The following is a 64,136-nucleotide window of genomic DNA, read 5'->3' on the forward strand; positions in this document are numbered from 1 at the left end:
CCAATGACACAACTCCAGGTGGTGATGGTGTTGCTTTGCCCAGCACATCTTCAGTAGCTGGCTGCACACAAACCTCTGCCTTGGAAACCAATGGGTGACCATCTGGCTGTGTGCTGACGGACGCTGTTCTGGAGTCTCAAAATGCAGTAGTGGATGCTGTAAGAGATGTGACCAATGAACTAAGGAATACAAGGGCTATTCTATGTGATACTGACCACAAATTAATTGGTTAAAAAAATGCTGCATATGATTACCTGTTTTTACATTCTGCTAATTACATTCAAATGAAGTTATAATGCTGTCCAATTTGGCTGATCATGTGGTGGATCAGGGTCAGGTTCATCACACCGCATCTTTTCAGGTACAGGCAAGCCACACTACGCAGCAAGCTACATGCTTGTACAGTGCGACACACTTTCTGTGGACTATATAGCAGCACATTAATAGAGTGGAAATGCTTTCTATTTTCATAAGCAAATGCATTCTCTGAAGGCGCCTTCATAGTGTAGAGTCCGTACCAAGTGCCAGAATGGATAGATTCTCTGCTCTTTGAGGTGACTCAGTATACTATATTTAAAAGGGATGCTTGCTTTTTGCCACACTAGTTGGAAAAAGCATCTGTGACTGTGCAGAGTTGCCATTTTTATAGGCTCTCCTGCTATAGATGATGTAATGCCAGCGGATTCTTTTGGGAATTCATCCCTGGTAGATGTAACTTGTTTAGCGCTGTTGCAATAGCAATGTGTGCACAGTTGACCTCTCCAATTACATTTGGAAACCTGGATGTTGCTGCGAATTTCACTTTGATGTTTCCCAGTTCAGCCACAATGTAAGGAAATCTTATATATCTGGATGACAAGCGGATAATGCTGTTCCATACAGATGACATGGTGTAACTCAGTGATGATTGTGAAATACTCAGTCGGTCAGCAAGTTCACGCTGAAAGCTCCTGTGGCTAAAAAAACCCTGAATGGACAGTACTTGCAAAAGAGAAGGTAGAGCGCAATTGAAGAGTTCAGTTCCAAAATCAGCTAAGTACAAAAGATAAATTTTGGAGATAAATAGGAAAATCTGGGTCCGTAAGCAGATTTTGAAACTAAATCCCTAAAACTATAGCGCTACACTGTTGCAATTAGCAGGTTTTGAAGCTCAAACATTTTTTCGGCGCATGACCAACTGCATGAAAAGTCACAATCACGTGTTCACTAAATTTTACCAAAAGGTGTAATTAGCAGATTTTAGAACTCACATCTTCAATTCCTGAAAGTCTGCCTTTGTAAAGCAGGTGCCAGTTCAGCACACACCTCCAAGAGGTGATGTGATAGCTCTTGTAAATTGAAATTGATTTAGAAGCCAGTCATCATCATCTATAAATTTGTGCTGTCTTCTGATTCTTCCATTGCAAAGTCTTCTAACCATGCCAAAGCAGCTATGGTAGTTGAAATAGTCTGGCTATTCCGTGCACTATTATACATTACAGAATCAATCAAATGAATTAAATTTGTAAACAATACGCAATTATTTTTGGTGTATTTGATAAATCCTGCGTCGTTCATGAGAATGTAAAACAAGAAAAGGACACCACACAGAAACGGTAGCACTGCTTTGACGCTGAGTGTCGCATGTTTGCAAAACCCGAGCAGAAAAGTGCATACGCATGGTGTGAAGCTGCCATGTAAATGTGTGTGACTTTATGCCAAGTTTAATTTTTGTACATCTCGAAGTGAGTATGGAAATGGGTTTTCTCAACTTTTTTTTGCATACGCATCATTTATATGTGAGGCCCCTTGGTACCTTTACTTGTACTTGTTCTTGTTATTTGCATTCAAACTAGTGTCAGAGAGGCAGGGCAGTAAGCAGCAGTAATTGACACCAGCATCTCTGTAAGTAAATAACCAGTGTTGTAGTAAGTAACAAAAACAAGTCTTTAGTGGGGATAAAAAAAGGCAGCAGCTGATTTCAAAGCAGTAAAGAGAAGGGCTCAGCAGTACGTAGGCAAGTGGCTAGCATTAAGGCGCCAATCGAGCACAAGAGGCTGTAGTAACAGACAAGATAGTAAGAAATTAACTAGCAGTACTACAGTATGCAAGTTTTTCTAGATTGAACAGTTCTTAGCCGTCTATAAAGTAGAGTAGTTAAGAGGGTGACAGCATAATATGAAAGAATACAAACACTGCAAGTGGAAAGCTATTAAGTAAGGGATAAGAGGAGCATAAAGTTAGGAGAACAAACAAAGAAAAGTTAACCTCGTAAAAGGACAAACTGCAGGCAGTCAAGGGGGATAATATTACAGGAGCTTAAGGGGCCAGAAGGTCTAAAATAAATAGCTGCTGTTTAATTTTTTTTACATTTTTTTTGCTTAGTTTTTTTAGTTTTACCATTTAAGTTAAATTGTTTAATTTTAATTTAAAAAAAAAAAACAGTTTTTGAAATCCAAAGTCAAATTTTAATAATGAGGCTAGTGCAGTGCAACTCCTGTTGGTTGCTAAACTGGTGAAGGAGTTTACTGGCCTGCGTTGTAGTAGAGAATTGGCAGACCCAGCCCAGGTGTCCTTTAGAGAGATAGTGTGCACCCCTAAGGTGGCGTGGGAGGAGGTTCCACACCAGACAGGTAGAGAAAGGTGGGCCATGGTCACAAGGTAAAGGGTACTCATTGTCCAGGGGCATCAACCCCAGAATTGGAAATGTCAAACCATTTCCAGGTACTTGCTGAGCTGGACAGTATCTCCAGGTGGTAGACAGGCATGAGGAGTCCTAACCGGCAACCTGAAAATCAATTCCCAGAAAGAGACCAACTGTGATAGTCGGGGACTCAGTCATTAGGGGGATTGAAGCACATGTTTGCTCCAGAGACAGAGAGTCTTGTACGATGTGTTGCCTTCTAGGTACATACTGTTGATGGGAGACCGTCCTGGAAGGGTTGAAAGGCCCTTGGCCAGAGCAGGGGTCCATGTTGGAACAAATGACATGCCTTAAGGATATGTTCCACCATGATGGGTTACATCTGGACCAGAGGGGCACCAATGTTTTCGGGAGGCATTTGAGTAGGTTATTCAAGGATTGTTTAAACTAGGGAGTGGGAGGTTGCAGGGAGTTTAGCACAGGCCAGGTTTAGAACTGTAGTTGGAGGAACAAATAAAAGTGTAAAAAAAAAAATAAAAAGATGTATAGTAATGTAAATTCTAACCAAACATTTAAAAGTAAAATGAGTAACACATTAAAAATAGCATGACTTAATTTTAGAGGTATCAAAATATAAAACAAATAAGTTGCGGAGTCGCAAGATTGGGAAGGATATAACATAAAGGGATACACATTTTTAGGAAGGATATACAGAACAGAAAAGGATATAGGGTTGCTGTTTATATCAAACAGAATTTCAACACAAGTCCTCTTCAGTTGGACGATGAGCCCCATCTTAGTGAGGACATATGGCTTTGTCTGGAAAGCATTAGGGCATGAGGTCTTATTTTAGGAGTGTGTTATAGACTGCCCAATGCAGACAGTAATTTCAATACAGATTTTTTAGTAATATTAAAAAGGCAAAGTTACAGGGGGATATTATAGTCATGGAGGCTTTAACTACCCAAATATTAATTGGGATAACAGGAGCAGGAGTTTTTACATGTAATCAGTGACTTTTTTTAACATATGTTAAAGCACCAATACAGGGTGAAGCCTGTCTAGATTTAGTATTTGGTAATAATCAGGATAGAATTGAGGGTGAAGAGGTGATTGAATCGTCAGGGTCACATAATATAGGTCTCAGTGTTTTGGAAGAGTGTAGATGCAAAGACTCAAACTGTTAAGTTTAACTTTGGTATGGCAAGTTTTGAGCAAATGTGGCAATGTCTAAGAAGGATAGACTGGGATAAGCTTTTAAATGAAGACAGTTCAGGAGCAATGGAACAGGTTTAAAAACAATTTACATGTAATACAGAACAGGTACATACCTAAAATAATGGGAAATTAAAAAAAAAAAAGTCAGCAGTGGGTTAAAACAGAGTTGAAAAGTAACTACAAAGGAAAAAACAGACGCATAGCCATAAAAGACTAATAACTCCAATGTGAATTGTAGGGTGTATGAGAACATGAGGGCAACCATTAAGGAGGATATTAGGGAGGCTAAAAGACAGTTGGAGAGGAATATAGCAGGTAAGGAGAAAGACAATCCAAAGCGAGTCTTTCAGTATTTAAGTAGTAAAAGAACACTCGTGGAGGTGAAGTGCATCAAGAATAGTAAAGGGAAATGTTAAAAAAAAACTAATTTTTCTGAGGTCTTCACATGTGAGGAAGTCGATAGACCTCCCAGCGGTAAAAGGGACTTCTAAGGAAGTACTGAGTGATTTAGAAATTGTAGAGGGAGATGTACTTCTTCTTTCAGCTGCTCCCGTTAGGGGTTGCCACAGTGGATCATCTTTTTCCATATCTTCCTGTCCTCTGCATCTTGTTCTGTCATACCCATCACCTGCATGTCCTCTCTCACCACATCCATAAACCTTTTCTTAGGCCTTCCTCTTTTCCTCTTCCCTGGCAGCTCTATCCTTAACATCCTTCTCCCAATATATTCAGCATCTCTCCTCTGCACATGTCCAAACCAATGCAATCTCGCCTCTCTGACTTTGGCTGCTTAGATTAAATAGGCTGAAATCAAAGAAATCACCAGGACCAGATAATATTTACACTTGAGTTTTAAGGAGGTTACTGGGTACATATAAACCTTTGATGCAAATTTTAGGAAGTCACTTTGCACTGGGGAAATTCTGAAGGACTGGAAAATGGTAAATATTATCCCATTATATAAAAAGGGTGATTGGGTAAGACCAAGCACCTATAAACCAGTAAGCTTAAAATACATCACAGGAAAATTAATGGAAGGAATGATAAAGTATAAGATTGAGCAACACATTGCAAAAATGGTAGTTTTTCTGAACAATCAGCATGGGTTCAGAGGAGGGAGGACATGTTATACCAACATACTGGAATTCTATGAGGAAGCAACAAAAGGAAAAAATCAGAGTAGAGTATCGTTTATCTGGACTTTCAGAAAGCATTTTTAATAAATGAATTGGATAGGAATATAAATAACAAGCTGGATAAGTTAGCAGATGATACTTAGATAGGTGGAATGGCAGATAATCTCAAATCCATTGAATCAATAGAGATACTTGGACAGATTTGTTGCAGATGAAATTTAATGTAAGTAAATGTAAAGTATTACATGTAGAAAGTAAAAATATTAGGTTTGAATTCACAATGGGGAGGTCTGAAAATCAAAAGTACACCTTATGAGAAGAATTTAGGAGTCGTAGTGAACTCTGCACTCTCAAAATCCAGACGGTGCTCATAAACCATTGAGAAAGCTAACAGAATGTCAGGTTATATAGTGGCCTGATGTGTAGAGTACAAGTCCATGGTTTTTCTGTTGGTTCTGCTGAAGCTTTATAATGCACTGGTGAGACCTCATTCGGAGTACTGTATGCAGTTTTGGTCTCCAGGCTACAAAAAATAGCAGCACTAGAAAAAGCTAAGAGAAGAGTGGCTAGGCTGATTTCAGGGCTACAGGTGATGAAATTATGAGGAAAGATTAAAAAAGCTGACCCTTTTCAGTTTAAACAAAAGCAGATTAAAAGGAGACATGATTGAAGTGTTCAAAATTATGAAGGGAATTAGTCATCAAGACTATTATTTTAAGATGAGTTCATCAAGAACACAGACATGGAAGGAAACTTGTTAAGGGTACATTTTACACAAACATAAGGAAGTTTTTATTTATTTTTTTTTTACACAGAAAGCCATAGACACATAGAATAAGCTATCAAGTCGTGTAGTTGACAGTATGACTTTCAAAACTAGACAGTGTTACTTTGCATGGATTAATTGGATAGGATTGGTGAAGCTTTGTTGGGCTGAAATGCCTGTTCTCATCTAGATTACTCAAATGTTCTTAAAGCCCAAACCATATCAACTTCCCAGTAGCGGCAATGGCTTTGTTCTGAGGTTCTCTCAAATCGTCAAATTCTACAATTTATAATGGAGTAGGATGACTGCCTGATATATAATGATATATAGTATCTGTTATCTGGAATTTTGTTATCTAAGGGGAGTGGCTATGGATGAATATGTTTGAGCATCTTGATAATACATTAATTTGTCTGTCTACTAGTTCTAATAGTGCTGTTTTTTGTTACAAAATAGGATGGTTCTTTATGACCTTGCATTGATTATCGGGAGCTTAATAAAGTAACAATTAAAGATAATTATCCCTGATCATTCATTTCATTTTGAGAAACTTACTGGTCTTTTCACTCTGTTTGAGCTACGCAATGCTTATAACCTTGCTCATATTTAGGAGGGTGATAAATGTAAGATAGATTTCAGCACTGTCTCCAGCTACTAAGAATATTTGTTCCTCCCATATGGGTGGGCTAATATGCACCAGACACATTTCAGTCCTTTGTGAGTGATATTTTTCAAGACCAGTTGGGACATTAAGTTTTGTTATGTTGACTGTATTTATTTTATTTTTTTTTTTTTTTTGAGACATTGAAATCAAGGTTCATATCAGCTCCTTTTCTTCAACCTTCCAGGTGGCGGTTGATGCATTGAGCATTGGGGTGTGGGCTGTGCAGTCTCAGCATTTTCTTGATATGGATATGGTTCATCTGTGTTCTTTTTTCTCCCCAAGAAAATTGCCAGAATAAAATTATGATCTCGGAAATGTGGAGATATTGCCCAGTAAAGTCATGCTGCAGGGGCAAAGTGTTTTCAAAATTAAATACTAATATCAAATAAGTTAGAAATTAAAATGCAAGTAGAAAACACATGTAAAATAGATGTCTGCATGTTTCAAAACCTCAGTTTAAAAATTATCAGGTTTCAAAGTAAAATTAAGTACTAAAAAAATGTATAACTTCATAACAGAACAGGGCCCATTTTAATCTCTTTCTTGAGTTTTGGGAAAAAGTTTTACGAAAATGAGAGTTAAACATGCCCCAAAGTGAGATATCTGCTTGGCATTTGCGAGGCACCCTTACTGCCTATTTGGGTATCCAGATGACACTCTAGGAATTGAAGCAAGCGCACTGCAAAGTGGTGGTCAGTTGTCAACTCTGCCTACCCAACAGTTAAAGCATGTGACCTCAGCTATTGCTATTGTAGACACTTGGTGACCCTTGGTCTAGCATGCTTAACTATCCAGCACTCTCGAGCACAAATGAGATTCCTATCATCTATGGCTAGATCATCTAAATCTGACACGTTGACTTTGTATCTTAGTCCTCACTGTCTTTTGGAGTTTGGTTATCGCCCACAAAAATTCTTTAGCTTGCTGTGTTGGATTTATGTACTCCACCCAAGACATGAGACCTGAAGTGTACATTTGTGCATCACTGGATAAGGTTGCAGTGAGGATAACAGTGGGAACTATCATGGAAGCCAAACTTTTTTCTCGTTCTTTGTGTAATTGACCAAATTCTTTATATCATAATTGGACAGAGGACTGTTTTTATTGTTTAAAACTCCATACGGTTGGCTTCATAGTTTATTTTTTATTGACTAATGATTTGAAAAGTTCCAAATTAAATATTTTAAGATTCCATATTGTTGCTAGCTTAATCTAAGGCAGAGCCTCAGATGCTGCAGCTGGACAGGGCACACACTTTCATACTGGAAACTTGGAATCAGCAATCAATCCAACCTACACATCTTTGTGGGACTGATGAGGGGAAAGGCTGATGCAGACCTCACACCGACAACATAATGGCACAGGATTCAAACCAAGATAGTAGGGCCATGAAGTGTCGGTGCTAACCACAGTGCTACCATGCTACCTTGATTCCCTATTATAATAATTAAAACATTTAAATGTCCTGGAAAATTGAATGCTTTTCATATTTTCTCTATTTCAATATAAAAAGTGGCTGTGCAAGTGTTTTAAATTTCAATTACAGGTTTTCTGTCTTAATGAATCAGTTGTCCCTAAAAAAGAAAGAAAACATTCGCCGAACACTGCTGTAATTATGGAGCGATTTTTTTTTTTTTTTTTTTTTTTTAATTGAAACGATCCTGGCACCCAAAAAAGGCAGCAAGCACCTTTGTAGTCTGCTGTAGGTAAATGGTATGGCCTCCAGGGCTATAAACCTTGATGCAAGTCTGCCCGAAAAGAAGAAGAAAAAGATAAAACCTAACGGAGTCTAGTCATAAGGCTGCGGCTTTTCTGTTGGTGTTTTCCCCTCACCTTAGACATTAGGTGTGTTGATTTAAACGTTGTGTATTTTATTTAAAAAAAAAAAAAAACACCCAAGAACAGTACTACTATGTTAATTTCCTTTGCACAGTTTTCATAAACCTCTCCTCTTCATCCATGAATATCTTTCTTGCAATAGTTGGCTGATTTTCCATCCATCCATCCATTTACCTACCCGCTAAATCCGAACACAGGGTCACGGGGATCTGCTGGAGCCAATCCCAGCCAACATAGGGCACAAGGCAGGAACCAATCCCGGTCAGGGTGCCAACCCACCGCAGGACACACACAAACACCAAGCACACACTAGGGCCAATTTAGAATCGCCAATCCACCTAACCTGCATGTCCTTGGACTGTGGGAGTAAACTGGAGCGCCTGGAGGAAACCCACGCAGACACAGGGAGAACATGCAAACTCCACGCAGGGAGGACCTGGGAAGCGAACCCAGGTCTCCTAACTGCGAGGCAGCAGCGCTACCACTGCGCCACCATGCCGCCCGTTGCCTGATTTTTCCCTATTTTAAAAATACAGCTTTTAGCTTGCTGTTATCCAGTAAGATGAGTTTTTTTCCTCTAGATAACAAGTATTGAGGAGTTTGGGCCCAAAGTCTGATCTATTTTTTTTTTGTTTTTATTCTTATCAGAATCAGAAGGTGTCCTTCCATTTAAAGTCAACTTCCTAGTACTGCTTTGCATCCTTTGATGGCAGTGTCTTCAAACAATAGTGTACTCTGTCACCCTGAAACTACGGCTACATCTGCCACATGCCATGTCCCTCCAAATGAGTGAGTATATGCATTTATGTTGTGAATAGAGTTCAAACCGGCAGTATGTCTGATGGACAAGAAAAAAACAAATCCATGAAAATGGCCCTGTTGGCCAGTCTTGACTGCTTTCTATGAGCAAAGTAAGCTTGTGTGTCTGGCAGCCCTGATCTCTTAAGAAGCTGGTCCAGGAATGAATGGCAAATTCCAGGAAGCAGGAGGTTTATATATTGTCAGAGAATGGAAGAGGCGTTGCTTGCAGTGTCAGTGATGTCATGCTTCTTCCAGGAATCCCTTTGCTGCCAGAAGGGATCTTAATCCATTGGGCCCTTGAGCAAGGCCCTTAACCTGAAAATTTCTCCAGGGGTGCTGTACAATGGCTGACCCTGTGCTCTGACCTCCAAAGGTCATGCAAGTAGACAATTTCCCCTTAGTGATTAAAAAAGTATATCAAATCAAAAAAGCTTCTCTAGGGATGGAAATGGAAAATAGGCCAATGACCGTGTTAACACCTTTAGTCTTCCACTTGTTTCCCTTCACCAGTGCCCATGCTTGTAAGTTTGATAGGATAAAACAAAAAATGTTTAATACTGAAGAAAAAAAATTATCAAACACACGTTTTCAAAATAAATTACTTTTTGTTATGTTGCAGCCTTGTGCCCTCATCAAACAACACTCAGTACACCAGAACAATAAAGTAAAAACAAGAATTTTAGGAATTTTTGCAAACTTGTTAACTACAGTGGTGTGAAAAACTATTTGCCCCCTTCCTGATTTCTTATTCTTTTGCATGTTTGTCACACAAAATGTTTCTGATCATCAAACACATTTAACCATTAGTCAAATATAACACAAGTAAACACAAAATGCAGTTTTTAAATGATGGTTTTTATTATTTAGGGAGAAAAAAAATCCAAACCTACATGGCCCTGTGTGAAAAAGTAATTGCCCCCTTGTTAAAAAATAACCTAACTGTGGTGTATCACACCTGAGTTCAATTTCCGTAGCCACCCCCAGGCCTGATTACTGCCACACCGGTTTCAATCAAGAAATCACTTAAATAGGAGCTGCCTGACACAGAGAAGTAGACCAAAAGCACCTCAAAAGCTAGACATCATGCCAAGATCCAAAGAAATTAAGGAACAAATGAGAACAGAAGTAATTGAGATCTATCAGTCTGGTAAAGGTTATAAAGCCATTTCTAAAGCTTTGGGACTCCAGCGAACCACAGTGAGAGCCATTATCCACAAATGGCAAAAACATGGAACAGTGGTGAACCTTCCCAGGAGTGGCCGGCCGACCAAAATTACCCCAAGAGCGCAGAGACGACTCATCCGAGAGGTCACAAAAGACCCCAGGACAACGTCTAAAGAACTGCAGGCCTCACTTGCCTCAATTAAGGTCAGTGTTCACGACTCCACCATAAGAAAGAGACTGGGCAAAAACGGCCTGCATGGCAGATTTCCAAGACGCAAACCACTGTTAAGCAAAAAGAACATTAGGGCTCGTCTCAATTTTGCTAAGAAACATCTCAATGATTGCCAAGACTTTTAGGAAAATACCTTGTGGACTGATGAGACAAAAGTTGAACTTTTTGGAAGGCAAATGTCCCGTTACATCTGGCATAAAAGGAACACAGCATTTCAGAAAAAGAACATCATACCAACAGTAAAATATGGTGGTGGTAGTGTGATGGTCTGGGGTTGTTTTGCTGCTTCAGGACCTGGAAGGCTTGCTGTGATAGATGGAACCATGAATTCTACTGTCTACCAAAAAATCCTGTGGAGAATGTCCGGCCATCTGTTCGTCAACTCAAGCTGAAGCGATCTTGGGTGCTGCAACAGGACAATGACCCAAAACACACCAGCAAATCCACCTCTGAATGGCTGAAGAAAAACAAAATGAAGACTTTGGAGTGGCCTAGTCAAAGTCCTGACCTGAATCCAATTGAGATGCTATGGCATGACCTTAAAAAGGCGGTTCATGCTAGAAAACCCTCAAATAAAGCTGAATTACAACAATTTTGCAAAGATGAGTGGGCCAAAATTCTTCCAGAGCGCTGTAAAAGACTCATTGCAAGTTATCGCAAACGCTTGATTGCAGTTATTGCTGCTAAGGGTGGCCCAACCAGTTATTAGGTTCAGGGGGCAATTACTTTTTCACACAGGGCCATGTAGGTTTGGATTTTTTTTTTCTCCCTAAATAATAAAAACCACCATTTACAAACTGCATTTTGTGTTTACTTGTGTTATATTTGACTAATGGTTAAATGTGTTTGATGATCAGAAACATTTTGTGTGACAAACATGCAAAAGAATAAGAAATCAGGAAGGGGGCAAATAGTTTTTCACACCACTGTATAATAAAAACTTGAATAACGCATTGACACAAGTATTTAGAGCCTGTCCTTAGTACTTGGTCAAAGCCCCTTTGGCAGCAATTCCAGACTAGACTCTTCTTGGGTATGACACGACATGCTCTTGACACTCCTGGCTTTGTATATTTTCTGCCATTCTTTTCTGCAGATCCTCTCAAGCTCAGTCAGGCTTGATGGAGACCATCAGTGGGCAGTTATTTTGAGGTCTCTCCACAGAGCTGTGGCTGGACCACTCAAGGACATTCCCAGAGTTGTCCCTAAGCCTCTTCTGTGTTGTCTGCTTTGTCCTTAGGGTCATTGTCCTTTTTGAAGGTGAAGCTTCAACCCAGTTTTAGGTCCACAGCACTCTGGAGCAGGTGTACATTTAGGATATCTCTGAATAATAATTGTAATACTTTTTAGAATGGATCCATGATGTATGTCAGGAGATTACTATCCCTGGTCTTTCATTTTAATTAATACATTTTACTGTTTTGAATTCATAGGGCATTTTAAATTTAATTATTTCTAAAGGCCACATAATTATTAATGCATGATACATTAGAACGGGCCCATTACAGTTGTAATTAACATTGTTTTCTCTTCATAGGTGAGGTTTCTACTTTTCCACCTGCTCTGTCTCTTAGCAGTTTTTAGAAAATTTTGCTTTCCATTTTTACCCCAAATGTTCTGTAGTTTGTTGAGTCTCTAAATTCTCTGATTAGTAGAATCTTTAAATTTGCTGCCAATGCTTTCTTGTTTGTGGCATTTCTTCCAGACATTCATGTGGATTATGCTTTACGTTTTTTAATTTTTACATCTTTTCCTCTCTGCAAACCTCTACAGTCCACGTCCTAGATACTGTAACCTAGTGACTCTCAGGCTACACCACACTTCCCCAGTGTTTATAACACATGAAAAATCTAATTTATGCTTTGTACAGTTTGAATGCTGTATTCATGCACAAAAGGGAAATTCACTGATTGCTATAGTTTTATGATAAATCCTGTGGTTGATGATGTAACTGTTGCTTCAAGGAGGACATTACCTCTACCTCTTCAGGTTTCTGCCAATGTTGTACAAACAGCAAATGCCTGCATCATATGTGTTTTTGGTCATTTTAATGTAGGCAGTGATGCTTTGATAAACAATGTGAAAACGCTAGTATGGACACGGATTGCTTTCATTTTAGAACAAATGAGAAGTGAAGCAAAATTACACCTTTCTTTGGCTAACTGAACAGATTACAATATGCAAGCTTTCAAGGCAACTCAGGCCCATTCTTCAGGCAGTTTGTAATCAGTGTTGGCTTGCATACTGTGATTTTTGCTAGAGAGGTGTTAAGTAGGGTGTCCAAGCTTTTGCCAATGCTACATTTACGCTTTCATTATTATTTATTTATTTACATTTTTTTTAGTTCATTAAATAAATTATAGCTGTATATTAACATTTTCATTAAAAAGGATACTGTTTTATTTTAACAGCAAAGTTGTATTTACTGACAGCTATTCAGGGGTGTCCAGACTTCAACATGAAACTGTAGATGAGAGATAAGGGGACATGTAACTATATAGCTGGTAGTCTTGTTTTTGTCTCATTATTGTCTGGCTGATGATTAAGAAAGAAAGAAATTAGCACACACAAAGCCAGGATAAGGTGCGTCACCCAGTTAAGGCAGAAACCTGGTTACTTAAAGTCTCTGTTTACTTGCATAAGTCCAGTAATAAAGTTCTCCTTTGGCAAAACAATATGATGCCATTAAAATGTGATTAAAAAAAAAGACTAAACGTTATCAAACAAGAACGGAGCCTGTGTCTCCTGAGCATTGTGGAGAATATTCATTTTAAACGTAACTTAGAGTACTCATTACTTACAACAAAGTAACTAAATACATTATAAAGTTATTTTAAAATGCAATGAGTTTCAATCAATGTGTTAGTTTTGAGTTACTTTGTTTTGTTCTTTAATATGAAAAGCTGTACATTTTACTGGCCAGCATTTTTATTAAATGCTAGGCCCAGATATGAACCTTCATGAAACTGACCGGAAATGCAGCCAAACATGGTCATTTTTTTGTGTTTTACAAATGTGTTTAGTCATTCAGGTAGTGGGAAGTCAATAACATCCTTCCCCAAACTGAGCCCCCAGTGAACTGTAGCATGAACACCCAATCACAATGTTTGAGAATATCTAAAGCAAATAGCTGGATTAAAACTAAACTGACACTTTATAGTGTTGTCTCTTACTGGATTGCATGCAGCACACACTTTTCTGCATGCCTGTGCGATTGAGCCCTGCATTATACTGATACGGTTGCTGATGGGATAATAGTAACGTTGGTATTTTTACTTACATAAAAGAAGTATTTAGTTAGGTTACTCGTTACTTTAAAAAGCAATCAGACTGCATAGCGCAAGTTACTTCTGACATGTCTAGATCGTGATCATGAGCTTAGCACTGTACATTCAGCAAATTTTAAATTTAGCAATTTCTGTTGTACTGAGACAGATTATGTTAATCAGGAGGAGGAATAAAGTGACCGCCTGAGCATTTGCCTCAGAAAACATATCTTTGTGGGTGCTGGATGTGTGTGCGAAGCAAAGACTGATGTCCCTGGACATTTGCCGACTACGAAATACTTAACTGTAACTGGTTAAGGGTTTACTTGGCCACATAACTGGGTTATACACAGAGAAATCTATCTCTGTCAACCTACTGTCTCTAACAAGAATAAGATTTTACATGGGATTTTAAGAAACTGGGTTTCTGTAAATAACTGGGTTATTAAGGTTTATGTAAACAACAACAACAACATTTATTTATATAGCACATTTTCATACAAAAAAGTAGCTCAAAGTGCTTTACATAATGAAGAAAAGAAAAATAAAAGACAAAATAAGAAATTAAAATAAGACAACATTAGTTAACATAGAAAAAGAGTAAGGTCCGATGGCCAGGGGGGGGACAGAAAAAACAAAAAAAAACTCCAGACGGCTGGAGAAAAAAATAAAATCTGCAGGGGTTCCAGGCCACGAGACCGCCCAGTCCCCTCTGGGCATTCTACCTAACATAAATGAAATAGTCCTCTTTGTATTTAGGGTTCTCACGGAAGGACTTGATGATGATGATGGTCATGCAGACTTCTGGCTTTTAATCCATCACTGTTGGAACATCACGGTGCTTTGAGTAGTTGCGCCACCACCAAAAGGACACCGGAAAAGGAAACGGAAGAGAGAGTAGGGGTTAGTACAGATTTTAGATCCACCATGAATAATTATTATAATGAATTGGATATACAGAGTATCAGGATTAAATTACAGTGAAGTTATAAGAAGGCCATGTTAAAATAATGTGTTTTCAGCAGTTTTTTAAAGTGCTCCACTGTATTAGCCTGGCGAATTCCTATTGGCAGGCTATTCCAGATTTTAGGTGCATAACAGCAGAAGGCCGCCTCACCACTTCTTTTAAGTTTTGCTCTTGGAATTCTTAGGAGACACTCATTTGAGGATCTGAGGTTACGATTTAGAATATAAGATGTCAGACATTCCGATATATAAGATGGGGTGAGATTATTTAAGGCTTTATAAACCATAAGCAAAATTTTAAAGTCAATCCTGAATGACACAGGTAACCAGTGTAGTGACATCAAAACTGGAGAGATGTCATACTTAATTATGGGTGCTAATTCTTAAAAAGCAAGTCAGTTAAAATTAAGGCAAAAAGTGTGTTAATCATCTGTTAACAATTAAGATGGCTGAAATAAGAAAAACAGCCACTGTGGCCCACCAGGCTATGAGACTGCTTTACAATCCTTTCAGAAAATGGATGGATGTTTTTCTTTTTAACTGGCAAGTGGTTGATTGGCTTGCATACAAGTTGACATTTGAAGCCTTTGTTTTAGGAACGCCTTCCATCACCTTGTGTAGGTAACTTAGGGCTTCTCCTTCAGTCAAAACATTCTGTCGTGAATAATTAAGTGAAAGTAAATTAATAAGTTGCAGGTAGTTATTTTATGTCTCGGTCTGACAGATGTCCTGTTTGATTCAGATTGCTGTTTGCTTATTTGCTTTGTGCACCGATTACAGCTGCTTGCCTTTATGGGTCGTCCTTTCACTGTCAAAACAATATATTTTGAATAGCACGCCGGTGAGGTAGAGTAATGAGTGGCACATTCAAATTAAAAATGATGGGGTGCCGAGTATTGCCTACGTTCAGTTAAACTTGTTTTGTTTCTGACTTTATCTTACCCCCCAAGTGCCATTATAATAGTGAGATGCAGTTGTGCAGCAATTTTTCCATTGATTTTGATTTACGCAGGCAGACCAGAATACTGCGATTCAGGCAACTCTGTCAGTCCTACTGCTTGGAAGTGACCACCAAGAGAATTTACAGAGCACTATAGTGGTTATTGAAGACCACTGTCAAGACTTTGTGCAAAGACCAAGATGCAGATGTGACATGTCTGAGATCTCCCATTTGCTGAAAATAATTGTAGAAAAGCTGCCTTTTTTGAAATTCAACATGACACAGACAAAAAGACGTATTCTTAGACAGAAGCTGTTATCCAGTGAGACAATAAAATTGTTATCCAGATTAGTTTAGAAGAAAACGCTATACCTGCAGTCTTAGACGAGATCCGTTTTGGTCAATATAGAACTTTGCATGCACTGATAACAGTGGCTTCCCATCAGCCACTGCACTCTACTATTTCCTGATATGAACTGAAGTCCTCACACTGGTGCTGCTTTTTGGGATGCCCCCATCCCATTAACCTTCCCCAGATGTGCCATACAGCCTGTATTTTAAAGGAACCCAATGGCAGCCATGGAGTTGGTGGCACGCGGTATAGTCCTCACTGAGTAAACAGCTCAGCTGACGTCACCTGGAATGCTCCGTTTGCAGTGTCTGGGTGGCCAAAGCCAGTTCTATTTTAGTTCAAGCTGATAATTAACTGCTTCTGAGGGCAGGGCCATCTAAACAGCATTACAGGCCCCCGGACAAAGCAGTGCATTGGGGGCCCTACCTACACAACCACTCAGCAAGTCACAACATTCATAGGGCCCCTATGCTTGTGGGGCCCCCAGGCAACTGCCCAGCGTGTCCATGCATTAAAATGGCCCTGTCTGAGGGTCCCAGTAATCCAGACATCACAAGTCCATGCAGACCACCAGCATTAGTTACCACAGTGCACATCTGTGAACTGGTGAGAGTCCACGGCAAGACGGGAACATACATGCAAAATTTCATCCAAATTATTTCAGCCATTTTTGTGTGTCTGCCAAACAAGCAAACAGCTACTATTTGTATTTTTCTTTTTTTTCCCCACATTACAGACTTGTGTGGCAAAAAGATGGCACAGCTTTGAGCACAAAGCAGAACCTGACCCTGGATGAGATGCAGTGGAGATTCCAGGCATTCTGGAGGCCCTGCAACTCACCTTCTCCCACATCTCGACGCGGTAAGATTTATTACCATTGTTTTAGAGCAAAGTCTACATTAATAAGATCAACAGAGAGAATTTAATAAACAGAAATCCTTTAATTTTGTGGAAAATAGATTACATAATTAAAATGCTATGATAAAGCAACATTTACATAGAAAAACTATAATAAAGTAAATTTTAAAAATCTCAATAAGCAGAAATAGTAAAAATAAAATGCAAATAAATGTAAGGTGCACATGGTAATAAAAATGAATGTACATTGCATATCATAATAGTTAAAAAATGTACATAGTAGAATTTTTTTCAAATGCCTCATAAACTGAAACTTTCAAAATTGCTGTTTGCAGGATTTGGCCACAGTAAATTCAGCCACGATGTCTATTGTTTCCGAAGACCTTTGAATGCTACGCTCCATTGAAATTAGAGCTCAGGTTAAAGGCCTCTCTTGGCACATGGCAGATCTCAAATAAGATTTAATCAGCTTAAAATATGAAAAAATTCTTTCATCAGAGGCAACACTTACAGGAAGAGTCAGGAGTACCAAGGAACTAAATTGTGACGTTTTAGACCTCACCATCTCACTGTTACCCACTCACCCTGTGGCTGAATTGCTGCTGCTGATTTTGGCTGCAAACTGACCACAGTGGGGCCTGGAGAGATTGACTGAGGCTGAATCATAAATGGTGGATTTGTCTAAACCAAGGGTGGGCAACGTCGGTCCTGGAGAGCCACAGTGGCTGCAGGTTTTCATTCCAACCCAATTGCTTAATTAGAAACCAATCCTTGCCAATCTCAGGCTTTATTTAATTGTATGGCTTGTTAGTCTGAAATGTAAGGTTCTTATATCATAGATTTGTTTTTTTCCTTTCCATGGATGTTATCCAAATGTGCTGAAGCCTAAAACGTATCATTTTCGGTCTGTCACATTTTTCTGTTAAGTGTTTTATTAAATCAAACAGTGCATGATGAACACACACAGATGTAAGTGGCAACAAGCTAGATGGAGAACTGCATGCTGCTTTGTCATTTACATCTTATTGCAAATAAGGAGCCATTAAAAACACTGAATGCAGCTGTTTAAAATTGAAATAAGCAATTAAGGGTGGGGAACCTTAACAAGCGAGACCACTAAAATGAAGCATCAAAATATCACTTAAGCAAATAAGTGCTTCATCAGCAATAATTGACTTCTCATTAAGAAACTGGGTTGGAACAAAAACCTGCAGTGACTGTGGCTCTCCAGGACTGACATTGTCCACCCCTGGTCTAAACGAACCGAGTCAATCTGGTTCTAATGCTTCCAGACGTATAAATCCTGTTTGTGACCTATGAAAATGGCGCTGATTACATTTAACATTATTAAAAGGTAATGTTAATCACAAGCACTCTCGAAATAGAGATTGGGATGCCCCTTAGGTGGGGTTTGTGATTGTGCAATTGTGGTGCTTTGATGCCAAGCTTCAAGAACGGTTCCCAAATATTTGTTGTTCCAATGAGTACCTATGTAGACTGATGCTTTCGGGGTGGGGGAAGAGGGGCTAGGCAATTGCCTGTCTTGCTTGTCCTGTCGTTACACCTCTGATGGGATGCATGCCCATCACAAGGCATACACACCCAATCCTGAAGATGTCCATTATTGTAATGTAAACATCTAAGGCAAGCAGGAGAGAACCCAAGGAAGTGTGGACTAAGGAAGAGGGTGCAAGCGTGCAGTAGGTCTGAGGACTTCAATCCAAATCTCTGAAATTGAGAGGCAGCGGTGCCAATCACCATTGTGCCACTCTACTGCCAGAGGCTAATTCTGCCTTATTATTAAAAGATTTTCTTAATTGAGATTCTTTTTTTTTTTCTGTTTTCTGGGATTAAATTAAAGGTGTCAAATTTATATCCTTTAAAGTTGCTTCCCATCTTTAATTGAACTGCATTCTTAATATGCAAACTTGTTTCCCTCTTACACACTTGGGTGTCAAAATACTCATTAGTTTTTCTTTTCTGTTCAATTTCAAACACATTTATTTCTGCATCATGAATTCTCCCAAGAGGATGCTATATTCCATATCCTGTGACTCTGTGATTAGTGATTCACATACCCATCCATTTCCCATTTTTACCATCATATACTTCCGGAGAGCAGCACAAGGCAAAAAGCATCCCTGGCTGGGACAGCATTCCAATCGAAGGGCACAGTCATGCACACTAGACCAACTAATGAGTTGAGTCTTAGATTAGAAAGGTGAAAGGAGGCCACACAGACACGGAGAGAACATGCCAACTCAACATAGGCAGCAGTGCATTCTCTTTACTACAACAGTCCACTTATGCTGATGTTTCATTCTGTGACTTCTAGCCATAGGGTATGTCAGAATTGCCGACTAAAGTTGTTGATGTTGACATGGACCATAATAGTTTACTGATAATCATAGGGCATCTCAAATTTAGCGACTGAGTGATGACTTCCCAGTAGTAGAATGCTTCAATTGAAGATCTGCCTCACCCCCTCATTCATTGGTAAAGAAACCTGTTTTTAATTCAAGCACAGAGCATTGTGAGAATGACATCTTCCTTGTTTACATTCAATGTGGAGTTTCAGAAAGTAACTGTTGTTAATATTTTAGCAAAAAATGCACACTTTTGCATATTTTGACTATATAAATGGACATTTGTCATGAATTATGCAACACAGGTTACTAAGAAATTTATTTTTATTGGCTTTTTTCATGTCTTCTAATGTTGATCACTTTTTGACTCTGTTGACTTTGAATACTCAGTATTTAATTTCCCCACAAAATCATGAAATTAAGTATTTTTGTCAGCCACCACTATAAACTACATGGGGTAAGTAACATTTAAAAAACTAATTTGTGGGCAGAATATTCCTTTAGACAGAATCACTAGCATATTGCACTGTGTTATTGTTTAACAGTTTGGTGGTTTGCTAGACAAAACTTTTTTGAAATCTGGCAGTTCTGCACCGTATACTTCAGTACCACTTGGCGGAGGGGTTCCTGTATGGGATGAAGACAGGTCCCAGTGATTTCCTCAACTGCTTCGACCACTCTCTGTAGGGAAATCCAATCTGAGGCAGTACAGACCCCATACCAGACAATGATGCAGGCGGTCAGTACACTCGCTATGCTTCCTGTGTACAAAAATGCTAAGGTGGGAGTGGGGAAATATGTTCTTCTCAACACTACAGGTAGTGCAATCGGTTCCTTCCTCTCTAGACTAGGGAGTAGGTGTGCTGGGTACAGGAGAGATCGTTTGTTGTCTTCACTTTGTTTTCCTGAGTGACTCCACAGTGGAGCTGTTGATAGAGATGGCGAGATGTGTGGCATGGTTCTTCTTGAAGTTGACAGTGATCTTCTTTGTTTGATCAGTATTCAGATATAGATTATTGTTCTTTCTCCAGTCCACGAGTAGTTTGACGTCCACTCTGTAAACCACCTTGTCCTCACCATTGATGATGCCAATTGCTGTTGTGTCATCTGCAGATTTAATGATGTGGTTTGTACTGTACCTGACGCAACAGTCATGGGTCATCAGGGCGAAGGGTAAGACACAGCCTTGGCAGACACCAGTGATCAGGTGGATAGATACATTTCTATATTTTAACATTCACCCTTTTCAATTCAACATGAAATGAAGGAGGATCATTTTGTTAAAATGAAATGCAATTTATGATGTATGTAATGTTTAAATTTTCAAGTAGACAGAAATCATTTCAATTTAAGGCAATAGTATTCACTAATTATGATGCTAGAGAGCAGTGGTGTATTGTGTATTCTTTACCTTTACATTTACATTTATTTGCTTGGAAGACGTTTTTATCCAGAGTGACTTACAAAAGAGGTAAACATAATCGAGTAACATTAGGCTATGGCCTGTTTGTTCAGGAAGTGTAATAGAACAGGTAACAAAAGTTGATTGCTACAAGTGAAGAGATGTAATAACTAATAAATTTACAATCATAGATTACAGTCAATACCACAATAAAACTTAACAAATTAACTGACAATATAAATTTTTTTTTATAATTAAGATTTTCCCTGCACTCTCTTCACATGACAATAATTACCCCATGAATCTATTAGACATGAATTTCATTTGCTTAAAAAATAATCGCAAATGTGTACTGGGTGCAGGATTGGGTTTAAGATTCCAAATTGTCACATTTACTGAGATTTTCCTATTTTTATGGTGTGGGTCACAAATCCAAATCATAAATTAATTTTACTATCAAGGTCATAAAATTCTTTACAAATAAAATTGCAGTAAGATAAACAGCATCCAAAAAACAGGAATACAAATTTCATGTTAGGTTATTTTGACGAAGGTTGCCAAGTTTTTCAATCTCAGTTAATATAAAAAATATGATTTAAGACCGATAATTTATTTGATTTGTTTTATTTTTTTTAATCTGACTTGATAATTATCCAGTGCATGCATTCTGTAATTTCTCTCGCGCCGTGGTGGTCCAATTATCTGTGTAGCCTTGTAATTTGTGTACTCATTTGGCAGTAATGCTCTTGTTTGTTAAACAAGGTGTGGTTCCTGGTATCTTTGCCAGAATCTTGCTTGTGCTTGTCATGCATTCCCTTTTATTGTTTTATTTTTCAGTTCTTTTAATTCTTGTTTTCATTCAATACTGTAAATATTCCAGAGAGAGGTTTTAAAAACGGAAAAAATGAAGGCTTAAAGCCTTGTAAGTTTATACTCTTAAACCCCTTGGTACACCTTGTCTTGTACACCACAGCTTAGTTCCTTATGAAGTTGTTTTAGTTGGTTTAAATGCCTATAATTTGTTAACGGAGTTGGATAAATTTGCAGGGCTCTTTCTTAGGTGTCTTGGTTATCTTTGTGGCTTTTCAAATGACTTCGTGGTCCATTATTGATGTTCTAGTTAGTTTTTTTTTTTTTTTTTAATCCAGGCTTGTGATTGCTGATGCAGGCCAACTTCCCTTTTAGCTTCTGCATTCAGCCATTAACGTTTTGGGAGTTTGGTGTTCTAATCGGGTCGAAGAGCTTATGCTTACAGCACGACCCTCCCTTGTCAGGTTCAGATTGCTGTGATTCAGGGAAGCTCCCTCTCACGCCGCTTTCAGTCTCCACAAGACTCCATATGTCTGTGGTTCTCTGTGCAAACAAATTTTTTTAATATTAATGTGAATTTTGCCGTTAACAAATTTACAATCTTGTTCCAGTGTTCCTATTGAAGAATCCACTGTACGAGGTCCCTTCATAATTTTAATAAATTCAATCATGTCCCCTCTTAATATCCATTTACTTTAACTGAGAAGGTTCAACTCCTTCAGTGCCTCCTCTCAGACCTGGAATCAGCCTAGTTGCCTTTCTTCAGACTTTCTCTAGTGCTGCTTTTGTCTTTTTTTTCAGATATGGAGACCAAAACTGCACTTGGTACTTCAGGTGAGGCCTCACTAATGAGTTATACAACCTAGGCATAGCCTCCCTTGAGTTGTACTCCACACATCTTGTATCACCTAACTCCCCTTCTTGGATCACATATGTCCACTTGTGTGGATTTTGATAGCAATGAGTCCACTAGGACCCCCAGGTCCTTCTCATAAGGGGTACTTTCAGGTTTTGCACCCCCATTGTATATTTAAATCTATTATTTCTACTTCATATGTGAAATATTTTACATTTACTTACATTAAATTTAATTTGCCACCAAATGGGCTATACCCTAATACCCTATTAATCATCTTGTGTACAGTGCATATTTAGGGGGTGGCGGGTGGTATAGGTGTTATTAAAAAGAGAAACTGAAAAGGAGGTAACTAGTCAATTTGTAATCGAAAGTGACAACCACTTAGGCAAAGCTCTTAGACTACAGTGGGGGGAACCAAAGACCCTGTCAGGAACCTCATTATTCACATGAGTCCGCCAGAACTGAGCAAGAAGGTTGTGAAAGAGACCAAGGGACCTGTCTCTCTAACATTATGCTATACCCTATTAAGCTATACTACACTATACTATAATAATAGACATGTGAATAAATAAAAGAAAATAAATAGCAATACATTAAAATTGATAGTAATAAATTAATGATAACAATCACAGGAACAACAGTAGTAACAGATATTGTGTATACAGATAAACTACTAGGAGTAGATCTGAGGGCAGTGGGCAGCACAGAGTTCAGAGTCCAGACAGTGAGAAGTTACGTGTTGTTGCAGAACAGGTTTAGATTCTGTGATACCATCTGCCAGATGGAAGCGGGATAAAGAGACCATGGGAAGGGTTTCAGTGATCCTCTATAAATTTATAGGCCTTGTGGATACAGCTCTTGATAAAGATGCCTTTATTGGAGCGTAGACATATCCCAATGATCTTTTCTGCCTTGTGCATTATACATCGTTGGACCTTTCAGCAAGGGATTCTGCTGTTCCTATAGAATATGGTAAGAATGGGGAGCAGATAGACTTGGTTTCCTCGGTTTCTGAAGGAAGTGGAGACGCTGCTGTGTCTTGCAGGCTGTGCAGATGGTGTTAATTGTCCAGGCGAGGTCAGCTACCAAGTGCATACCAAGGAATCTGCTGTTGACCAGTTCCACCACAGTCCCCACAATGTGCCTTGGGCTGTGGGCAGCATGATCTTCTGGAAGTCAACAATCATCTCTTTTGTCTTGTGTACGTTAAGAGATTAATTAATTATTGCACTTGAACCAGCCTGCCAGTCGTTGTTTCTCCTTTCTGTGAGCAGAGTCATTTCCATTGCTGAAGAGCCCCACCACTGTTGTGTTGTCCACAAACTTAATGTAATTTTGAAGGTTACTTGGTGACTATCAATTGGCTCTGAGTGAGTGTGGGCTTGACTGCCATCTCATCAAGACTTGGTCCTGCTTTGCATTCAGTCATGCCTATCTGGAAAAGCCACAGGTCTGACAGACATTCAGGGGACTAAAAAGTGAGTTGAACCAAAAGCCATGTGTAGAAATAAAAGGGTCTGTTCTGTGTTTTGGTTGTCTGCAAAGGATGAAAGACGTTTCATAGGGTCAATATTGTAAAAAATGGGACTGCTGAGCCATGTCCATGTAATAATGCCTGTCTCTTTCAGGGTGTCATATTATGTATTCATTCCAGAGCCTCATTCCTGGCCATAAAGATGGCTATCGGGAATATTTTCAGGAACTGAATATTCTTTGTGTAAGTAGCTGGAGCTTCAGAAACAAAATGTCATTTATAAATACCAGGATTGAAAATAAAAAATTGTTTACAAATTGTGGTTGTGGGGTGATTTGAATGTGTCTGATTAGCATTATGGGTGGAATGGTCACATACTGCTGCCTTACAGCTCCAGAGTCGCAAATCTAGACATGAGCATTGCCAGTCTGGAGTTTACATGCTCTCACTGGTGGGCTTTCCTTCAGGAAAATGTATGCATTGAGCTAACTGATGGTCTCTAATCAATTTGGTATGACTGACCAACCTATTAATGGACTTCTGGTCAGTTCAGGTTTGGTTCTCGCCTTGCAGCGATTACTTCTGGGAAAGGCCTCTTAACCCTTTATTGTATAGATGGATTACAAAAGTAATAGATTCTCCTAATGCTTTGAGGGGATTGGCGGGGGAGGGGGGCTTCTTCTGTCTCCCCTATTAGATGTTTCAGATGTTATTTATCTGCTAGTTCCCCCCTTTTTCCTCCTTTTAAAATTAGTTTACAAAAACAGTTGGTTAATGAAAGGTATTAGAACAGTAATATAAGGATCAATAAAAATACAAAAAAGTATTTTTGTTTTTCACATTAACTCTAATTTCAGCTCTTCTTAGGTATGTTCGCATAAAATGTGAAAGCAGTTACTGTGATAGCCCTGTCTGCCTGTCTGTCTGGTTCCCAGTTGACCAATTTTGTTGATATTTGGCACCCTTATTCTTCCTGGAAATTTGTGAGGGAAGTTCAGTTTTCATTGAGAAATCTTGAATATAGTGCGCTCTACACATTTTTGAAAATTCAAAATCTCACACTGAGACAAACTGGCAAACTTGTCTATCTTAAAGCAAAGAAAACATTCTGTGCGATTTCAATTATAGATTAGTTTGCTGTTTCAATTTTACTTTGAGAGAGGTGACTTCAACTTATATATTTTTTTTTTATTTTTTATTTTCTTTTGCACATCTAACTATGTAGGAATATTTTAGGCTAAAATAAATATGTAACAGTGATTCTTAAATTAACTACAAATCCCAGCAGCCTCATCGGTCAGCTGCAAGTGTTGCCGCTGGGTGAAATAAGGATGGTGCGGACTTTGAAGATATGCCAGAAGAAGTTGGCAAAATAGGTCAATTGTCTGTCTTTTGTGTTTCCACAGTTCACGCCACCTCTGGATTACAAATCATCCATTAAATTTACAGTTTCTTTCTGGATTTTTCATGCTTGTCCTGTGCCTGCTTGTTGATTATGTCTGGATTGGTAAATGTCTACATTTACTCTTTTAGATCTTCAAGCAACAATTGTACCATGGTAGGACAAAACTTTCATAACATTCAGAAAACAGTTCACTTGCCATATCAATTCTTTTTCTTCATCATCATTGCATCTGTGGAAACAGACTGTTTGTGGACTGTATTGTGTTTATTGTTAACTGTTTTGATCTAAGTGCTTCGTCAAGTGTAATTTGTCTAGTATATGTTTTCAGTTTGTTAATAATGATATTCTTTATTTGTTCAGTTTGAAAATAATGATATTTTTATGTATTCATCACTCTCTCTTGCCATACCAGAATGCAGTTGTAGGTCTCTTTAAGTACTAACAGTCTGATTCTGCCTCCTCTCCATCCCATGCTCGACTCTGTACCTGTAAAACATCTTGTGAACAGCTGTGAAAGGTTTGCACTTTTCCTGGGGCCTCATTTATAAAGCTTGCATACACACACAGTCATAAAATGTGCATATGCAGCTTCTCATGCACACGGCAGGAGTTATAAAAGGAAACTTGAGGAGGGACATGTGTGTATTTATAGAAACAATGACAGATGTGTACGCAATATTTTGTAAAAACTGGGAAATGCAGCCAAACCATTTACACGACAACTTGCTTCCATAATTCATATCACTGAACTGTTATTATAATGTGTATTGATGTGTCAAAAAAGTGATACACTAAATGAATATGATGCACACACTGTATTTTAATTCCCTGGGGCCCTGTGTATTTGCACTGGAGGAATTTTTTGGTTTTTCGTCAGCTTTAAATCGGCTCCTTATTGTCACTTCTCAGTGAAGTGGCCGACAGGTCAGCAATATCTCCTCCAAGCTTCACTACTTTATGCCTGCTGTGCTGAAAGCCTTTAAGTGACCAGTGTGTTTAACATCCAGCTTTTACTGTATATGGTGTGGGTGCACATACATAAAACATAACAGGTTTTTGCCAGCATATACAGGCCATTTGCAGCAGTGTCCAGTTCTCCCAATGTAATTGAAGCAATTTACAGCACTCATATTGCAATAAGGGCACCTAGTGAGAATGAAGCTGCTTTTGTTTACCATAAGCAGTTCCATTCCATTAATGCACAAGTCATCTGTGATGCCAAGATGAGACTGCCAGCTGTGGTTCAGTGGCCTGCGTTAACCAGTGATTCATTTATTTTGAGGAAAAGAAGCTTTGATGGTACTGTACATGGTGGATGGCTTGTTGGTAAGTTAACTGGCTGCACCCTCAGTGTTTCATATGGCTTGTGTTATTCATTGTAACAGCTATCATGTGATTACATGTGCCAGGTGATAGCAGTTACCCACTCAGACATTTATCTCTGATAAACACGGATGATAGGCACTCGCAGCCAGGCACTCTTAAATGCAAGCGGCAGAGTCTCAATGTGTCAGGTGGGAGGCTGCTCTACTAGCCAATTAAGTTCTGCAGCATCATGATTGCATGTGTATGAGATTTGATAAGCATGCTCCAGATTTATATATTTCATAGGAGCATTCAATGACACATATATATAAGGTGATTGTGATTTATAGAGGGTAAATTGCATAGAAATGTGTGTATACCACGTTGCATAAATCTGAATTTTTTTTTTTTTTTTAGGCAAACGCGTTTTCCTGTTTTTTTTGGTGTGCGCATATTTTCACCCGTGAATGTATGCAAAGTTTTATAAATGATGCTCTTGCTCCTTGAAATCAAATTGCATAAGTAACATGATGTTTATGTCTATAAAAATAAAAATTACAACTAACTTAGCTTATGTAGAAATGCATGAAATATGGCTTAGTAATACTTTATGCTGCAGTGACCAAATGTGTATTTGGCAACTTAGTATTTCCGTTGCACTAAAAACAACCTCACTGCTGCATTACTAAAGATTGTAACCATTATAATAAAATAATAATCTTGAGATTACAATTTATCAGCAAAGCACCACAATGATCTGCTGTCTATCATGTTCGAATTCAGTCAACTGTTTTAGCTTGAAACGTCAGCACAGATTTTAAATCTCCATTAGGTACTCTTTTAAAAAAAAGTTAAGTTTAATAAATTTGAACTCCAGCTATTCATAGACCCTCCACATCCAACAGCACAGGTATCTTTTTATCATTTGAGTTGAAATGTCTGCTCTATGAAAGCAATTTCACCCTCATGATAATTTGAAGTGGTATTAAAAACATGTTTTTTGTGCACTACTAGTACATTGTAATTACATTCTATTATCATACTGTTTTTGAATATAACTCTCCATTATAAAAAGGTATAAAATTAAAGATGACGTATTTCTTTTCAGCATTATGTTAGATATTTGAGGTCTCCAATAATGTTTGCCAAGGTCTTGGGCCTTCATTAGCTTGTTAGGGGTGTGGCTTGTTTACAGTCATTGTTAGGAAACCCCAGACGATACAGATTGCAAAGCTGTATAAATTCTGACTCCTCACACCTTGTCCAATCAATCAGCAGCCATGGGCTTCTTTAAGCAGCTGCCTATTTTCTGAAAAATAAGATAATTGATACTCACAAAGCATGAGAAGGCTACATGAAGATAGCAAAGCTTTTTCAGGTACCTGTTTCCTTAGTTGGTAATGTTATTAAGAAATGGCAGTTAACAGGAATAGGGGAGGTCAAGTTAAGGTCTGGAAGGCCAAGAAAACTTTTAGAAAGAACTGCTTGTTGGATTTTTAGAAAGACAAATAATTGACTGCAAAATATATTCAGGAAGATTTAGCAGACTCTGGAATGGTGGTGCACTGTTCTACTGTGCAGTGACACCTGAATAAATATGACCTTCATGGCACAGTCAGCAGAATAAAACCTTTCCTGTGTCCTAGCCACAAAATTCAAGAGCCTGAAGTTTGCAAATGAACATCTAAACAAGCCTGGTGCATTTTGGAAACAAGTCCTGTGGACTGATGAAGTCAAAATAGAACTTCTTGGCCCCAATGTGCAAAGGTGTGCTTGGAGAAAAAAAGGGGGTCAAATTCCAGGAAAAGAACAAGTCTCCAGCAATTCTGCATGGGGTGAATCGATCAGGCTTTGGGTTTGTGTTGCAGCCAGTGGCACAGGGAACATGTCATTGGTAGCGGGAAGAATGGATTCAAATAAATACCAGCAAATTCTGAAAGCAAACATCACATCATTGAAGTTAAAAAGAGGATGGGTCCTACAACAAGATGATGATCCGAAACACACCTCAAAATCTGCAATGGAATACTTCAAGAGACACAAGTGGATGGCTTTGCCATGGCCCTCACAGTCCCCCAACCTAAAAAACATCATTGAAAATCTGTGGGTGGATCTCAAAAGAGCGCTGCATGCAAGACGGCCCAAGAATCTTGCAGAATTAGAAGCCTTTTGCAAGGATGAATGGGCGAAAATACCCCAAGTAAGAACTGAAAGACTCTTAGCTGGCTATAAAAAGTGTTTACAAGCTGTCGTACTTGCCAAAGGGGTCTTACTAAGTACTGAACTGTTGGGTGCCAAAACTTTTGCTTCAGGCCCTTTTCATTTTTTTGATTTTTTTTGTACCTGTGAATGATGGAAATTAAGTTTTAATCTTATTTAAAATATTAAAGAAATGTGTCTTCTTTAAATGTATGCCTTTTGGTGATCAGTTCTTCTTCTGCTCACTTACAGTAATGATTCACACTAGCAGACATTTTAAGCAAGGATGTCCAAACTTTTGCATGCCACTGTATGTGTATATTTCTGTAGCCAGAAAGGTGGGGTATTATAAATTAGACTAAATTGTCAACAGCAAAGGTGAGGTAAAGATGCCCACTACATGCTTGAATCACCTCACCACTGGGAAGAGGCCAAGGTGAAAGATTATCAAGCGCAGCTGGCTGAGGCACAAGGCACATTGTGAATTCTGCTCAGTGGGCAAAGATTTCCTTATCATTCAGACACCCAATGAATCTCTAGGATATAGACTGGTGCTCTGCTTCTCAAATGGCTTTGTGCCTGACAAAAGCCATTTGAAATCCTTCTCAGCTCTCACAGTCTTGCCAGTTTCCCAGCTGGCGCCTTCCCTTCTCCCTTTTCCTACCATCTGGAAGCAGATCTCAGGCTTTTTAAGCACATGGCACTGTGCCCTGCAAGATCTGGAAAAGGTGCAGGCCTGATAGGCAGCAGAGGGCTGAGAAAGTGGGCGAGCACAAATAAGACGGGAGGGTGGGATGTGCGTGCCGTACTTTGGGGTTTGGGTTCTAACTAATGCTTTTAATTAAAAAAAAAAATGAAAGGCTTCATCTCAAAACGTTCTACCCTTTTTTTTCCAATTCATTTAATCTTCTTTAATTGGTATATTTGCATTTGACAAGGTCAGATCAGTGTACGTATCTAATGAAAACAAATAATAACATCCAAAAACCTGAAAGAGTGTACTTTTATCAAAATAAATATTCCTAACGGTAGGCATAGTGAGACAGTGGTTGGATAGATAGACAGTACTTTTATTTGTCCCAAAAGGAAAATTAGTTTTTAAGGAAGCTCAAGAAATATGAAACAACAACCACCAGAAATACACACAAAGAATAAAAGATAAAGAAAACTTCTGATTTGGCTATAAGAGCAGTCCCAGTAATGCACCTTAAAAATGTATTGCTGTTGGTATAAAGGAGCCCCCATTGCATTTCTTGACACACTTCTGCTGAATAATTTGTTGACTGAAAGTCTTCAGTGTTAGTGTGTCAGAAAGAGGATGTGCAACTTTATTCATAATGACACGAAGTTTTTTGTTTTTATTCTCTCCTCCTCAGCTATCTCCAGGGGGTCTTAAGTATGTCCCATAACTGAGCCTGCCCCTGTAATTTGTTGATTTGCTAGACCTCTCTTGAAGCAATGTTTCCAGCCCTGCACACCACACTGTAAAAAATTGCACTGGCCATTGCAGAGTTATAGAAGACGTCACTGCCCACTCTAAAGGAATGAAGTGTCTTAAAAGAGGGTCTCTTCTTCCCTTTCTTCAATACTTTCTCCGTGTTCTGAGACCAGTCCAACCTGTCATTGACGTGGACCCCCAAGTACCTGTAGCAGTGCACCACCTCAACATCCACTACCTGAAGTATGGTCGAGCATAGCAGCAAAATTTACTGAACAGTTCCTTGGTTTTGTTGAGATTGAATTGCAGACAGTTCTGAAAGTTCTCCCCCTGACTCCTCTCCTCTGTCTCATCCCCCTTGTCAAAATGCCCCATTACTGCAGAATGATCAGAGAATTTATCCAAGGGAAATGGCCTGGTGTTATATTTATAGCATCACTGCCTCACAGTTCCAGAGTGTTTAGAACCAAACACCAGCAGAGACTCTTTGGGTGAGGAATTTCCCTGTTCTTCCTGTGCTCATGTGGGTTTTCCTCCTGGTACCCCAAAGACATGAGTGTTAGATTGATAGGCAATTCTACCCCAATGTAGATGAGGGAGACTGGCAGCAGACTAATATCCCGTCCAGTGCTGGTTCCTGCATTGTGCTCGATTTTGTTAGGATTGGTTCCTGACCATGGAGCTGGGATGGAGAAATTTTAAAAGTCCTAATGTAAATTATAGGAACAGGACAATAAGACTTTAGAAACCTTCAAAACCATTTTGTGATGTGTAATGGTAACAAACCAGTACTAGGGCTCCTCAGTCCTTCTATTCTGACATCTTAATTTTCATATCCAGCCTTGTGGGGAGCCACAACATTAGGGGCAAGGCAGGAACCAACACTGGTCAGGTACTCTGCCTGCTTGGCTTCATGTAAACTTAAAAAAAAAATGCAGTCTGCATTTGGAAATCTTCAAATGTGGGAAAATGACAGATTTTAATGGCCTGACAGTTGATCATTCACCATCCAACAGTGTTTGTCACAATGGTGCAGTGGAATGAGCAAATGAATGATTGTGTGTGTGTGTGTGCCCTGTGATGAGCTGGCACCTTGCCCAGGGTTGGCTCCAAAGCTATCAAGATAGGCTGCAACTCCTTGAAACCGTATAACTTGAAAAAAGTGACTTCACAAGATAGGAAAGTTTTATTGAGTTATGTAAACTGAAGGATGGAACAATGTGCCGTTATTGTACAGCAACATGCAAAAGATTCTAAAGGAACAGTTTCTAGTGTATCATACAAACAAGGCTTATTTTATACAGCACCTTTCAATATATCTTGCTGCTTTTTAAGTACAGAATTACACTTCAGCCATTAGCATATTTTTTCATTCTGAAACAGGCAGGTAAAGTGAGTCTTTCAGAGGCATACTGTGCGCCGATTCAGCCGACATCCTTAATGCTCAAATGCCATTTCTTTAATCAGTAGATATACTGCATCTGTTAGGAAGGTATGATGGCGTAGTGTTCAGTGCTTCTACTTTGCAGTGTTATTGAGATGAAAATACATTTTTTCTTGCTCCGTGTAAATGTTGCTTCATGTGACATTCTGAAAGGTTTCGGACATTGGGGAATCTCACAGTGTGGTTACTTTTAAACATTATTGTCTCTAGGCATATGATGATTATTCTTTTCACTTTGTATTTGTTTCACCATTTTGTTTTGGTTCGGTCACTTCCATTTTGAATAGCTGCTGCTGAGTCACGGTTCCCCGGGTGTCCTGTTACTGTATGTGGCATCATCAACATGATATGCTTGCACTGCATGCTCATTGACGTATGAAATTTCACTGTGTTTGAGTCTTCTTTCTGAGTTACAGGTAAGATGTTTAGTGAGCACTTTAACCATGAGTTTTGAATAGTGTGTGTGTGGTGTGTGCACTGTCTATTGCAAGGGTCATCAACGTTGTTCCTGGGGAGACGCAGTGGTTGCAGCTTTTTGTTCCAACCCAGTTACCTAATTAGAAAACCAGATCTTAGTCGTCTTCTTCTTTCGGCTGCTCCCGTTAGGGGCCGTCACAGCGGATCATCTTCTTCCATATCTTTTTGTCCTCTGCATCTTGTTCTGTTAAGAAAACCAGATCTTAGTAAAACGTTACAAAAATTAAAAGCTAGAAAAAACGGCTTTTATATAATGGTATGGCTTGTTAGTGTTCTAACTCTGCAATGTCAGGTCATTCTTAAACAGTAGATTTTTTTCCTTTGTAAGGATGTCATCCAAATGATTTGAATCCTATAACAGATGAGTAATCTTCAGTTCTTCACTTTCTCTTCAGTTTCCTTCTGTTTTATTAAACCAAATAGTGCTAGAAGAATACACACAGGTATATGGAGAACTGCCTGATCCTTTGTGATTTGCATCTTATTATTAATAAGGAGCAATTAACAGCAATGAATGCAGCTGCTTAAGTCTAAAATCTTAAGAAGCGGGACAACTAAAATGAGGCTGAAATTGTCACTTGAGCAATAAGTGCTTCATCATCTTATGAAGCAATTGGGTTGGAACCAAAATCTGAAGGCACTGCGGCCCTCCAGAACCAACATTGCTCACACCTGGTTTAAAGGGTCTGATTCTGAAGTTCATTTAGTTGCTTTGCTGTTTAATTAGCAGACAAAGCTTGTCACTAATTTAATTTAAGAAATACGAGGGCCATTCAAAAAGTTTCCACACTTTTTTTTTTTTTTTTAACTCTGTTTATTAACAATTACAAAAACAAATTATGAGCACTTTTCTACATAGTCACCTTCCTTTATGATGCAATTTTTCCAGCGTCGTACCAACTTTTTAATGCCCACTTACTACTCCTCCCGCCTTCACCGCTTCCAATGAAAATATAAAAGTGGAGAAACTCTTTGAATGTCCCTCATAGTTAGAATGAAAACCTGCTGCTACTGTGGCCCTCCATGATTAGAGTTGGGAACCCCTGGTCTATTGGAATATGCCTTGTAATGCATGTAATAATAAAATGCATTGGACTGGCGACGCTAAATTGGCCCTAATGATGTGTACTTGTGTGTGAGTGTGTTCCCTTATAATGGAACTGGCACCCTGTCCAGTGGGATGATCCTGCCTTGCACCCTACGCTTGCTGGGTTAGGCTCCAGCCTCCCGGCAGCCCTGGTCAGGATTAAGCAGGCATTGAAAATGGTATGATATGGTTTTGGTTTTACTGCCTGCTTTTTTTTTAATGTACTTATTTTCACTTTAAAGTTTCTGTCCATCTCCTGATCCTTTATTTGCATATTGTTTTTGAAGTAGAGAAGTCTGGATTTAAAAAAGCAGGTGAGCTGTGCCTATGCTGCGACCCAGCTGACCTGCTAGCTTTCCAGTCTGGTATTTTAAATATTTTTCTTTTTTTTGCCTTTTTCCTCCATGGCAGAACACATGGATCCAGCACCCTAAAATCACATATCATACTTGATGTTTGCCTGTTTTCTCTATGTCTGTGTTGGTTTTTCTTATATATCCCCAAAGACGTGTGTTGCAATACACCTTATGCAGTGGCATAATCCTAATCATTTAGACCTGAATGTTAGAAAAACCAAGGAGAAGGTCATTAACTTTAGGAATTAAATTCCCTTATTATCAGTGGTACACTTGTGGAGAGGGTAAGCAGCTTTACTTACCTATGGTTCATATTGTTGAGGACTTAACATGGACCACACATTAGACCAATCTAGATGATAACAGGCCATTCAGCCCAACAAACCTCTTTCTAAATAACATCAAGTCGAGTTTTGAATGTCCCTAAAGTTCTATTGTCTACCACACTATTTGGTAGCTTATCCCACGTGTCTGTGGTTCGCTGTGTAAAAAAAAACTTCGTAATGTTTTAGTGAAATTTACCCTTAACAAATTTTCAGTTGTGTCCCTGTGTTCTCGATAACTAATTTTAAAGTAGCAGCCTTGTTTCACTGTACTGATTCCCTTCATAATTTTAAACACTTCAGTCAGGTCTCCTCTTAATCTTCTTTTGCTTAACCTAAAAAGGCTCAACAACTCTTTTAACCTTTCCTCATAACTCATCTGTTGTTGCCCTGGAATCAGCCTCACTAAGTGCATTGCTGCCTGGTATGGGAACTGCACTATTCATGTGCATAAATCTCTACAGAGGGCCGTGTGAGTAGCTGAGCACATCACTAGAACTCCAATTCTGGAGTTATGTATTTAAGTATTCCAACCCGTTCACTTTCTGCACTATTGTCTGTGTTGTAAATTTTCTTTTAAATGGTTAAATTTTCCATTTTGCTTATCAATCTATGCTCAATAACCCATAATAACAAAGTGAAAATACATTTTCAGAAAGTATTACAAATTTATTAAAATCAAAAGCCAAAATAAAAAAAAAAAATCAAAAACTGAAAGTATTCAGACCCTTTTCTGTGCCATTCCAAATTGTGGTCAGGTGTATCCTGTTTGCTTTAAATCTGCTTGAGATGCATGTAGAACTTGACTGGAGTCTACCTGTGGCAAACTGAATAAATTGGACATCGTTTAGAAAGGCATATATGTCTGTGTGTATATAAGGTCCTACAAGTCAAACTGCATGTCAGGATACCAAAACAAGCCATGAGGTTTAAGATCCTCTCTGTAGACCACTGCAATCAAATTGTGGTGAGGCATAGACAAGAGCAAGGAGATAAAACTCAGTTTTAGAAATGTTTTTTTTTTTCCCAGGAGCACAGTAATTTTGAAATAGAAAACGTTTGAAACCACCAAGACTCTTCCTAGAATTGGCCTTCTGGTTGAACTGGGCAAGAAGGACCTTGGTCGGAAAGGTGACCAGGAACCCAGTGGTCACTCAAACAGAGAGCTTCAGAAGTCCTTTGCTGAAATGGGAGAACCTGTCATAAGGATGACCATTGCAGCAGCACTCCATCAATCAGGTGCTTATGACAGAGTCATTAGATGGAAGCTATTCTTGAGTAAAAGACCTATAAAAGCCCACTTGGACTCATAGAACCGGAGGTGAAACGATGCTCTGGTTTGATGAGACAAGGATTTAAGCAGAACTCCAAGAACTATGTCTGGTAAAGACCAGGCCCTGCTCATCACCTGCCTAATACCATCCCTATAGTGAAACATGGTGGTAGACACACCATGCTATGTGGGTCCTTTTCAGCAGCAGGAACAGGAAGACTGGTCAGAACTGATGGAAGGATGAATGTAGCCAAATACAGAGTGGTTTTCAAAGAAAACCTGGTCCAGCACACATGTGATGTTCAACTCAGTTGATGGTTCTCCTTTCAGCCCGATAATAATCTGAATCATACAGCTAACGCAATGCTGCAGTGGCTTCAGGACAGACCTCTGACTCTTCTTGACTGCACCTGCCAAAACTCAGATTTAAACTCCATAGAACATCTGTGAAGAGACCTGAAGATGGCAATTTGCAGACGCTTCCAATCTAACTTAACGGATCTTGACTGGGTCTGCCAGGAAGAATGGGATATATGGCCCAAATCCAGATGTGCAAAGATAATAGACAATTACCAGAAGGACTCAAAGCTGTGATCACTGCCAAAGGGGCTTCTTCAGAATACTGCATTAAGGTTCTAAATATTTCTATGAATGAGATATTTCAGTTTTTGATTTTTAATAAAAGTTTGTAGACCTTTCTGAACACACATTTTCACTTTGTCATTATGAGTGGTCAGAACACTTTCAAAATCCACTGTATATACTGATTGATAACATGACATGCCATTCTCTAACATGCTTGATATAGTTAAGCGTTACAAGGAGGGCTGGAGCCATCGTGCAAGGCATAAACCAGGAGACAAGAAGCAAGGCAGACTCATTCACACCAGTAAACACCTAATCTAAACTTGCCAAATAAATTATAACACAAATCATTTAAAATGTTGCATGAACCTCAGAGCAGCTTGAGAAAAAACATAAAAACTTGGGGAGAATGTGCAAACTCTACAACAACCACGCACAGGAGCAGGATTTGAACTCTGGATGCTAGATCCGTGAGGAAGTGGACCACAGTACAGATACATTGTAGAACATGTTAAGCACATCTTTTAAAATAAATGTAAACAGTCGAAGATGATGACCCTTTGACTTTGGTAAAGGTTGGTATTTTGTGTGGAAATTGTTAAAAAAGGATAAAATGAACGTCAGCCCAGAAGTAGTACCTGTTTGACAAGATGTCCACCTCTTCATTCCTCTTACAAGTGTTAGGTAGTTTTCTGCATCTTTCCTTTGAACTTTTTCCTCATTCTTCAACTGAAAATGGTCAAGTCAATTGGTGTACTCAGTACAATGAAATTTTTGCATGTCTCCACAAAACAAGCGAAAGTATACATAGCTTGCAACATACTGCTCTTTCCAGGTCTCACCATAGACTTTTAATGGGGTTCAAATCCAGGTTCACTGTTAATCCTGAACACGAAGATGAATTGTCCATCCTTTTTATGAGCCTACCTTCTCCACTAGAAAATACTGGAGAGCCAGTGCCTGTTTTTAAAGGCCTGTGTAAAAAGCAGGAACTATCCCTGGGTGGGACAGTTGGCTATCATGGTGCCCAGTAAGACATTCAAACTCCAGTGAACCTAACATTCTTGTTTTTGTGATTCAGTAGGAAACCAGAAGAAAGGTAGAGAGGGTACAAATTTCTCCAAGCTAGAAATCAAACTCGTGCTACCTGTTTTGCAGCCCATCTGCCCCTAAAGCTCAGTAAATGTCAGTTGTCTATGAATATGGTTAAAATACACACGCAGAAGGAACGATTATGATTTCTTTATTTTTTTGTTTTTCTGAATTTAATTGACTCTGTTGTTCTCATATCCCTTTGTTAGTGGCTACTTATTTCTATGAAGTGCTTGTTCTGACGCAATGAATTAGTTATTTGTAAGCTTCTGTTCATTTCCATATCAGTTATTTTGAGGAGACTTTCTGTCTCCGGAGACCAGGTGATGATTATCTGTTTTCACACAGAGCCAAGCTTTACATGCTTCACTGTATGTGGGTGGCGATGTAAAGCCGGTGATATTTTGTTCCGGCTCTTATGCAAGTTCAGAAAGTTATGGTAGGGTAGAAACCTTGGCATTCTCAATTTGTTTATTAAAGAAATGAATTCTTCTGGGGCTTTTTAGATAGGGAATTTGCTGTTTCTTCTGATTAAAGTGTGTCCTGCTTTAAAAGTCAGAGTAGATGTTCTTGCTCCATTTGTGGCAGAATGTGAATGAACAACAAGTGGAATTTGAAATAAAAACCCTTAAAAAGTGATAGCAAGTAAATAACAAACAAATCCAAAACATTGTCATTATCGATATATACAGTATACAGTGTATATATAGGCAAGCGTGTGGGTATACATGCTGTATATGTGTTCATAGTTAGCATGCTGTTCTTTGTAAATGTGACAGCATTTACCCAATGAACCTACATATATATACTAGCTGTGTAAGCTGTGCTGTAAAAGGCCCAGGGTCCTAGAAACTGTTGAAATGTAGAGATGTCAGGTAAAGGAACTACCTTATATACTCGCGTATAAGTCAAGTCTTGAAACCCGAAAAATTGATCATAAAATCAGACCCCGCCCATTCAAAAAATGTGACACTTAGTTTTTTTTTGGTTTTTTTTTTTCCATCTTCTTGCTTCCTCCAATCTTGCACCAGTTTCTCAGACACATTGAATTTTGTTGCAGCAGTGCAGTTACCAATTTTTTTCACCACTTTTAATTTAAAACCAGCTTCATATTTTCTTCACTCCATTATAGATAAGGGATGCTCTTACAATAAAAGTGTATGAGGGTGTGAGATACAAAAACACAAAACAGTGCAAATGTCATTTCGGAATAGTTCAGGTATTACCGTGTGGTCACGTAGGCACAACACATAGAAAAGAAAGGCCGTGTGCTCCGTGGTTACTCTTTCAGGTGGGAGTTAGCATATCATAATCTCTTGGACCAATAGCGTGAGTTTTCCGCATTCGACTTATACGACCGACATTATAAAATACCGGAAATTATACGGTAAAATCAAGCCCCAACTTATCCACGGGAGAACTTAAACAAGAGTATATACGGTACTCTGGGCATCTCTCTCCTAGGAAGATTCGTTCTGCCGATGTGCTCGCCTCACTTGTGCATTAGCGGCGGGAGGAAAAGTAAAAGGGATACCATTTTGCTGATGTTAGCAGCTAAGCGACTTTGTCTTTCTTCGGAGGTTTCATTTTGCTGATGTGTGGCCTCGCTTGTGTTATTAGCGGCTAAGCGAGTTCTCTGTTTCCTCGGAGGTGGAGCTCTTACCCCGACACCACCTCTCACTTCTGGGCCAGACAGACACACACACTTCCACGCGTAGATTTTTATATACAAGATACTATATAGATATATATTATAGTGCATCCGGAAAATATTCACAGCGCATCACTTTTTCCATATTTTGTTATGTTACAGCCTTATTCCAAAATGGATTAAATTCATTTTTTCCTCAGAATTCTACACACAACACCCCATTATGACAACGTGAAAAAAAGTTTACTTGAGATTTTTGAAAATGTATTAAAAAAACAAAATTGAGAAAGCACATGTACATAAGTATTCACAGCCTTTGCCATGAAACTCAGAATTGAGCTCAGGTGCATCCTGTTTCCCCTGATCATCCTGAGATGTTTCTGCAGCTTAATTGGAGTCCACCTGTGGTAAATTCAGTTGATTGGACATGATTTGGAAAGGCACACACCTGTCTATATAAAGTCCCACAGTTGACAGTTCATGTCATAGCACAAACCAAGCATGAAGTCAAAGGAATTGTCTCTAGACCTCCGAGACAGGATTGTCTCAAGGCGCAAATCTGGGGAAGGTTACAGAACAATTTCTGCTGCTTTGAAGGTCCCAAAGAGCACAGTGGCCTCCATCATCTGTAAGTGGAAGAAGTTCGAAACCACCAGGACTCTTCCTAGAGCTGGCCGGCCATCTAGACTGAGTGATCGGGGGAGAAGGGCCTTAGTCAGGGAGGTGACCAAGAACCCGATGGTCACTCTGTCAGAGTTCCAGAGGTCCTCTGTGGAGAGAGAAGAACCTTCCAGAAGGACAACCATCTCTGCAGCAATCCACCAATCAGGCCTGTATGGTAGAGTGGCCAGATGGAAGCCACTCCTTAGTAAAAGGCACATGGCAGCCCGCCTGGAGTTTGCCAAAAGGCACCTGAAGGACTCTTAGACCACGAGAAAGAAAATTCTCTGGTCTGATGAGACAAAGATTGAACTCTTTGGTGTGAATGCCAGGCATCACGTTTGGAGGAAACCAGGCACCGCTCATCACCAGGCCAATACCATCCCTACAGTTTAGCATGGTGGTGGCAGCATTATGCTGTGGGGATGTTTTTCAGCAGCAGGAACTGGGAGACTAGTCAGGATAAAGGGAAAGATGACTGCAGCAATGTACAGAGACATCCTGGATGAAAACCTGCTGCAGAGCGCTCTTGACCTCAGACTGGGTCGACGGTTCATCTTTCAGCAGGACAACGTCCCTAAGCACACAGCCAAGATATCAAAGGAGTGGCTTCAGGACAACTCTGTGAATGTCCTTGAGTGGCCCAGCCAGAGCCCAGACTTGAATCCGATTGAACATCTCTGGAGAGATCTTAAAATGGCTGTGCACCGACGCTTCCCATCCAATCTGATGGAGCTTGAGAGGTGCTGCAAAGAGGAATGGGCGAAACTGGCCAAGGATAGGTGTGCCAAGCTTGTGGCATCATATTCAACAAGACTTGAGGCTGTAATTGCTGCCAAAGTTGCACCGACAAAGTATTGAGCAAAGGCTGTGAATACTTATGTACATGTGATTTCTCAGTTTTTTTTATTTTTAATAAATTTGCAAAAACCTCAAGTAAACTTTTTTCATGTTGTCATTATGGGGTGTTGTGTGTAGAATTCTGAGGGAAAAAATGAATTTAATCCATTTTGGAATAAGGCTGTAACATAACAAAATGTGGAAAAAGTGATGCGCTGTGAATACTTACTGGATGCACTGTGTATATATATATACGAGCTGTATATACCCGGCGTTGCCTGGGGCAGAAGTAACGTAATCGGTCAAACACTTACATATATACCAAAGTAAACCTAATCGGTCAAACAGTTACATATATAAAAAAACCGAACCTAATCGGACAAACAGCTTCATATATACAGAAGCGAACCTAATCGGACAAACAGCTAATCTATATACATAAGCAAACCTAATTGGTCAAACAGTTACATAAATACAAAAGCAAACCTAATCGATGAAACAGCTTCATATATACAGAAGCGAACCTAATTGGTGAAACAGTTATGCATGTGCAGAATGATTTTACAAACATTATGCGTGTTAACAATCATTAAAAAGAAAAGATTGAGGAACTGTTCTTCTATATGTGATGAAGCCACTAATAAGACAGATTTTTTTCAGGACCCAGCTGTTTCATAACTAAACTACTGCCACCCCAAAGTAATGCCTAATAGTGGTTTTTGGGGTAGCTGTGGAATAAAAAGGGTGTTTTTTAGTCAGTAAGAATCTGACACTACCCTTCAGTACGGGCTGAAGGGTGCCTATGTAAGGTTTTACATCCTTCCCGTATGGAAAAAAAAACATACTAAACTTTTTTTTCATCATTACAGATAATCTCAGTCAAATCGAAGTACGCATTCTCAATTTATTTTTATCTAATTTTTACTTTTTCACAAAGCCATCCCATGCCAATTTGTATGAATAAACTTTTGCTAGAGAGTTAGCAAAAGTTTATTCATGCACATATTTTAATACGGATAATCTATCTCTAATCAAGGTTCTCATTTTCATTCTAATTTAAAATAATAATAGATACTCATTTTTTTCTTCTGTTTTAGAAAAACCAATCTATGCCACCTACGTCTTCGTCAAGTCAGCTTCATCCAGCTTCATCACATATAGAAGAAGAGTTCCTCAATCTTTTCTTTTTAATGATTGTTAACACGCATAATCTTTCTAAAATTATTCTGCACATGCATAACTGTTTGACCAATTAGGTTCGCTTCTGTATATATGAAGCTGTTTGTCTGATTAGGTTTGCTTTTCTATTTATGTAACTGTTTGACCAATTAGGTTTGCTTATGTATATAGATTAGCTGTTTGTCCGATTAGGTTCGCTTCTGTATATATGAAGCTGTTTGTCCGATTAGGTTCGGTTTTTTTATATATGTAACTGTTTGAACGATTAGGTTTACTTTGGTATATATGTAAGTGTTTGACCGATTACGTTACTTCTGCCCCGGGCAACGCCGGGTATATACAGCTCGTTTCATATAAATATAAATTATTAAACAGTAAAATCTTCTTCTGTAATTTGCTACCGTGGCAATTTGTGTTTCTGTCCAGGATTTTAAATGACCTGTAGCTCGCAAACCGTTGCACCTATACACTTGAAATGTGGTACACATATAGTACGTCACGTCTACTATCCGCTTTATGGGTGATGATTGTTTTAGTCTTTTTATCTTTATTTTATTTTATTGTACAATCAAGTCCTATCTGCGCACAGCAGGGCAGCCGTGGGCGGATGCGTATGGTGTATTCACTCGATGTTATCGTGCATTGCGCTGTCAGTGGTATTTTGATAAAAGAATTTGAACAACATATAAGAAGCGTATAAATTATTAAACAGTAAAACATTAACATTTAAGAAGTAAAGTTACATTAAGTACTACTGCTGTGCCTTCGGGTATACCTCATTTTTTGTTTGCCCATTACATGCTTAAATGTATACATTTTTTGGTGCACCTACCCGAGAACACGCGACATATAACCGAGCGTGGGAGAAGCATGGATTTTAAACACGCGTTGAGTTGATGTGCTGGTCTCCCTCGTGAAATAACTGGTAATGTTTGACTAAAATCTACAGCGAGTAAAACGACATTAGCTCCTATTTTTTTTTTTACGATCTCTGAGATGTTGCTTTTTTCGGTTCAAGGCTTCATAAGCTCTTTTATGTTGTATGGTGTACTTATCCCAAACCATCATCTTTGAATGTTGCAAGACTTTCGCCTTGTATGTAGATCGGGGTAATTACATTCATTGCATTCCTAGTCTGAATCACAATGTGATTGTATGGGTGGTTACCTGGCACTGTAGGGTTGCCACCCGTCCTTTAAAATACGGAATCGTGCCGCGTTTGAGAATGAAATTGCGTGTCCCGTTTTGAATCAATACTGGACGGGATTTATCCCGTATTTTTTTTATCATTTTTTTTTTTAAAGCAGCGTCTCATGCAAATCATCCCACACGCATTTTATGAAGATGCCTCCTTTCCTACTTTTGATTGGGTAATACTTGATGTCATCGTTAGTTTGATTGGTGTTTTTAACTGTCCAGTGAGTAGGGCGTGTCTTTCAACCGTAAGCAGATTTTTTGCACTGGTATCACTGACCTCGACGACGGCGACGTTATACGTCAAAAATAAATTACGATAAATGACGATTTTAGCGATACTTTATTACGACGGCGGCTACATAGACACGATCAAATAAAAACAAAAAAATCAAATAATCATTCTACATTTTCAAAACGTCGAAAAAACGACGGAATGAAAAAAAGGCCCACCCGACGACCCACCCATTCCATTTTTATATATATAGATATAAATATATATATATATATATATATATATATATATATATATATATATATATATATATATATACACACACACAGGACTGTGCAAAAGTTTTAGGCAGGTGTGAAAAATGCTGTAAACAAAGAATGCTTTCAAAAATGGAAGTGTTAATCATTTATTTTCATCAATCAACAAAATGCAGTGAATTAACAAAAGAGAAATCTAAATCAAATCAATATTTGGTGTGACCACCCTTTGCCTTCAAAACAGCATCAATTCTTCTAGGTACACTTGCACACAGTTTTTGAAGGAACTCGGCTGGTAGGTTGTTCCAAACATCTTGGAGAACTAACCACAGATCTTCTGTGGATGTAGGCTTCCTCACATCCTTCTGTCTGTTCATGTAATCCCAGACACACTCGATGATGTTGAGATCAGGGCTCTGTGGGGGCCATATCATTACTTCCAGGACTTCTTGTTCTTCTTTACGCTGAAGATAGTTCTTAATGACTTTGGCTGTATGTTTGGGGTCATTGTCCTGCTGCAGAATAAATTTGGGGCCAATCATACACCTCCCTGATGGTACTGCATGATGGATATGTATCTGCCTGTATTTCTCAGCATTGAGAACACCATTAATCCTGACCAAATCTCCAACTCCATTTGCAGAAATGCAGCCCCAAACGTTCAAGGAATCTCCACCATGCTTCACTGTTGCCTGCAGACACTCATTATTGTACCGCTCTCCAGCCCTTTGATGAACAACCTGCCTTCTGCTACAGCCAAATATTTCAAATTTTGACTCATCAGTCCAGAGCACCTGCTGCCATTTTTCTGCACCCCAGTTCCTATGTTTTCGTGCATACTTGAGTCTCTTGGCCTTGTTTCCACGTCAGAGGTATGGCTTTTTGGCTGCAACTCTTCCATGAAGACCACTTCTGACCAGACTTCTCCGGACAGTAGATGGGTGTATCTGGGTCCCGCTGGTTTCTGCCAGTTCTGAGCTGATGGCACTGCTGGACATCTTCCGATTTCGAAGGGTAATATACTTGATGTGTCTTTCATCTGCTGCACTAGGTTTCCTTGGCCGACCACTGTGTCTACGATCCTCAACGTTGCCCGTTTGTGCTTCTTCAAAAGAGCTTGAACAGCACATCTTGAAACCCCAGTCTGCTTTGAAATCTTTGTCTGGGAGAGACCTTGCTGATGCAGTATAACTACCTTGTGTCTTGTTGCTGTGCTCAATCTTGCCATGACATGAAACTGTCTTCCACAACCTCAACCTTGGTAGTTGAGTTTGGCTGTACCTCACCCAGTTTTAAGCCTCCTACACAGCTATTTCTGTTTCAGTTAATGACTGTGTTTCAGCCTACATGTGACATTGATGATCATTTGCACCTGTTTGGTATGATTGGTTGATCATACACCTGACTAGAATCCTACAAAATCCCTGACTTTGTGCAAGTGTACCTATAAGAATTGATGCTGGTTTGAAGGCAAAAGGTAGTAACACCAAATATTGATTTGATTTAGATTTTTCTTTTGTTCACTCACTTTGCATTTTGTAAATTGATAACAATAAACAATCATTATTTATATTTCTGAAAGTATTCTTTATTTACAGCATTTTTTCACACCTGCCTAAAACTTTTGCACAGTACTGTATATATAATATAATATAAAATCCTAAGCCTAAATGTGCAATGATTTTATGTGACGTTTTTTGTCACGCTTTAAATCGGGCTTATTTTAAAAACTGCATATATACGTTTGGTACCATTCTTTTGAGAATTTATCAAACTTTAATGTGATATTGTTAGATTTTCAGATTCTTAATTCTGTTTTTAAATTATAAACTAAAAAATATAAAGAACTCGTGTCCCGCTAGACGAGACTTTGTGCGAAGAGATTTAAGCACACCTGGGGCTGGAAATAAAACAAAGAGTAGGACAGCTGCTGTACAGGCTTTTAAATGTTCGAAGCACCGTGCGAGATGCAGATCACGTGGCACGACAGCAGCAGCAAGCCAGTAGCTGATCGAGCAAAGAGGAGGTAAAAAAAAAAACTGTACTTGTTTCCCATTGTATCACTGTTAAAGAGAGGGTTTCGGAGGAGCGACCATGTTTCCCTGGGGTGCATTCAGCCCCCCTCTTCACAACGCAAAACGAGCAGGGGGGAACCCCCTAGTGTATATATATATATATATATATATATATATATATATATATATATATATATAAAATATACTGTGTATAATATGCATTAACTATAAAAACACCTCCCTGGTTTGGGAGACATCCGTATGACCTGGAAGCACTTTCATTACAGATGCATGATTACGGGTGCATGATAAAAGGAAGCCATCTCACTTCAAGTGTTGAGCAAGAGTCATGAGGCAGAGAGCAAATCTCAACTGGAGGATCAGAAGGAAACATTGTGTTCATTGGTGATTAAGGTATGGACTTTGAGTACTGAAAAAAAGAAGGTATTGTAAATAAAACTATTTATTTGTACTCAGCACTGTCTTAGTGTAGTTGTGTTTGGAGTTTGGGGGCTCGGTGGTGCTTCCTGGAGGTCACAAGGTCTTTCTCTGTACCAACTTTGCACATCTAGACACAGCCATTTCCATCCTCCACAAACCCCCCGGTTATTCTTTGCAAAAATTCTCTGGCAATGTCAAAAAAGCCAAATGCAATCCACTTTGATTCAGTGTTTTACAATAATAAAATGTGTATGTGCACTATATGGCCAAAAGTAAGTGAACACTCCTCCAAATGATGGGGTTCAAGTGGTTCTTTGTTAACAGGTGTATCACATCAAGCACAGAGCCATGCAATTTCCATTGGCCATCATTGTATTGTACTGAAGGGCTCAGTGACTTCAGACATGGCACGGTCAAAGGATGCCACCATTATTACTAGTCAGTATATGAAATTATTTCTGATCTGCCAGATCTTTCCCAATCAACTGTAAGTGTTATTATTGTGAAATGAAATTGTCCAGAGAAACAACAGGTCAGCCATGAAGTGGAGGACCACACAAACTCACAGAGCGAGGCCACCGAGTGCTGAAGTGCATGAAAATCTCCTCTCCTCTGTGGCATCATTCACAACAGAAATCCAAACTGACTCTGGGAGCAAAATCAGAACAAGAACAGCAGGAGCTTCATGAAATGGGTGGCCATGGCTAAGCAGCTGGAGAGAAATCTAAGATCACTATGCACAATGCCAAGTGTTGGCTGGTATGTTGTAAAACAGGCCACCATTATACTCTGGAGCAGTGGAAATGTATTCTATGGAGTGATGAATCATGCTTACTATCTGGCCATCTGGTGGATGTGGCTTTGGTGGATACCACAAGAACACTACCTCCAAGATTGCATAGTGCCTGCTGTAAAGTTTGGTGGAGGAGGGGTGAATGGTCTGACGTTGTTTTATGGGGTTTGTGCTGGGCCCCTTAGTTCCAGTGAAGGGTAGTGTTAACGCTACAGCACACAAAGACATTTTTGACAATTGTTCACTTCCAACTTTGTGGCATTAGTTTGAGGAAGACCCTCTCCTGTTCCAGCATGACTGTACACAAAGCCAGATCCATAAAGACATGGAGGAACTGGAGTGGCCTACTCGGAGTCCTGACCTTAACCTTACTGAACACCTTTGGGATGAATTGAAATGCCAATTGTGAGCCAAATCTCCTTGTCCAGCGTCAGTACCTGACCTCACAAATGCTCTTCTGGCAGAATTAGCACAAATTCCCACAGACACACTCCAAACTCTTGTGGAAAACCTTCCATACAGCCAAAAGGCTGGAGGTAATTTTTGCCACAAAGGGGTGGTGCGTGCTCTGGATACCACCTAGTGCCCCATATGGGGTTCAACCAGCAATTACAGGGAAGTTGCAGTAAACAGCATGAAGATTTGGGCTGAACTTGCAAAACTTAATCCAAGTAGTAGTGGCTTTGGGCCTCAAACCCTGAGGTTGTGGGTTCAAATCCTGCCACTGACACTGTGTGACCCCAAGTAAGTCACCACTTCACCCACCTGTGAACCAGTTTGCAAAAACAAAAGAAAATGTAACCAATTGTATCTCAAATGTCATAAGTCGCTTTGGATAAAGGTGTCGGCCAAATTAATAAATGTAAATGGTACTCAGGTCAGGATTGAAGCCCTGGATTCTAGAACTATAAAACAGTGCAATATAAAATAAAGTGGAAGCTTGGTGATGAGCCAGTAGGTGCCGGGGACACTGCATTACTGTTCTTCTGCCCCTTTGGCAGTGATCACAGCTTTGAGTTCTACCATTGCAGTCTATGAGCTCCTTGTTAATTATTTGTCAGTTTGTATATGAAGTGAAGTGAATTCAAATTAAATAGAAAGGCAAATTCACATATCAAAAATTGCACATTTACTAAACATAAACCACATAAAAGACTAACACATACTGTACAAACAGCAGCACTCACGTACAAAGTAAAAAACAGCCCTTTGCTTCTCTGAACATCCCAGAATAGGTGTTGACAACCTGTCTGTTCCACTTGCTCACCTCTCAAGAATTTTAACAGCATTGCCTCTCTTCCTCCTGTATGAGGAGTCCGCACCCCTAACTCTCCTAATGGCACGCTGGCTTGAAGGTGCTTTAAACTCCTTCTGAGGTTCAATTCAGATCAGAATCCGGGCTTGGATGTCCTTGCTTGTTTCTGTGGGATCGGTTGTGGCTCTGCAGTTGTTAGCCTTCAATTAAGGTGTCCCTGCTGTTTATCTTCTCAAATGGCTGGTATAGTTTAAATTAGCGACTGTATGCCAACCCTGCTTTTTAGATGGCACAGTTCAGCCCTCTGGCCAGTCCTCCATAAACTTGTTCTTGAATGGGTAACCTGGTCCCAGCTTTCCTAGCCAGTGGCTAAATGTTCCCAACTGTCACCCAGGATGACTTGTGTCTTCTTGCCAGTCCTCCCTGATATTACTGTTTCTTATTTTAGAAGATCAGACATCTCTGGCACCTGCTAGGTTTCTTGTCCTCCGGTGTTCTGGAGGCATTGTGTGTGTTTTCTCTCTCTTGAGCTGATATCCCAGCCTTTCCTCATCTGGGACTCCATCACACATGCACACACATAGCTGATAGTTTGGTAGTGGCCATTGTCTTCCAGCACTGGCACGATTAATGCTTTATTTGTGTCAGTGTGTGCCCTTTGGGGGTCTTTGTCCTGTCCTTTGCCAATGCTAATGTTGCATTTGCCTCCGTAAACTTCAGATCCAGGTCTTGTTAGTTATTTCTGCAGGCCTCAGCACTTCATAGGACTTGTCACCATACAAGTGAGTTCAGAGAATATTCACATTCCTAACTTTCTGCACATTTTATTGTGCTGTTGATTTAATTTTAAATAGATACATTTGCCATTTTTGACCATCAATCTACTGTACACACATTAACCCACAATGACAATGTGAAAACATGTTTTCAGAAAGGTTTGCAAATTTCTTAAAAATCAAAAACTGAAATCTCTTATTCATAGAAGCAATGATCCTTACCTTGTAGAAATCCCTTTGGCATAAATTACACCTTTGAGTCTTCTTGGTTAGTCTCTACAAGCTTTGCACACCTGGATTTAGGCAGTTTATCCTGTTCTTCCTGCTAGATCCTCCAAAGTTCCATTACTGTAGATTGGATGGGAAGCATCTGTAATCTGCCATCTTCAGGTCTCTTCACAAATGTTCTATGCGGTTGAAGTCTGAGCTTTGACTGTGCCACTCAAAGACGGTCAGAGTCTTCTCCTGAATGTCACTCCAGCGTTACCTTGACTATGCTTTGGGCCTCTTTATCATGCTGAAAAGTGAACTGTTGCCCCAGCAACAGCCATCTCTAGGGTGCTTAAAGGTTAAATTAATAATAGATGTCTCAAAACTGAGATATGCATGTAAGCAGGCCTATGTGGACTGGCAGAAACTGCCGCCTTGAACGCTTAAGAACATAACATGACAAACGAGAGGAGAGCATTCAGCCTCACCTAGTTAGCTAATAGTTAGATTGACACAGTATATCATCATGCAGATGCTTTTTCAAAATTGTCAGCTGACTCAATAGTTTGTTCCAAATTGCCACAACACTCTGCTTTCTGACTTGAATTTTGAATGTACGTATGTCCTCTTAATTTCCACTGGTGTCCTCAAGTACATGATTCACTAGTAAAAGAATTCTCTTCTAATAATAGGTAGGTGAATACATAAATATCACGATATAATATAAATTAATATATACTGTATGGTACTTTATAGTTGTGCTGTTTACTGTATGTATTCATTCATCAATCAACAGATCCATGCCTATTTTGTTACAGGATAGCAAAGGTTTGTGTATGTTTTTTGTGTGTATATATACACTGTAAGTTGGTGTATGTGGCTGTTTATATTTTCCTTTGTTTTTAACTCACTTATTCCATTACAGCACTTTGGGAGAACTGAAGCCTCAAACTCTTGAGGAAACACGAATCCGTTGCAGGAGTGATTCAGTGATGATGTTACCTCTCTGTGCCACTATTATCAGGAGTCTAAGGTACTAAAGAACACGGGTATCATCAGAAATATTGCATATTTATTCAAAACATATACTTGCTGTGCAAATTATTAGGAATACCAACACAAATGTTTAATCCATATACTTAAAAATCGGCCAAAGGGAACTTCGGCACGATGGACTAACAGATGGGCGTCCAAACTCCAGGAGTGAGCAGACCAGCAACAAAACCTCTTCCCGTAAATCTTGAGATGCCAGCTCACTACTGCATTCCTCTTATTCACGACAAAATATTCTCAAATTTTGCATGTCGCTGTGGTTGATTTTACGATCTGTTTAAATTGTATAGTAAATCTACGCGGGGATTAAGTTAGAGTACAGTATTAACACCGACTGCAAGTCTAAAGGCGGATGAATCGATCAGATTTACCGACAATGGAGCAAAGAATGCAAAAAAGAGTTCTGGTAAGGCTAGCAGGATCTTTAAAACGAACTGATTGAATCGAAACGAGCAATTCCCTCCGTTGGTTGTTTATGAGCCATTTGATGGATCAACCAAAATCCGCATTCGTTTTTTCCTTCGGGTAAATTGGGATGCCGCACCAGATTTTCTCTCGTTTTGGAATGCGTGCCCGTCAGCGACCTGGAATGATTTAGAGTTCACGGGGCACGCTTTATTTTGACTTTTACGTCGTAAAATACGACCTGTTGTGTTCCGATTCCTGGAAAGAAAAACAAATACAACTTGCCAACATCTCTGTGTACTAAAAAATACCACGGCGACATCAACAAATAGCAAGCGGCGCTCGGAGCTTCAGATTAAACTTCAGCAGAGCTTTCCTGCCGTGCTGCTCACAAACCCCCGCAGATCCTGTTATCAAGAAAATGTTTTTTTTTAAGGCAACGTTAAGATATAATAAACTCTTATTTACTGAATGCGCGTGCCGGCTGTTTCAAAACTAAAATAAACGTCATCAAGCTTTTTCCTAAAGATCTGAACACAGACATTAACTGATGTGAACTGTAAAGTGACTCCGTAAATCCCCTACACGCGTACAGTGCACGGAGCTTCGCTATCTTTAGGAAATGCGCATGGAAAAGTTCGTTTGGTAAAAACGGCATATCTAGTGATTAGAAACAAATTGCCTCTGCTCTATTCATAGCTGTTGTTTGAGATGCATGTCTGATTTTTAGATTTATGTAGGTCTTCCTAATCGACTTAAGGACCACATCTACTTTCCTTTTCTTGTATTAAAGTCATTTATCTGTTTGATTGTGTAATCCGATGTCCTTCCAACCTTTTGATCTACAACTGATAACGAAATCTGGATTTATCTAATTGATCGTTATCGTTGCAGGAGATTCTAAAATCCACATTTATATTCATTTCCTACATGTAAGCGTGCACAAATTGTCTTATTTATTTATGGATTTCTTTTTTTCCTATTTATTGTTTCTTAATCAAAATCAGAACTTTCACATTCACGTATTTATTTATTATTTGGTGCTTAATGTTTTATAATAGTTTTTATCCTGTGTTATTAAATGTCAGCTTTGCTTTTATTTCTGTTGTATTCATTTGAATATCTGTGATGCGCTTTCACCTTGGGAAAAGTGCTAAACACATAAAATCAGTTATTATTGGGTATGATGATGATGATTAATACCATTCCACCTATCCATCTTTATTAAATAAATACCTGTTTATTTAATTCAGAGTCGCATACTTCACAAGACACATTCACGCATAAACGATATAATATAAAATATGTCATTTAGTAACCCGTTTAATCCAGACCGGTGTCAAGTAAGATAATTTATATTCGGGTAGGTTCCTCCCGCCTCGCTACCCTAAATTGAAGTAATCAGTCTGTTGTGTTATGCTGAGGATTTAATGCCATACGTCATGTATATTTCTATGTACGTTATATGCAGAAAGAACAGTCTGCTTCTAAAAAAGGACACCTTAACTTTTACAAAATACATACTGTTTGTGTTAATTTCTTCTTTTTTTGATAGTGTCTTCTTTTTTGAATATGTTCATAATTCAGTAATGTGGACTAATCAATGTAAACATGCTTGACGTGGTTCTGTACATTTGGTTGTCTTTTGATGTAGTTGGCACGTGTTAATCATTTTTGTTTATAATGCCTCTGACCGAAGAAGTGACCGTTGGACACGGGCGGCAGACAGGCTGGCATGCAACATTCCGTACTGCCCCGTTGAACCCGCTAATTGCACACCCACTTGCCAGGAACATCAGAATACATCGTAGCAGTTACATCACGAAAACGATTAACTTACACGGCAGAACTCGCTTTTACTGTGAGTACCGACTATTAGTCGCTATAGTATTCTTGTAATTTATTTGGAAACAACGAACATTCTATTTATTATTTCAACAAGTTAAACCCGCACCGGACAGAAACTATTTAGGTTCCAAAATAAAAAGGTAGGAAAATTAAAACTTCTAATTATATGTAGGAAGAGCTACAATTATTGCGCAGGTGCGAGACGCGCCTTTCGCAGAGTAGACTCGATGAATTTATAAACACTACGAATTTCTCGCAAGCGATCGTGCAAGTTACAGTGTCCACACACACACACACACACACACACACACACACGGTGATGGGGATTTAAGGTACAAATGAAATACACGAACTCTTACAGGACTGCTAGCTGCAGACTTTAGGAAATACTGCGTGGCGCTCGTTGAAATCCAATGTCCACAAATTGAGCCGGCCTCGTCGTTTCAGTTGGCTGCATCCTTAGTTCATCATCAATATCACTGGGACTTCATTTCTGAAAGGATTGTTCCAAAGTGAAATACAGCCTTTGTAGTATTCCTTTAACTCCAGGCGTCTAGGTTAATTGCCTGTTCAAACAACCATTTAAGATTTGATGATTTTGATCTGTTAGGTCTTGTCTCTATCTTTAAACTGCAAACTGTCAAAATGAAGTATTTCCTGTATTGCTGTTGTTCAGCTTTTTTCCGAGAATGCCAAAACACTAAAACGGAATGCTGATTGACCACAATGGTATGATCATACATTTTTTGAAAAATGTCGACGTTTTAAGGAAGTCAGGATGCGACAATTAATGTACTATCACATGTGACTAACATGTGAAAACAAAAGTGTTATAGTTTGTCATCTTAGTAATAAAGTAAAACCTAGCAGAATGTGAGCGAAACGGTGAATTTAAGACTTCGAAACAGGCATGTTACCTGTTCAAATAATGTATTTATAAAGTCAAAATTAATACTTCAAAAAATGGCACGTTACTTGCTCAAGTAATTTATTTATAAACAGAAAATTAGTAATTGGAAAACACCTGTTCAAATAACTTACTTATCAAGCTACAGTCAATACTTTAAAAACTGCCTTATTACTTTTTTTAGATAATTCACTTATAAAGCCAAAAATAGTAACTTTGAAAAACTAGTATGCTATCTGTTGATATAATTCATTTGTGAAGCCTTCACCCGTTGAGTTAGTGATTAGTGATAAGAGAAAAATGTATCGGTACGTGATAAAAAATTGTTTTCTTAAGCTTCACAAGTAAAAACGTATTTAAAAATACGATATTGTTTAAACAACAACTGCTATTTAGTGTCAATTTAATGGAAGCTTGTGTCAAGGGTCCGTGATGCAGTGTCACTGTATAAATTGGCGTAAATCCGTGTGTATATAAAAAGAACATAATACATTAACTTTAAAAATATTCCCAGATGTAAAAAATATACAAAATATGGGGTTGAGCGCGTGTTTTTTAATAAGCCTTGTTGCGATGTACCACTACACAACTGTACTGTTTTAAACACTGTACAACTGAAGAAATGTTAATTGTTTAACTTTATCGCGATGTTTTATGAATTGAAATTAAAGTATTCCTGCCTTGCACCTAAAGCTTGCTGGGATGGGCTTCAGCTGCCCTGTGACCCTGATCTGGCTTTTGAAAATTGATGGATGATTGAATGGATATATCTAATCAAGAAGCTCATTTGAGAGTGAGACAAGAGCTGCCAGAATCTATCTATCTATCTATCTATCTATCTATCTATCTATCTATCTATCTATCTATCTATCTATCTATCTATCTATCTATCTATCTATCTATCAACTCGTGGTTATCTGTTAGTTGCTTTACTATTTGTCTAAAGTACAGCCAGCAGTGTTTTTTTAATTTGTCATTTTTTTTATATAGGGCCCTATCCCACCTAGCAGTTGAAATTGTTAAAGGCTTGTGAGTTCAGGTCCCGATAATGAAACAGTGTGACCATGAGCAGGTCACTTCACCTGTCTGTGCTCTAACTGAAAAACAAAAGACGTGTAACCAGTTGTATCTCAGATGTTGTAAGTCACCTTGGATAAAGTCAGTCAAATAAATAAGTAAATAACATATAGTGTCCTATACATCTGTCTGTTGTAGAGTATCTATCTATCTATCTATTATATAGTGCCTTACGTATCTATCTATCTATCTATCTATCTATCTATCTATCTATCTATTATATAGTGCCTTACGTATCTATCTATCTATCTATATTTTTATAATAGTGTCTTATCTAGCTGTCTGTGATATAAGACCCTGTATTCGTAAAATATAGTATCTTATCTATCTATAATGTCCAGTATTTCTATATTTTTTATAATATAGTGCCTTGTCTAGTTGCCTATTATCCCCTGTACTTTTATAATACCATGCCTTAGCCATCTATTATGCCCTGTATTTCTATATTTTTTATAATATAATGCCTTATCTATCTATAATTACAGCTGAAAGAAGTCTATATGTAGTTATCTGTTTGTATAATATAGTGTAATATCTGTATGTAATGCCCTGTATTCCCATATTTGTATAATATAGTGCCTTATCCAACTGTCTTTAATATAACCCACTGTATTTGTATAATATATTGCCTTATCTGTATATAATTCCCTTATTTCTATATTTGTATAATATAGTGCCTTTGTAATTATCTGTTTGTATAATATAGTGCCATATCTGTATGTAATGCCCTGTATTCCCATATTTGTATAATATAGTGCCTTATCTAGCTGTCTTTAATATAATCCACTGTATTTGTATAATATATTGCCTTATCTGTATTTAATTCCTTTATTTCTATATTTTTATAATATAGTGCCTTAGTCTATATGTAGTTCTCTGTTTGTATAATATAGTGACTTATCTGTATATAATGCCCTGTATTTTCTATATTTTTATAATATAGTGCCCAATCGATCTATTCTTCCCCGTCTCCTGGTAACTCTGTATTGTACTGAGAAAAACAAGATAAGAAATTGGATGCATACAGCCAGTTTATCTAAGATACACAGGTTTGGTAATGGAGGAAGTCAATGATCACGCAGACAGGGAAATGATAGAAGATGCGACCCACGGCCCTCTTTTTCCCTGCAGGTGTTCGGAGTGCTCGATCTCTTTTTTTGCACGAACGAGTTGCGCAGCTTGTTAGGTTGCTGTCTCGCCACACTTGGCTACTTGGGCGATTTCCGTCCGTGCCGTTTAATACCCAAAGTTTCATTATTCTGCCACATCACCTCATTCAAATGATCGACCACAACGTAGCTGGTTCCTGTCTCCGGTGCTACCTGGTTCTGTCAAACGAGTCACATTTAAACGAAGCAGAATGTCGCGGGTTCTTTACTGCCTAGTGGGCATGCGCCGGGTGCACCTGGCCTTCTAACCTACCCCCCAGTTTGTTGTTGACGAAAGCGCTACAATGTATCTTTTTGTGAGCGCAAATGGTTAAACACGAACTGCTGTCCCGGGGTAAATTACAGTTCCTGACCTCTGGATTACACCAAACAAAGTGGTTGCCGTGACCCGGTGAACAGAGAACCTGCCTCTTAAACCCACCTCGCGTCAGCCTATGAGACTATGTGGGTGGGGTTGAGGTGTGCGATCAAACTGCAAGTTCAAAATTGCCAAGAGACGAGTGCGACGACTTTTTAGGGAAGCTCAACGTCTCCTTAAAGCAAGAACAGCTTTATTCCGGAAAAATGGAGCCTTACGTCGACCCCCGGGTGGATATGCTAGGAGCAACTAAAGAAGCTACCCGAGGCGGTACAGACCGGGCGATGGAAGAGTGCGTAGACAAGGTGGACCCGAATCAGAAGCCCCCTTATTCTTACGTGGCTTTGATAGCTATGGCGATCAGGGACTGCGAGGAGAAGAAACTCACGCTGAACGGGATTTATCAGTACATCATTGCCAAGTTCCCCTACTACGAGAAAAACAAGAAAGGCTGGCAGAACAGTATTCGACACAACCTGAGCTTGAACGAATGCTTTGTCAAAGTACCCCGGGAAGGCGGGGGAGAGAGGAAGGGAAACTTCTGGACGCTGGACCCTGCCTTCGAGGACATGTTCGATAAAGGCAACTACCGGCGACGCCGGAGAGTCAAGAGACCCTACCGGCCACCCTCCTCCCCGTATCTGTCAGGCAGCCCTTGTCTCAGCTATGCTGACCCTTACTGCTTCCATCAGGGTTCTAAATACCTGCAGTCGCCCTTCGTGAGCAACACTTGGTCTTTAGGACAGTCGGCTTCCCCTTTGGGATATCAGCAAAGCCAGCAGAGCAGTACCGGCGCCAGCGCAAGTCCCGTCCCAATGAACGGATACACCGGGCATCCCCTGCACACTTCCTACGGCGCCTACCACCGACATCAGGGCCTGCTAGTCCCGGCAACTGGGAGTCCGTACCCGGCTATGAGCCAGCCGATCAGCCCAGGGGGGGCCACCGCGGCGGCCACCACTTACCAGCTACCCTGCTCCAGACAGCCGGACATGCCAGTGATGCATTACTGGGACTGAGCGGGAACGCAGAACCAAACTAGGAGGCAGCCATGGCCACGGAAAGGGACCTGCCTGTTAAGTACTTAAAATGCCACGGCACGATGCCATGCGTGATGTTGAAGAACAGACGTGTACATATTTTATTTGGACGTTTCTGGATTAACTGAATTCAGGTAATTCCGATAGGACCAATGCGGCTTATAGCTAGCCTTTCTACCACAGAGAAAGGTGGGCAAAATTGAATACGGGAATACACGCGAATGGGGCCCAAAGTAGTAATGGAGCTGTGGAAGAGGAAAGGACAACATGGATCAATTTTGAAACTTACTTGGCTTTTGTCTCCCTATTTCTGATTGTTCTCATTTTATTGTGTGTTCTGGACGCAGGTGTGGTAATTGTTTGTTAGCAGCTCGTTGTGGACGACAAACAGAATGTGTGCACACAATGTCAGGGCTTCGTGGACGGCCACTGGAGGAGAGCTGTAGTGTTCTGGTTCAGTAAGTCATGTTTTCATCAAAAAAAAAAGCGAAATAAAGTGAAGGATCGTTTAATGAAAATCTAATAAAAAAAAATGCCCCCAAAGTAGGATGTTAATTGCTTTACACATTTAAAAAAATGAGACGTTATGTTAACAAATCCAAGACTGTTACAAATGTGTACCGATTGTTTTGATGCAAATGTTGTGTATTTTTTTTTTGTAAACACGTCAGGAATAAATCCACATTAAATGTGGATATTTTTTTTTATTTAAGAAAGCAGTGTTTTTATATTTTTATTATTAATTGAGCGAAGTTTGCCTCGTATTCGTTTACCTAATTTTCGTTTGTAAATAAAATGTAAAATGCTATTACATCTTTAGCATTTAAACATCAGCTTTATACAAAATGTTTCAGGTTATTAATGTTTATTTGAATCTGTTAAAGAAATGAAGGTGCGGACCAATTTCTATGCATAGTTGTATATTTTTTCTGTTAATAAACTTGTTTGTTTTTTTTAAATTTTGTTGAAGTTCTTCTCGTATTTTCCAAGTCTGAGGTGTGAATTGAATAGGGTGAATATCACAGGGTGCCCAGCGTTGGCTTATCTCTTAAAAGACACGATAACCCCAAAATGCCTGTAATTGTTAGGCACAATATACGACTGAAGGTCACGTTTTAATAGCAGCAGATGAAAGGTTTTGAGCTCAAGGGGTCAAAGCGCTGTGAATATCAGCACAGCAAAACCGTCAATGTGTGAAATTTAATGTTGCAGTAGGAAAGTTATCTTTAAAATGATTTATGTGGAAACACAAATTTTAGACCTTAAAACTGTGCGTCCGAAACAAGGAAAGTGAAGTTTGGACTTGAGTGATGTAACAAATGTGATTAGGGCATATAATAGAGCATTGATCCGGGGATTTTTTTTTATTTTATATATATGTTTATTTATTGTAATGATTAATGAATCGGCAGAAAGTGAAAAACACCGGGCGGGTAGGCGCACCACTGGATCTTCAGGTCTGCCTTACCTCGAGTGCTTCCGGAGACACGCGCCCAGTCCCCTCGCAGCCGTCGTTAAGGAAAGACGGGTGTTACTGTCACCTTAGGAAGGCAGGGCCGCGCTGTCTTCAAGCTGAAAACGAGGGGTTGAGAACTTTTTAAATTCCTTGTTTAAACACGAAGTATCTGTACCGAAATAAGCAAAGCTGGTTTGTCAAACAGGATCTCCACTCTTAAACATAAAAGTGCCAGTGATTCTTCAGTGCGATGCCATAAAGGAAACATTTTCCACATGAAGGTTCCAGAAAGAACCTTTAGATCCATAAATAATCTTGAAGAGAGGGCACTAGATTTATAAAATTCAGAAAGGGTCGTGATTTTAACAGGAGAGCAACGCAAGGTAAGTTCATGGTTTCTTGGTCGCTTAATATCTTGCTGAACAGTCAAGGTTTCTGTTTTGTTCATTTTAAAGTCCAAAGAACCCATTTCACATGCAAAGAGTCCCTTAATTAGAAGGTATAGTTTCATTGTCAGACAGTGGAACCACACAACCGAATAAAATGTATTTAAAGAACAATTGTTTTCAAAACAAGTGTAAATGAAATGTGGCCCAAATCTACTTTCTTGCAAGATTTAGTGGAAATAAAAACCGTGCATATATGTGGTAGCCTATATACAGCAGTGTGACCTAAAATGACTGAGTCGCTGCAATCGTGACAGGTAAAGTCACCGCCGTCACTTGGGTGACACTCACATGACCTGCCGGGGCTCCATTTGGAGAAATTCGGAAAACAAGGATACGTATGGTGACAGATGTACGGGTAGAGAAATACGTTATCATTATTATTTATTGCAGCAGAAATCGGAAAGTTTTTATAGACCACGATTGATAGAAGAGAGAAATTAACCAATTTGTTTATTTAGAATAATATTGCATTATTTCATATCAGTGCTACAGGAATCGGTTACTACATAACTATGTAAACCGTCAGTGTTACAGTCACTCTTACGTAAGTGTTAAAGTAACCCACATTTATATATGAATTTTATTTTTCAAAATAATACCATTTTAGTTCAACACTAGCGATTTCGTTATGTAATTATAGATTTATTAATTAAATTCTGTTTCTTTTTGTATATAGCGCCCTTCACTGAGTTCTCCTTTACTTCGCTCTTAAAAATAAATGTGCCAAAGTGGTTCTTCGGAGTGAGGCCATTAGATAGATAGATAGATAGATAGATAGATAGATAGATAGATAGATAGATAGATACTTTATTAATCCCAATGGGAAATTCACATTAAGGACCCATTTTTGCTTTCCAAAAGAACCATCTGTGTGAAGGTTCTAGAAAGAAGTTTTACTTATTTTGATGTGTAACAGGTTCCAAAAAACAGAGCAAATTGGTGAAATCCTAGTGGGTTCATGACTCACAATAACACAGGCTAAGCTCGGGGTTTCTTGATCTGTTCATATCCTGCTAGGCAGCATGTATATTGAAGATTTATGTATTTAAATTTATTATTAGTATTATTATCGTCATGTTAGAAAACTTTTCAGAGTCCCAAGAATTGTTTTCATATGCAGAGAACCCTTCCCAGAATGAAATGGTTCAGTAATGGAACCACACAACCAGTAGAGGGCCTTTAAAGTTACAGCATTTATATGAGCAAACTTTTACAAATTACTAATTACTCAACAAGTACACATAAAGACACAAATTTGTTTAAACAGGCAGGGATAAAGTTTATTAGGTGAATTATCAATATGATTGTTAAGCAGCAACAGAATTGTAAGTGTTTTTAGCTCTTTTCATCTTTAGCTAAGTCAGATGTCTTTCTTTCTGTTTAGTGTTTCTCATTTTAGTTATTCTGGTGTGCATTGGGGGGGGGGGGGGGGGGGGTTGTTTTTTTCTCATTTAAAAGTATTTATTTATTTAATGAGCTTCTGTAAAAAGCAAAGCTTCCCCTGCGTTCAAATTACACGCTGTCTGTAACATGGTGCCTTTCCTATCCGTCTGTCTATAAATGTACACCCGATACCTGAAATTGAACAGTAGCAGCAGCAATGGAGAGACTTCACAGTTCTGTTCTGTGTGACACGATATAAACTAATACCAATTAAACACAATTTAGCGACATGAACTAAAGTGACATCAGTTCCAGTTTTTTGGTCCTTATGGAGTTGTGGGGACATCGCGCCAGGTAATGCTCCTCGTGTTATGTAATCACTCATTAAATCTACGTTTGGGGCGACGGTGTGAACCCTGATGAGCCCCTGCAGTGAAGAAAGTTCAATGCCAACCCTATCGAGTGCCGAAAGTGGTGGTCTCGCAGGACACACTAAAGGCCCGGGCCTTGTGAAGCACCTCATACCCAAAGTAGACTTTTTTTATTTTTGTATGGCTACTTTCTGATGCTTTACGCAAGAAAAGCGCCGTTTTTCCTGTCATGTATGAGTGCTTTTATATAATGTTACGTTAAAATTAATTCTAAAGATGATCTTCGACTTTCCCAGTGCGAGGTGGTTCTGTAAAAGCAGACGTCTGCTCATAAGACCCGTTAACGTCATGTTTCGAGTAAACTTTGGCGTGTCTATCACGAAATGGCCTGAACTTAACTTATCTAGGCCTAATGGTGTATGTGTTCCTGCTAAGTTTAAGTCCGATTTACATTTGTACTGAAGACAACTACAAATGAAGGGGTCAAAGAGCCCAGCGTCATTATCATATATGTGTGTGCTGCTGAGCTGTGTCGTTTGTTACAGATCTTGGAAAAAAAATAATTCGTAGACACACTTTACTCGATTTCATCACAGAACTTTGGGTGACTTTCCTCAAATCACTCAAACAAGACGGGAAAAAAGCTGCAGCTCTTCAAGTTGATTTGATTTCTCGGTCCTTTTTGGAATAATTGTGGGTGACACACGCCGATTACTGCCGGGCGAATGGCCGCTCGGGATCGACGAACCCCCGGTGTCTTCAGCTGTGTTTGTTTAGAAAGGTACAACAATCAGTAAAAAACAAAAAAAAAAAGGTTTTAAAGAATCGACATGATTTATAGTAAATACATAAAGTAAAACAAGTCACCAACAAGATGTAAATGAAGTGAAAAAGGTTTACGCAATTGAAAGTGAATAAATGAAGAATTAAGGAGTTAAGTTATTTTTCGTATTTCTTTTGTAAGTTGATCGCCCGCCATGTTACTCAGTGCTTTTGCAATGTCTACACTGGTAACACATAAATCAAACGTCGGAGTACATCCAATACATAATACAAAATATATATATATCACTCAAAACGCCTCCTTTCTAACACACTCCTTTAGGCCAGTGGACTGATTAATGAGCTCTAAACTGTAAGTGATGAGGTTATTTATCGTTATTTAGCTCTCCGCCAAACGTGTGCCGGCACGAGCACCGCCATGAGCTGGCGTCCCGACCACAAACACTGCTAGTTCTAAAATGGCACTTTACTGGGCTGTGGGGTTCCTGCTATCGCCATTGCTTCACAAAAACACAATTTCATTCGGGTGTACGAGCGGGTGTGGAGAGTCTGCCATTCTGCTTAACAGAACTTTGGTGTCTGTTTTTCTTGGCTTGATGGCGACCACCGTAGCGTAGAACAGTCCTTGATGTTTGGGAAGACACACAGAGATGGTCTCCCCAGTTTGTGGACTACTTGTCAATTGTAACTTTATTTCTTTTATAACACAATGGTTAGATACAGCACTGAGCTACAGTACTTCTCTTTTTTCTTTCTACACTTTTTTCCACCAATTGTTCCTCCCTCCTCCCTGAAATAATCAATAAACTTTATTAAAACTTCCTGATATGAACTCCTGCTTACGATGGGAAGAGTTCTTCAAAAACGAAACTGAATTTCGGTTCTTTGACATAAGGACAAAACAGAAATCTTGAATGCATAGTTGGGCCACTGACACATCCAGATGACCTGAACTCGGCCTGAGTTCTCTGGAATTCTCTTAAAACCAGGAACCCAATTGGTATTTCACAAATACAGTATCCCATGGTTATTTATGGAAAAATGTTACGGATCTAAGTAATCTTCACGTGGATGGTTCTTTTGGGAATCAAAAATAGTTTCCCTGTGGCATCGCCCTGAAGAACCGCTTTGACACCTTTAGTTCTGAGCCCTGATGTCCGGTGCTCTCCGTTTTCACTCCACACGACCTTATAAAGTAACACGAGCGTTGAGACAATTGATAGATGTGTGACTGGACGAATGAAACCACTAAATAAATGTGGTTACATTTAAACTGAGATATATGGAACCAGAGTACGCGCCTGGGTTATATACATCCAAAATAGATTTATTCACAATAGAGATTCAGATCAGAAACAGCTACAAAATAATAATAATTGCGTTAATTGACGTGATCTCACCTAAAAGGATGGCAGCAAGGAAAGTGTAGTGAAGTGGAAAGGCATGTTGTTCTAGCGTACGAAATCGAAAGAAAATTATACAATATCCGGTTTAACCCCATAAAAAAAAATTGTACCCACTAGTACCAACCTCCGGGCTCAGTTTGGTTATGTAAACGTTGTAATGTAAGTCATCTGGGATGAAAACAGGCCTCGCAGACAATGGAGGTGCTTCTAAGGTTCGTTTTAGTCAGCTCTGTAAATTTTTTGGGAAGATTGTGCACAATTTCCGAAACAAAAATCAGAAATCTTATTAGTATGTCATGACATTTCAGATGTCTGGCGATACCAAAACGATTAGAATAAACGTTAACATTGGAAAGACGAATTCATGTTTGGCTGTAAAATCTCTGGTATCCTAATGAGGTGCTTACGGTTTTCTTGCTGTGCTCTGTCCTGTCCAAATGACATGTTAATTCATGAGGTTCCATTATTTTATAAGTTCAAGTAATAACGCTGCAGCTGTAGCATTCAATTAATGTCATTACACTCCAAATGCAATAAAAACTTTCGAGTTTAACCAGAGGCAAAACTGAAAAGATAAAAATAATAATAGACATGGCAGGGAACGTTTAATTCGCCGATCTGAGTGTCCCGCAGCGTTCGCTGGGGCACAATGCCAACGCGTGCCGCAGTGTTTTGAAGTGTGTTTTTGTGTACATAAAATAACAAACAGCGGAAAATAAAAGCCACTTACTGCCAAAGCCATCGTGGTCATGAAGAAATCTTCAATCCCCCCACCACCCTGATCAAATCAGATTGGCTTGAGCGTCACACCCGCTGCTGTCTGGGTGGGCTTCTGTTAGGGGGACTGCGAGTTTAATTTTATGAGCTGAAAAAATGGACTGGTAAGTTCGAAGTGCATATTAAATAAAAAAAAAAAATAGCAAAAAAACTGAAAAATGCACACAGTGATATTAATATATATTGTCGATGTGTCCATCTTCCATTATTGATTTTTGCTTTCGTTACACTAAGTTTAAACTTTAAAAGATGCGCATATCGAGAAAGCGGAGTTGGGCTTTTATCAGCAGTTATCCACCAAAAACTGTTACGTGATCCTGCGTTCCTGTCAGCAACGCGACTTTCGAATTTAGTTAAAGCCGAGTGTGTCAGCATCGTCAAGGACCATTGGCGGTCATTTTTTAATATCTAAATATGGTGTTTACAATAATCCTGTTAATGTAAACTGTTTAAAATGAACATCCTAGCGGTTTACCAGCAATCTTTTTTGTTAAAGTTACTGTGCTATAATTGCAAAAGTGCTTGGATACAGAGAACATACAAATGTGAGAATAAATGTAACTCAAACAACACGTAAACGTATTTGTGCCGACGACTGCAAATCCTATTACGACTAATTCGATATATTCGCGACTTTATTACAGTCATTTAAAAGCTGGTCTTAAGAAAATAGATGAGGTACTATATTATAGATAAATACTTTTAATCTTTATCCAATCAAATAATAAGAAAAAAGTATATTTAACATCTGATAAATATATTTTAGAAAAGTAAAATATATTTATTATATATTGTCTTCAAATAAATTCTATAAAAAAACAGTCCCATCACAGATCTTACCTCACGCACATATTATCAGATTCAAAGTTTAATTAATCAAGAACAGTTTACCCCTCCTGCTTTATTACTACAGTACACTAATACTCTGCTCATAAACTCAAGAAATAACAATATAATAGATATAAACGGTACTATGTAAAAGATAGACAAGGCACTGTCTTGTGCAAATATTGAAACAGGATGGACTATATTACAAACAGATAGATAATGAAAGACACTCTATAATAGATAGATAGGTGTGAAATGCACTATATAGTAGATAACATATATAATAAATAAATACACTACACAGAAAACGTCTAATTTGTTGATTTGAGTGTCCTCCCCCAGCGTTCGCTGGGCACAATGCCAACGCGTGCCACAATGTTTGGATGTTTGTTTCTGTGTGCATAAAATAACAAACAGCGGAATATAAAAGCCACAAACTGATATTCTACACTGTACAATTAGATATAGTACTTTATTTGTCTCAAGGGAAAAATTTAGAATTATCTGAAATAAATAATCTGAAATAGCACTGAAAGTATACTGTAGAGATAAGTCAGCAGCGACATTTTTTCTTTTTTGTACACTTCCTGTTATAAATAA

The 64,136-nt window shown here is 39.0% G+C and overlaps 1 protein-coding gene and 1 long non-coding RNA gene across 2 annotated transcripts; one reads left to right on the plus strand and one right to left on the minus strand.

The window, feature by feature from the left end:
- Positions 1 to 6,520: 6,520 nt before the first annotated feature.
- Positions 6,521 to 52,183, minus strand: LOC127529055 (uncharacterized). Its single transcript, XR_007935708.1, has 2 exons — positions 51,886 to 52,183; positions 6,521 to 6,750 (listed from the first exon to the last, which is right to left on the minus strand). It is a non-coding gene; the product is annotated as an uncharacterized LOC127529055 (long non-coding RNA).
- Positions 52,184 to 55,153: 2,970 nt separating this feature from the next.
- Positions 55,154 to 57,042, plus strand: foxl2l (forkhead box L2-like). The gene has a single exon (XM_028807899.2). It carries the CDS (start codon positions 55,250 to 55,252, stop codon positions 56,060 to 56,062), a length of 813 nt encoding a protein of 270 aa, XP_028663732.1. The 5' UTR covers positions 55,154 to 55,249; the 3' UTR covers positions 56,063 to 57,042.
- The last annotated feature ends 7,094 nt before the right edge of the window (positions 57,043 to 64,136 follow it).

Source organism: Erpetoichthys calabaricus, chromosome 8 (assembly GCF_900747795.2).
Source record: "Erpetoichthys calabaricus chromosome 8, fErpCal1.3, whole genome shotgun sequence".
Lineage (NCBI taxonomy): Eukaryota > Metazoa > Chordata > Cladistia > Polypteriformes > Polypteridae > Erpetoichthys > Erpetoichthys calabaricus.

Bases quoted from the DNA above. Each gene is read 5' to 3' on its own strand.
- foxl2l (XM_028807899.2), top strand. From the start codon at position 55,250: ATGGAGCCTTACGTCGACCCCCGGGTGGATATGCTAGGAGCAACTAAA.